The following is a 72,089-nucleotide window of genomic DNA, read 5'->3' as shown; positions in this document are numbered from 1 at the left end:
TATCGTCAGCAAACTTAGCCACAAAGCCATCTATTCCATAATCCAAATCACATTCATGTACAATGTAAGAAGAAGCAGCCCCAACACGGACCCCTGTGGAACACCACTGGTAACCGATAGCCAACCAGAATGGGATCCCTTTATTCCCACTTTCTGTTTCCTGCCAATCAGCCAACACCCTATTCACGTATGTAACTTTCCCGTAATTCCATGGGCTCTTATCTTGTTAAGTAGCCTTACGTGTGGCACCTTGTCAAAGGCCTTCTGAAAATCTTAATATACAACATCCACTACATCTCCCTTGTCTAGCCTACTTGTAATTTCCTCAAAAAATTGTAATAGGTTTGTCAGGCAGGATTTTCCTTTAAGAAATCCATGCTGAGTTCTGCCTATCTTGTCATATGCCTCCAGGTACTCTGTAACCTCATCCTTGACAATCGACTCCAACAACTTCCCAACCACTGATGTCAAGCTAACAGGTCTATAATTTCCTTTTTGCTTCCTTGCCCCCTTCTTAAATAGCAGAGTGACATTTGCAATCTTCCAGTCCTCTCGAACAATGCCAGAATCTATCGACTTTTGAAAGATCATCACTAATGCCTCTGCAGTCTCCACAGCTACTTCCTTCAGAACACGAGGGTGCATTCCATCTGGTCCGGGAGATTTATCTACCTTTAGACTATTCAACTTCCTGAGTACTTTCTCTGTCATAATTGTGACTGCACACACTTCTCTTCCCTGACACCCTCGAGTGTCCGGTATACTGCTGATGTCTTCCTCAGTGAAGACTGATGCAAAATACTCGCTCAGTTCCTCCGCCATCTCCTTATCTCCCATTACAATTTCTCCAGCATCATTTTCTATCGGTTCTATATCTACTCTCACCTATCATTTACTTTTTATATACTTGAAAAAGCTTTTAGTATCCTCTTTGATATTATTAGCTACCTTCCTTCCATAGTTAATCTTTTCCCTCTTAATGACCTTCTTAGTTTCCTTTTGCAAGCTTTTAAAAACTTCCCAATCCTCTGTCTTCCCACTAATTTTTGCTTCCTTGTATGCCCTCTCCTTTGCTTTAACTTTGGCTTTGACTTCTCTTGTCAGCCACGGTTGCATCCTTTTTCCATTCGAAAATTTCTTCTTTTTTGGAATATACCTGTCTTGCACCTTCCTCACTTCATGCATAAACTCCAGCCACTGCTGCTCTGCCGTCCTTCCCGCCAGTGTCACCTTCCAGTCAACTTTGGCCAGTTCCTCTCTCATGCCACTATAATTTCCTTTACTCCACTGAAATCCGACACATCAGATTTCGGCTTCTCTTTTTCAAATTTCACAGTGAACTCAATTATGTTATGATCACTGCCTCCTAAGAGTTCCTTCACCTCAATCTCTAATTACCTACGGTTTATTACACAATACCCAATCCAGTACAGCCGATCCCCTAGTGGGCTCAACAATAAGCTGTTCTAAAAAGTCAACTCTCAGACATTCTACAAATTCTCTCTCTTGAGATCCAGTGCCAACCTGATTTTCCCAATCCACTCGCATGTTAAAATCCCCCACAATTATCATAACACTGCCCTTTTGACAAGCCTTTTCTATTTCCTGTTGTAATTTGAACTCCACATCACTGCAGCTGTTTGGAGGCCTGTATATAACTGCCATCAGGGTCCTTTTACCCCTGCAACCCATAAAGATTCTGCACCTTCCGATCCTGTGTCACCTCTTTTGAATGATTTAATGATCATTTCGAGATGTTTGTGGTTTTTCTGAGTGCTGGCACTGAAATTCCCCAGGCTGATAAGTTTTCTCCCTTTGCTACACAGGCCAAGACTTTTCCAAGTAAAGTCCATGTTGGACTCATACGTGGCAGCCAGGTTTGGGCCAATTCAGACTAAGCTGGAGCATCATGAGGAGTTCAAATCCCACAGGGACTCTAAAACACATCATTCTCAGTAACAATACCCTTCTTGTGAAAATAATATTCCTTTCTGGTTCACCCTTCTACTAAAGATGTAACGAGTTCGGCTGAAGACCTTCTACACACATAGTTTCACTAGGGCACTTATTTCAATGGAGTTGCCATATGTAAGTGGGAAAGTCTTACTCCAACTGTATAAAACACGAGTGAGATCACACCTGGAGTACTACAAATAATACTGCTGCTCTCCCCTCCCCATTTCAGGCAGGATACTTCACTGAAGTATTCAGAGAAATTGGGTCAACTGGGAAGGTCATTAGTATAAGAGGGATTATAAAAGAGGAAAGATTAAAGAGTTCAGGATTCCAAAGAACAATGGGAGGTGACCTTATTGAAACATTTAAGATTCTTGGGAGCTTAGAAGGGTAAATGCAGAGAGGATGTTTTCTCTCTTGGGAAACTTCGGGGCAGTGGCGGTATAATTTGTCCATCTGTGCTGATCACCCCATCCTTGACTAAGCTGTTCCACCGTGAACATGATCTGTTATGAGTCAACATGATGTTTTCAGATCAGGTCATGCATAGCACATACCTCCGCTGCACTGTTCAGGTGTGTTTCTGGGGTACAGGGGCTAGCAACCCTTGTGCCTGTTATCGCTGAGCAGCAGTGAACCATCTGATTGGCCTATCAGAGTTCTCTTTGGGAACTAGTTGACTTGATCAGCATTTCTAATTGTTCATGATTGCACTTAATAAAAAAAAACTCCAGAAGCAGAGGCCTTGATTTCTGAATAAAGCACTATATATCTGAGGCTAATGTGGGGAAGATTTTTGTCTCTCAATGATTGTTATACTTTGGAACTCTTTGCTATAGAGAGTTGTGGGGCAGTCTTTCAGTATACTTAAGGCAGTGAAAAATAGATTTCTAATCAGTAACAAAATCAAAAGTTATGTGAAATGGTGGAAGTATGGACAAGAATATTTGACTCAGCCCTGATCTTATTGAATAATGAAGCAGACTCATGTAGTCCATTCTCCAATTCCCACTTCTTGCAATGCTTCAGTCCCTAAAAGAGAAATGCCTCTCTAATTGGATATTCTGTGACTTCATTGTTTTCCTTTATTTTATTCACATTCCTGGAGCTCTAGGAATGGACTGTAACCTGGAAAGTTCAAGTCACCAATTTTACCAATACTCTTTTACCAATTCAAATTAAATTATGCCAAAGTGTTAGCTGCAAATCAGTGATAGACTCTCGTCACTCTGGTGTTGACTCATAGGGAAGGTTGGAAGCAAGCCTGTAAATTTCATCCTCTTCAGGGACTTCATTGAGTATGTCTGATTTGCATAAAATTGGTGACATTCTAAATTAATTACTTTTTGAATTATGCATTTTGCAATTTATAATTGACTGGGTGAGGTTAAGTTTAAAGTAAAATTTATTATCAGAGTACATAACATGTCACCACATACATCCTTAAGATGACGGAGAAGACCCTATATTTTATCATAACATCAGGAGCAAGTGAAGCCATGGAGCTGAAATTCCTTGTTTGGTAGACCAGAGTGAACAATAACAATTTGCTTTTTAGCCCATTAACATTTTATCTCCACTTCCCACCCTAATGAAAGCCTGATCATTTGTTGTGTCCTGTGTTGTTCTGTTAACAACACCAATTTTACCCTAAGATACTTTGGTATGATCTTTTAGAGGGAAATTATTAATATTTAATCATGGAAAGTATTTTGGTAATCTGAGGGAAGCTGGAAGTCAATACAGTCATCTAAATACATAGCTTTGATCCAAAAAAGGTGATAAAAATTAAGAAGTGCAATACGTTTCTCACATGGCAATCAGTTCTAATAGCAAGTCTGTACGGAATATGAAAACTTGAACATTCCAGGAGTTTTGTGCTGGGCTCACCTGTTCACTTTGAATGATGTAGGTGTTGCCTAATGTAGTTTCAATTTAGCCCCAGAGATTGAAAGGGGAACTTCATCTCATCAATTGGAAAAACATAAACTGACTGGAGTACAGTATAACAAGTATTGTAATCCAACATGTTACTAATCTACTCCAACACGAGGAAATCTGCAGATGCTGGAAATTCAAGCAACACACATCAAAATTGCTGGTAAACGCAGCAGGCCAGGCAGCGTCTCTAGGAAGAAGTGCAGTTGACGTTTCGGGCCGAGACCCTTCATCAGGACTAACTGAAGGAAGAGTTAGTAAGAGACTTGAAAGTGGGAGGGGGAGGGGGAGATCCAAAATGATAGGAGAAGACAGGAGGGGGAGGGATGGAGCCAAGAGCTGGACAGTTGATTGGCAAAAGGAATATGAGAGGATCATGGGACAGGAGGCCCAGGGAGAAAGAAAGGGGGGAGGGGGGAAAAAAACCCAGAGGATGGGCAAGGGGTATAGTGAGAGGGACAGAGGGAGAAAAAGGAGAGAGAGAGAAAAAGAATGTGTGTATAAAAATAAATAACGGATGGGGTACGAGGGGGAGGTGGGGCATTAGCGGCAGTTTGAGAAGTCAATGTTCATGCCATCAGGTTGGAGGCTACCCAGACGGAATATAAGGTGTTGTTCCTCCAACCTGAGTGTGGTTTCATCTTTACAGTAGAGGAGGCCGTGGATAGACATATCAGAAGGGGATTAAAATGTGTGGCCACTGGGAGATCCTGCTTTCTCTGGCAGACAGAGCGTAGATGTTCAGTGAAATGATCTCCCAGTCTGCGTTGAGTCTCGCCAATATATAGAAGGCCACATCGGGAGCACTGGACGCAGTATATCACCCCAGCCAACTCACAGGTGAAGTGTCACCTCACCTGGAAGGACTGTCTGGGGCCCTGAATGGTGGTGAGGAAGGAAGTGTAAGGGCATGTGTAGCACTTGTTCCGCTTACAAGGGTAAGTGCCAGGAGGGAGATCAGTGGGGAGGGATGGGGGGGGGGATGAATGGACAAAGGAGCCGCGTAGGGAGTGACCCCTGTGGAAAGCGGGGGGGGGGAGGGAAAGTTGTGCTTAGTGGTGAGATCCCGTTGGAGGTGGCGGAAGTTACGGAGAATAATATGTTGGGCCCAGAGGCAGGCGGGAGGATGGAGTGAGAGCAGATGTGCGTGAAATGGGGGAGATGCATTTGAGAGCAGAGTTGATAGTGGAGGAAGGGAAGCCCCTTTCTTTAAAAAAGGAAAACATCTCCCTCGTCCTGGAATGAAAAGCCTCATCCTGAGAACTGATGCAGTGGGGACGGAGGAATTGCAAGAAGGGGATAGCATTTTTGCAAGAGACAGGGTGAGAAGAGGAATAGTCCAGAGAGCTGTGAGAGTCAGTAGGCTTGTAGTAGATATCAGTAGATAAGCTGTCTCCAGAGATAGAGACAGAAAGATCTAGAAAGGGGAGGGAGGTGTCAGAAATGGACCAGGTAAACTTGAGGGCAGGGTGAAATTTGGAGGCAAAGTTAATGAAGTCAACGAGCTCAGCATGCTTGCAGGAAGCAGCGCCAATGCAGTCGTCGATGCAGCGAAGGAAAAGTGGGGGACAGATACCAGAACAGGTTTGGAACATAGATTATTCCACAAAGCCAACAAAAAGGCAGGCATAGCTAGGATCCATATGGGTGCCCATAGCTACACCTTTAGTTTGGAGGAAGTGGGAGGAGCCGAAGGAGAAATTATTAAGAAAAAGGACTAATTCCGCTAGACGGAGCAGAGTGATGGTAGAGGGGAACTGGCTAGTCTACTCCACCTGACTTGATTTTCAATATCAACACCAGGCAAAGAAACAAGCACAAGCTTGGATTCAGTCATACAGATCAATGTGTAGCATTTATCACTCTAAAGGTATTCATTTTTTTTTGATGAAGAAAATCTCCAGTAGCTATGATTTCTTTCCCTTCATAGATCATTAAGCAGAATGTCAATACTTGACAAAATGGGGAAAGCACAAAAAATGGAAATATTCTTTAAATGACAAAATAACCCTGATTATAGACCAGCAAAGAAATACCGAGTTACTTGAAGTATGCAATGCATTGTCAGACTCTCAGGAAAAAGGGCAGTAATAACTGTGTGACCTTTCAGAAAAGGTGGAAATCTCTCCTCCAGGCATGGTTGTGAGATTTCACCTGCTAATTTTGCAGAGGGGAATGTTTGCTAAATTTAGAGGGAGGCATACTTGTTGAAGTACTCTGTAGACCTCTTTAGCAACGGCATAGAATTAATGCAGACCCCTTTAATCTGTAAGCATGGATTATTTGGTTGTTTTGAGAACCTTTTAGTAAATTTGTACCAAGGACATCTGATACAATTATTACTTATTTGTAGAGATTAACATGGTCCAAACATTCAAAAACCAGAAATATTTGAGTGCTCTCTGCTCCCATTCTCTGTTTTTTTTAGCACAAGAGATATATGGAGCTTTATTTTGCAGAAAATTATGGAGTTGTTGACACATCCTACATATGAATCTTTTCACCACTTTCGCGGAAAGATGTGATTACATTGGACAGAGTGGAGAGGAGATTAACAAGGATGCTGGCAGTTCAGTAAAATAGTGGTACAGAGAAAGAATGGATAAGATGGAACTGTTTTCTTTGGAACTGAGACAGCCAAGAGATTTGTTTGAGATACCGCATATGAAATTGTGGAAGATCGAGCAGCTACCATTGGAGCCTTGGGCTCCAGCATTCCTTTCATTTGCAAAATGCAAACAATAATATGAATAGAGGATGTTGAAAGCAATTCATTCATTTTTAATTCTATGAATCTTGGGAATATGCTGCTGCAGCCTTACAAAGGTAATATTAACCCCATGGATTATGTTCTGGTCATCCTCTAGTGCCAGACACCACTGAGAGAGCATGGTCGCTGGCTGAGATCTCTTCAGCTGGGTCCTCAAGGTGACCTACCACAGGCTGGTTACAACTATTAATGGTTATAATAATTCTTCTAAATTTTTGCCTGTCCATCCCTTGATGTATGTCATGCCAACCATGACTTTTTCTTCCATCATTTTTTTCCGGTAACTGCAAAATGTTTCAGGTTCTCTTTCCTCAGAGTCCCAAAAATTCCAGTTGCCATTTGATGATTGATGATATCAGCTGTCCTCTTATTCCAGCTTTTTGGAACACTTCCTCATTTGTTACTCTGTCCTTCCACAATATTTTTATCATTCTTCTCAAAAACCACATTTCTGCAGCTTCAAGTTTTCCCTCATTTTGCTTTGATATTGTCCAACATTTGCTTCTATATGTTAGTGTGGAATGAATATAGCGCTTCAACACTCTGAGTTTCGTACCTGTCAAAAATATGTTACTCTTTGGTATCTTGCTTGAACGTGCATTTTGTAATCCCAGTCCTTCTTCTCCTTTCAACATCAGTCCAACCAACAGATGTCATTGTGCTCCCTAAGTAATTGAATTTCCAGATCTATTTAATTGTTTTATTGCCCACTTTCAGTTTTTATTTCTGTATTTCTTTCTTCATTGTGTCAACCATACATTCAGTCTTCTCGCAGTTGATCCTCTCTTTGCACTTTCTTGATGACAGCGAGTGCCGAGTGATAATAACAATAAATCTTTAAAAAGCAGAAATGGTTGGCGACATCGGAAAGTTAGGCGCATTTAATTACACAACAAATAATTGGATAATGTATACTGAATGAATTGAGCTGTATGTTGAGGCAAATGTAATTGCTAATGAAAAGTGAATGTCAGTGTTACTGAGTGCAATAGGTGGAAAACCACACAGATTGCTTAGAAGTTTGACTGCTCCAACCAAGCCAGCTGAAATGAGCTTTGCTCATATTGTAAAAGTAATGCTGGAACACTTAGAAACAGGACTGTTGTTGATTGCAGAACCCTTTAAGATTCAAAAACAGAATCAAAAAGAAAGGGAGTCCATTTCGGCTTACATGACCAAATTGAAGAGATTGGCTGAGCAGGATCAGTTCAGAGCGATGGACTTAAGGATACCCGGAGAGTTCCTGGAATAGTTTGTGGAATCTTATAAGAAATCATTCAAAATGGCTCCTAACTGAAACACAACTCACATTTAAAAGAGTAGTTGAAATCGTTGTATCAATGGAAACAGCAGCCAGAAATGCAATTGAGTTAAATCAGGAATGAAAGTAAGCATGAACAAAATTGTAATGTCTAAACCAGGGGTAGGCAACCTTAAGCACAAATGATTTTCTAGCAAGCGTTATTCATTAATTTGAGGCAAAACATAACTAGATGTAAATGGATAATTCCCATATTTCAGTTTTTTTATGGCATTTATCTGGCCCACCGTCCACTCATTAAGATGTGATCCGGCCCACAGAGGCAAAAACATTGCCGACCCCTGGTCTAAACAGAAACCTCCCTGGCCAAATCAATTGTGCGACCATGGTAGCAGGGGATCACATGCACCAGACCAATGGAAGTTTAAATGCAAAACCTGCAAAAAAATTAACAGAAAAGGACACAGAGAAAGAGCATGTCAGGCAGAAAAAATAAATAGACTGCATAGGAAAGAGTAAAAGCTAAAAAGTGAGGTTGCAGTTTCAAAAACAGCACTAATCTGCATACTTTTGAGAAAAAGCTGATAATAAGGAGAGTGACACAGGACTATGGAGTCTCGAGATTTACAATGTGAAAACTACCAATAGACAAGCAATATGGCTTACTTCAGAAGTGAATGGCAAATTAGTTAAAATGGAATTGGATACTGGCTTTGCTGTTTCAGTCATCACCCAAAATTAGTTTGAATAGCATTTCAATGTTTCTGCACTGAAGCCTCCAGACATCTAACTAAGAACTTACACTGGAGAAAAGATAACTCCTGTGGGAATGACACGCAGTAAAATCTGGAGAGCCACCTTTGCAGAGGCATGATTGGCTGAAACAACTACAACCTTATTGAAGACCCATCTATCATTTGCATGCTACATCCTCAACAATAAAGTCAACTGAAAGCACGTTAAGAAAGGTACGAGATTATGCCACAACAATGGTCAAGGATGTCATCGGAAGACTCATGCATATCAAAGGATAAAATAATGCTAAATGAAAATGCTATTCCCAAGTTTTATAAAGCCTGTCTGGTTCCTTATACCATCCATGTTAAAGTAGCCAGTGACCTAGAGTGCATGGAAACTGAAGGAAATGCCTGAAAAATTTACAAAAAGGGACACTCCTCGATATATTCTCTCTAATGTAAATTGAAAGTCTCCTTATTTCAGCAGAGATGACCTAAAGGGAAATCAGGAAAGACCCCACACTACCTCAGGTCTGCATAGCAACCTAAGATACTGCAGCAGAAATTCAAGTTTCCCCATTTTTATCAGTGCTGGGATGAACTTGTTCTTGACAGGGGTTGCCTGATGTGGATAATGAAAGTCGTTGCACCATCCAAGCTGAGAACAAAGTGCTGGAAGATCCTCATACCTGTCATCTAGGTGTGATAAAATTAAAGCATTGGCTTGAAGCTTTGTCTGGTGGCCTGAGATAGATCAGCAAACTGAGCAGCTTGCCATGCACTGTCTGAGATGCCTACAGCAGAACCTCTCCACTGGGAATTGTCTGCATTATCTTTGTGGAGGATTCATGTAGATTTTCCTGAATCATTTATGTGCACAAGTTTCTTAGTAGTAGTGGATTCAGGGAGGATCTTGTTGAAACCTATCAAATGCTGAAAGACCTCGATAGAATGGATGTGGAGGTGTTTCCTATGGTGAGGAAGTCTAAAACCATAGAGCACAGCCTCAGAATAGAGGGATATCCATTTAGTACATAGATGAGGAGGAATTTCTTTAGCCAGTGAGTAGTGAATCTGTGGAATCCACTGCCATAGGCAACTTTAGAGGCCAAGTCATTGGGTATATTTAAGGCAGAGATAGATGGACTTGTCATGGTCCGGTCCATGAAGTCTGCGTTCCGGTTCACGGTCTGGTCCGTGGGCTCCAGACTCCGGGTCTTCCGGCTGTCCCTTGTTTCAGTTGGGCTTAATTATAGGCACCTGATGCTCATCTTGGGGCTGGGAATATAAGTGGCCCTGGGTTCGAGTGTGGGGGGCTGGTTTGTCTTGTCAGTATCCTCTAGGAGCAACCCACTGGTAGAAGGCTAGAGCAGCCATTCATGATCTCTAGGCCTGGTTGGAGGACCACCGCTTAATGGAGTCTTGTTGTCTCTAGTTGGAGCAGTCAACGTGGTATGCATTCGGCTGTTTCCAGGACCAGCTGAGTGGCCATCTGCCACTCTGAGCTAGATATGGATTCGGCTGTTTCCATAGCCAGCTAAGGTTGCTGGCCACCCCGAGACTTGGAGCCACCCTGGATTGAGCTCCCTTCCTCTCCTTGCCTCCGTGGGGTAAGACAGGCTGACTTTGCTGTTACCCTGAGGCTGGACTGTTCCCTTCCCCTCTCCATCTGAATCCCTGACAGTTTCCTCTGCGGTTTACCTCAGCAGTCATCCCAGACCCGCATCCTAGTAAGCATCCTGGCCCGGCGTCCAAGGAAGGGGCCTGGCCCTGCGAAAGCACCCTGGCCCTATGCTCTAAGAAGGAGTTCTGGCTCCATACTCAAGGACCTAACCGACCCAAGCCTCGAAGAACCCAAGCCTGTGTCCAGACCTGTAGCCACGTCATGTCCTCACCTAGTTCCGGGGTCCGAGCCGGACTCAAGACCCAGGTTCTGCATCCTTGTCCAGTCTCTGGCTCGGCGTCCAAGCCCAGGTTCCTAGTTCCCAGTTCCTTGTCCTGGAACCGCTTTCCTAGCCAAAGTTTGTGTTCCTATCCCAGCTCCTAGTCTACGTCCAGTCCCATCCCTAACTCTAGTCCAGTCCAGTTCCCAGTACTTCAGTGTCTGTGTCTTGCATTTGGGTCCACCTTCAGTGCCCCCATGTATGACAAGATTCTTGATTAGTAAGGGAATGAAGGGATATGGGGAAATGGCAGGAGATTGGTACTGATAGGAAAATTATCAGCCAAGATGAAATGGTGGAGCAGACTCGATGGGCAGAATGGCCCAATTCTGCTCCTATATCTTACAGTCCACAACCAACATCTCGCCAGCTACACTGTTCCTGGGTCATCCCTGGCACTCACATTTGGATCTCCTTAAACCTAATCTCAGAAGGAGTATGCAGGACAGACAGCTGAGACCAATTTGGAACTCCTCAACCAGGAGGTTCGATGTTTCACTTCTGGACAAGTGGTCCTATTGAGGGACTGCAGAAGTGATTAAAAGTGGGTCCTTGAAAAGATTAAGGAAAGAGCTGGGCCACCCTCCTGCACAGTGGAGATTGCGTCTGATATCATCTGGAGATGACACATCAATCAGCTGAGGAGAGCAGAGTCAATTGTTGGAGAAGAAAGATGTCCAGAGCTGTCAAAACCACTTCCTGCAGTCCCAGAGTTCACTTCTACAAACACCATGGAGAAGACCTCAGAATCTGAGATTGTTTCACAGCCTCAAGTCTCACTAGCCAAGCAGAGTGACCCTCCCTTGTCAGGAAAGACGTTACTCCACATGCTGATTAAATCTTTAGGCCTGAATGAGACAATTTAAAATTTACTATGTGTTGACGTTTGTAAGCTAGATGTATTACACAGTATGGTATACATACTGTATGGAGTATATAAGATGACTAGAGAGCAATAAGTTACATATCTGAGTTGAGCTACATTCTGTAATAAGTCAGAGTTTATAGCTAAGCAGGGAAGGATGTATTATACTTAATATTTCAGTGATATTTGAGGAATATGGTAAATGTATTGCTTGATTAAGCATTTTAGTTTGTTTACATAATCTGTTACGGGTTATATGTGAGAAGCATGTGAATGGCATACATCATTACAGCTCCACTTCATATGTGAGCGCCTTGCTAAAGAAACTAAGTACACATGTTATCCCAGGCTCCTGCATTTTTCTTTTGATTAGTTTCTGGAGTTACAAAACAGATATGAAAAAAAGTTGAAAGTTCAAAGTAAATTTATCATCCAGGTACATTTGTGTCAGCATATACAACACTGAGAGTCTTTTTTTTTTGTGGGCAGACTCAATAACTATGGAATAATAACCATAACAGAATTGATGAATGACTGTCCAACTAAGGTGTTCAACCAGAGTCCAGAAGACAACAAACTATACAAATACAATAGGAAGAAATAATAATAAATAAATATGCATTAAATATCAAGAGCATGAGATGCAGAGTCCTTGAAAGTGAATCATTGGTTGTGGGAACATTTCAATGTTGGGGCAAGTGAAGTTGAGTGAAGTTATCTACTTTGGTTCAAGACCCTTACGGTTGAGGGGTAGTACTGTTCCTGAAACTGGTGGTGTGAGTCCTGAGGCTCCTGTACCTTCTTCCTAATGGCTGCAGCTAGAAGAAAGCATGTCCTGGGTGGTGGCAGTCTCCTGATGATGGATGCTGTGTTTCATGTAGATGTGCTTCAGGTAAATGACATGTAAAATCTAAGGAAATCTACGGGTGATACCTAAAGGTGAGAAGATAACCAAGAGAAGATAAGGGTCCATTAGAGATCTTAATCATACTTATTTTGTATAAAGGAGTTGACAAGATTCTGAATGAATACTTTATCATGATAAAGGCATCCATTAGTCTTGCGAGACCATGGATCTGTGCCTGGAAAGTCTTCACTCTCCAGGGTGCAGGCCTGGGCAGGGTTGTATGGAAGACCAGCAGTTGCCCATGCTGCAAGTCTCCCCTCTCCACGACACCGATGTTGTCCAAGGGAAGGGCATTAAGACCCATACAGCTTGGCACCAGTGTCATCGCAGAGCAATGTATGATTAAGTACATTAACACATTGCCTCGGCTGGGGCTCGAACTCATGACCTTCAGGCCGCTAGTCCAATGCCTTAACCACTTGGCCATGTGCCACACTGACAAGGATAATTCCAGTGATAGAGTAGAAAACATTGGATAGCATGAACACACTAGAAGAGAAGTTAGTTAAGGGTTTAGCGTCTTCAAAACTATTTCAGAACCCAGGTCTGTATGAAGTATTTGCTGGGATTTTAGAAGTACAAGGGAGGAAGTCATGGTGGTCCCAAAGGATTGAGATATTGCTAATATTGTACTCTTGTTTAAAAGGTGAGTAGGAAATGAACAAAGCAAATACCCATAATTCAGATTTAGGTTCATCATCACTGTCTCATGTGACATGAGCAGTACTCCAGCAGCAATACAGTGTAAAGACATCAAACTTCAAAATAAAAAGGTAGCGTAGTGGTTAACACGACACTATTAAAGCTCAGGTTGTTGGTGTTCAGAGTTCAATTCCGATGTCATCTGTAAGGAATCTGTACATCCTTCCCATGGAATGCATGGGTTTTATCAGAGTGATCTGGCTTCCTGCCACATTCCAAAGATGTACCTGTTAACAGGTTACTTGGTCATTGTAAATTGTCCCATGATTCGGTGGGGTTAAATCAAGGGTGGTGGGCGGCATAGCTCAAAGGGCCAGAAGGGTCTATTCCATGCTGTATCTCAAATAAATTAATAAATAGTGCAAAAATAGCAATAACAAGGTGCCAATAATGGGGTGATGGACAATTCAGAAACCTGATGATGTCGGGTAATGCTGATGTGTATTTTTGGGACTGAAAACCGTTACCAATGGGTTTCGACAGAGTTCGGAACTCAGTCCTTGTTTTGGTAATATGGGTCATTTCTGATAATTTTGGTAATTTGATAATTTTTTTGGAATTTACAATCAATGATTTAGATTTAAATGGGGACATGAAAGAGAAGTTTTCAAATGATACAAAAATTGTCCACATGGCAGGCAAAGCTTTATACCACACGGAGATTTGGATAGCTTGGTCAATTGGGCAGAACAAATAGGAATTTGAATTCAATGCTGAATACTGCATACAGTTTGGGTCTCTAATTTTATGAAGGACTATACTTGCATTGTAGGCAGATCAAAGAAGGGGTTGGCTTATGAGAGTTCTTGCAGAATTTTATGCGTGTTTTGTGTGTTCCCCACCCATCCTAGATATTTTCTTTTCTCTTTTCTTCCACTGGTTAAAAGATTTAAAAAAAACCTGAAAACACATTCTACCAAGCTCAAGGACAGCTTCTATCCTGCTGTTATAAGAATATTAAATAGTTTCCTGGCATAATGAATTGGACTCCTGACCTCACAATCAACCTCATTATGATCTTGCACCTTACTGTTTACCTGGACTGCACCTTCTCTGTAGCTGTTACACTTTGTTCAACTTTCTATAATTGTTTTCCTTGTCCTACCTCAATGTACCATGTAACGATTTGATCTGTATGAACAAACTTTTCACTGTATCATTGTACATGTGACAATAATAAACCAATTCCATTTCCAAAGCTTGAATAGCTTGAGTTTTTACTGATTGGAGTTCAGAATGAAAGGAGATTGCATTAAAGCATTTAAGAATTGTTGATGGGAAGATTATTTGTAAAGATTGTGCTGAGAGGAAGTTTCTCCTCACTGGGTAATGTCATCCGCTTAAGATCGGGATGAGAAGGAATTTCTTCTCTCAAAGGATTTTGCATTTTTGAAATTATCTGCCACGGAGGGTTATGGAATCTGCCAATGAATAAATTCGGCAACAAGATGGACAGATTTTTGGCTGATAAAAACTCTTGTTATGAAAAACGGGCAGAAGAAAGGAACTGAGGCCAGGATTAGATCATCCCAGAGGTTATTGAATGTCAAGGCAAAATAGAAAGGCCTTATAATCTCACACTTCTCCTGTTCCTTATGTTTACATTCCTCCTTTCTGATATTAATACTCCTGAGCACATAGTAAGAGACTTGTTGAATAAAGCTCTCATAGATGGCGACTGGGATTTAAAATTTGAATTGTCGTTTGGTAGCCATGTACTGTATGTTATTTGTGAACATGAGAAATTCTGCAGATGCTGAAAATCCAAAGCAACACATACAACATGCTGGAGGAACTCAGCAGGTTAGGCAGCATCTATGAAAATGAATAAACAGTCAATGTTTCAGGCCGAGACTCTTCTTCAGGACTGGAAAGGTAGGGGGAAGATGCCAGATTTAAAAAGTGGAGGAAGGGGAAGGAGGATAGCTAGATGGTGATGGGTGAAGCTAGGCAGGTGAGGAAGGTAAAGGGTTGGAGAGGAAGAAATCTAATAGGAGAGGAGAGTGGACCATCAGAGAAAGGGAGGGAGGAGGATGCCAAGGGCGAGGTGATAGACTGAAGAGGTTAGACGCCAGAGTAGGGAATAAAAGAAGAGGAGAGGAAGAGGGATATTTTTCTTATCAGAAAGAGAAATCTTTTTTTTCAATCGGAAAGAGAATATAAGGTGTTGCTCCTTCACCCTGAGCGTACCTTCATCGTGGAGGAGGAGACCATGGACAAACATATCAGAATGGGAAAGAGAATTGGAATTAAAATGTTTTCCCACCGGGAAGTTTTGCTTTTGGTGGATGGAGTGGAAGAGCCTGATGAAGCAGTCCCCAATTTACATAGAACATAGAATAGTACAGCACAGTACAGGCCCTTCGGCCCACAATGTTGTACCGACCCTCAAACCCTGCCTCCCATATAAGCCCCACCTTAGATTCCTCCATATACCTGTCTAGTAGTCTCTTAAACTTCACTAGTGTATCTGCCTCCACCACTGACTCAGGCAGTGCATTCCACGCACCAACCACTCTCTGAGTAAAAAACATTCCTCTAATATCCCCCTTGAACTTCCCACCCCTTACCTTAAAGCCATATCTTCTTGTATTGAGCAGTGGTGCCCTGGGGAAGAGGCGCTGGCTATCCACTCTATCTATTCCTCTTATTATCTTGTACACCTCTATCATGTCTCTTCTCATCCTCCTTCTCTCCAAAGAGTAAAGCCCTAGCTCCCTTAATCTCTGATCATAATGCATACTCTCTAAATCAGGCAGTATCCTGGTAAATCTCCTCTGTACCGTTTCCAATGCTTCCACATCTTTCCTATAGTGAGGTGACCAGAACTGGACACAGTACTCCAAGTGTGGTCTAACCAGAGTTTTATAGAGCTGCATCATTACATCGCGACTCTTAAGCTCTATCCCTCGACTTATGAAAACTAACACCCCATAAGCTTTCTTAACTACCCTATCCACCTGTGAGGCAACTTTCAGGGATCTGTGGACATGTACCACGAGATCCCTCTGCCACACTACCAAGTATCCTACCATTTACTTTGTACTCTGCCTTGGAGTTTGTCCTTCCAAAGTGTACCACCTCACACTTCTCCTCACACTGTCATTTACGACAGGTCTCACCAATGTAGAGGCCACATCAGGAGCACCAGACTCAATAAGTGCCCCAGCAAATTGGCAGGTGAAGTGGGAAAGGACAAGAGGACCTCTATTCCTGTTAAGGTGGTGGGAAGATGGCATGAGCACAGATATTCTGAAAATGGAGGAGGTGCAGGTGAGGGCTGCATCAATGGTGGAAGAAGGAAAACTCCTATCTTTGAAGAAGGAGGACATCTCTGATGTTTTGGAAAGGAAATCCACATCCTGGGAACAGATGCACAAGAGATGTAGGAACTGAGAAAAGGGAACAGTACTTTTACAGGAGATAGAGTGGGAAGAGGTATTGTCAAGATGCCGGTGGGAATTGGTAAGTTTATAAAAGATGTTATTTCTGAAGTTCCTTCCAAAATAGTTGATGAACCAGATTGCATTGATGACCTTGCCAACGGTTTCAGGAGAAACACTGTCATTTTATAACAATGAATTATTTTGTTCAGCAGGCTGGATCTTCTTTGTTTATTTTAGACTTGGACAACCCACAGCACTGATGTGAGGAAAAATAGATAAAATGTCGATATGTTTAAGGTGAATGAAATTGCAAGAAAATATGTAAATTCTGCAAAGAGTTTACTCTTACAAGACACAGAAATTACTTTAGTAAATCCAAAGTCATATATTTATTACTAATCCAAAAATAAAACTAACATTATGACTCACGGAGCAGCAGAGTGACCTCATCACTATGAAATGGAGTGGGGTCACGCATTCAACCCATTAGCAGACATATAAAGCTATTTTGGTACAAAATGAACATTGATTTTAATATACTGAACTGCACTGGTTTCAACCACAGGAAAATTGATATACACAATGGCAGTTAAAAGGAGGCTAAATTAAACACTGTCAATCCCATTCGTCGGGTTGTTTTTAATGCAGTGACAAAGATTTCAGCTGTGTGATTCTCCACATCCAACGTGCACTGAGAACCTGCACCACTGATGAATTCACACAGATATCTTTAGGGCATTTTATTATTTCAATAATGGTCTAGGGGCAAAGTAAACTACTCTCAGTGGCCATTTTATTATGTACAGGAGGTACGTAATGAAAGAGGCACTGAGTTTATTTCTGAATGTTCGCGGTCTTCTGCTGCTGTAGCCAATTAACATCAAGGTTGGACATTTTGTGAATTTGGAGATGCTCTTCTGCACACCAAGGTTGTAACTTGTAGCTATCTGATTAACTTTCCTGTCAGCTTGAACCAGTCTGCCCAATCTCCTCTGATCTCTCATTAATAAGGCATTTTCACCTACAGAATTGCTGCTCATTTTGGGTTTTTTTTTGTTTCTTGCACCATTCTCTGTAAACCCCAGAGACTGTTGTACAGGAGACCAGAAGTTCCTATGATACTCAAACCACCCTGCCTGGCTTCAAAAATTGTTCCCAGCATCAAGTCACTTAGATCACATTTCTTCCCCATTCTGGTTTGATATGAACCTCTTGACCGTATCTGCCTGCTTTTATGCATTAACTTGCTGCCACATGATTAGATATGTACATTTAACAAGTAGGTGTACAGATATACTTAATGAAGTGGCCACTGACTGGACTTTCCCTGGGTCTTCACCAAATATCTCACCAAAACATGGCCAATTAGCTCTCCTTTCCAACCCAACACCACTCCTCGGTCCTAATTACTATCAAACCAATGATGTCACACACTGTAAATCTATGGTTGATGATTTGGCATGCTTCTGAATATAAAAGCAAACATTTATCTGCCAAGCAACACACATCAAAGTTGCTGGTGAACGCAGCAGGCCAGGCAACATCTCCAGGAAGAGGTGCAGTCGATGTTTCAGGCCGAGACCCTTCGTCAGGACTAACTGAAGGAAGAGTGAGTAAGGGATTTGAAAGTTGGAGGGGGAGGGGGAGATCCAAAATGATAGGAGAAGACAGGAGGGGGAGGGATGGAGCCAAGAGCTGGACAGGTGATAGGCAAAAGGGATACGAGAGGATCATGGGACAGGAGGTATCTGCCAAAGTAGTGTACAATTCATTAAAACGCTTAGTCCCTCTTCGTTTGGCCTTTTCTTCTACTGGACAAAAGTCCCCTTGCACAAACTACGCTTTTGTTTTGTTTCTCTTTCTTACCTAAAACACGAAACACAAGCAGGGCACTTGGTCTGTATCAGTAGTCACCTTCCCGATAAACTTTCTGTCTACTCCATGTAGTCCTTCCCACCTCATATCACAATTCATTCCTTCCTCATGATGAGGAAGAGTCAGTGTGGTTTTGTACAGGGGAGAATGTGTCTTACAGATATGGGAAGGACATATACAGTAAATAGTAGTCTGCCAAGGAATGTTGATGAATAAAGTCTATAGTTCCTCACAGTGGTAACACAGGCAGATAAAACCAGCAAAAAGACTTTTGCCTTTATAGACCAGGGCATTGAGTATAAGATGACACAGCTCAGTTGTACAAAACATTGGTTACACAACACTTGAAGTATTAAGTACATTTCTAGTCACTGTACTACAATAGGAAATGGAGCAATCAAGAAGGTGCAGAAGAGATTCACTCGGATGTTCCTTGGAATGGAGGGCTACGTTTATAAGGAGAGTTTGGATGGACTTTGTTTATTCTTTCAGAAATCAATTTCTCCCCTTATTATCATATCAAGACCATTAATGATTTCTGAACATTTCAGTTCTAAATCTTACACTTCTCTCTACTCTAAGGACCACTGAGGGATATCAAAGGAAGTACTTTAAATATATTGTAAGAATTTGCATGGTTCAGTGAATTTAGCTTGAGTTGTTCATAATTGTTACATGTTTGACCAGCTATTTGCTGTCCATCTTCAAAGTTGTCTTTAGTTTATATGCATTATCATTTAAAAGGATGTTTTATCATGTTATGTAAGAAATTACTGAAAAGTCATTGTCAGCTTGCGTGCTTATTATGTGATGGCTTATTGTAGATCAATTAAGTTGACTACACTTTGTACATGTGATATTGCTGCAAAAATATAGAGGTTAACTATCAGATCATGGGGTGGATAATTTGTTCAGTAAAATAAAAGAGTATAAAATGTTGTAAAGAAAATGATTTTTCAGCTACTTTTTTTGTAGAAACCTTTAATGATCAACAAAAAGGCGCCCAGGGCTGAACCTGATGGCCCCTGGACATGGAGGTGGGCATGGCAAGGTGAGTTTCTTTGCTTTCAATGCAGGGAGTGTGCCAGCTTCATGCTGCTTGCTAATTATCATGATTGTGGTATGCAATGAGTGTGACCCTGCTGGTAAGTGGCTGGGTGCATCTGAACAGAGCCTGGAACCACTTGAAAAGAACATATACTCTTCTTAAAGGGAAGATGATCATTATGGTACTTATTCTGAAGTGAATTATAATTATGGGAGAGAACGGAATCCAATAATTTCATACCAGGGTCCTTAGAGTGGAGTAAAAGAAATGTACTCTATTTATTAAGACATAGAATCACCTTAGGCAAATTCACAGAAGTCAGTGGGTGTCAGGTCCTGAAGATCTGAAGGCCATGCTGCAAGATGTTTAATTACCTCAAGTCTGGTCATGTTCAGTAAATGTAGCTTCCAATAGTCTAAACCACAGATGGTATCTCCAACCTCAGGCTCTGTTTAATGATATTTAATTTCCTCAAGTCTGGTCAAGTTCGGTAAACTCATCTTCCAATGTTTTATCCCACAAATGGTACCACCAACCTCAACTACTGTTTGATGCATGACACCCCTATTCACCCACCTAACAAAGCTCTCCAGCAAGCAGGAGTCATGCCTGTCAATCAATTTATAAAACGTGAAAGAAAGGCAATGGGTTTCTGCATGAGAATGAGCAGCTATCAGGTACCAGTCATGTCATCAATTGTCAAATCATGTTTAGATTTTGTGTAGCTCCTCCCAGAATTTCAATGAAATATCGTGGAACAGTATAATTTGACAGCAATGAACCAGAAGGTGTCAAGCACATAACAGGCAGATAGTCAGAATCCTTTCCCATGGTGGGGTTATGGAAACAAAATTTAGGATGAAAGGAGGTTGATATTCAGAACCCACTGCCAGAGGAGGTGGTAGAATCATAAATAGTCACTAAATTTATGGGGCATTTAGCCAGACACTCAAGTAGACAAGATATAGGAGCAAATAAGGGCAAATGGGACTAGTGTAAATAGGTTAGAATATCAACATGGACATAATGGGCCAAAGAACCATGATGTTCTGCTGATCTTCTGCCGATCCCAAGCTAATATCTCTATGGCAACTGAAAACCTAGCATGCAATGGCAATGTGCACTGAGGCTAATTTTAAAAGGTGCTTTATGCAGCATTTGGCATTCGAGGGCTTTCTCCAAAGTCTACATTATATGGTACACAGAAAGTTGACTTCTTTCCAACATGAAAATGGTGTGCAACTCCAATAAAATACCAGTGGTCAATTTATAATGCAGCATAGAGATGATGCTTCAGCTTCTGATGCAGCCTAAGCAGAATCCATCCAGCTACAGAGATTATGACCATCATTTCTGTGGATATCAGGACTCACAGAACTAGGCAGGAAAATTGAAACCTAAATGCATATTTATTATTTAAATATGATCTCAGAAATCAACCCAAAAGGAAGATTTTTTTTTCAGATAAAGTCCAAAGTTTTTGTTATATTTGCTATAATCATCCATGCGGGCTAGCGGGTTTTGTCTTAGAAAAAATATCCCACAGAACCTATGGGCTCCTAAAAGAGCTGTTAAGCCTTTCATTTACACAGGAAAGTGTTTTAATACCCACTGTAGGCAGCCAGCAGAGACACTTATTATCTGACTCGAATCGAAGGTGGATGTCCTTCATATGTTCCTGGGACTTATGGCAGTAGTCTCCTAGTACTAAGTTTCCTTTTGTGGGTTTAATGCACATGAACTCGATTGAACAATGGTCAATTTTACCCTGATATTTTATGTCAAGAACAGACAGCAATGGAGAAAAAAAACAAAGAATATCCAATGCTGTAGGTTTTGCTTAATTCTATGCAATATTGTACTCGGGATGTGCCAGCAACAAGATGCCTGATTTCTACAAACATAGATACTTACCAACAATGGTTCCTATATCAGAACAACACAAAGTAAGTGCTTGAGTGCAGCTCAGAGAAATTTAAAACATTTTGGATCCTTTGATTAATATTCTGCAAACGATTGGCGTTGTTTTGAAGGGAGAAGAAAGGGGCAAAGAAGATGAGACTGGGGAAATGTCCTCACAGGGCTGTGAACTCCAGAAATGAGGAGCAGCAAATTTCTGAATTACCACTTCATCCATGAGAACCTTTATCTGACTGCATCCTGACATCCTCCAGTTTAGCGCTGTTAAACACTACAGTTCCATGTTAGTTCACTGGAATTCTGGGAGGAACTTCACAAAATCTAAACATATTCCATCACTGTCCCAAAAGACTTAATTCTTGATTTGACAATTGATGACGTGACTGGTACCAATCAGCAGCTCACTCTCATACAGAAACCCAATGCCTTTCTTGCAAATTTTGTTTTAGAATTGAATGTTGGCAACCACAGTATGGGAGGAAGATTCGTACTGAACTTCCATGCAGGAGACAGCTGCGAAGAGTGCTGGAAATTCAGAAGCAAACTGCAAGGACTTGTCTTTGGCCAAGTCATCTAAATGGCTAATAGCAGCAAAGGCATTGTTTAACAGCCTGCAACGCTCAGGATTTAGGGTCGTAACATTCCTTCTGCTTTGCAATGCCTCTATCTCTAACTTTGGCAGCAGGGCAGATTGCATACTACTTAATTCTAATACTGTGTGCTTGGTCATGCATGATAAAAGTACTGGTCCTTCTAATTATCTTTGAATACCACCTGGTACTGTTAAATATACATCCTGTTTATTAGTACTGAGCTCTGCCTCTCTTCCTGCCCTGCAAAAGATCACCAAAGTTTCTATTCCTGATAAACATTTGTTGGACACAGGTTAAAATGTGTTTGGACATGGTCCCTGATGATGCCCATTGTGTCCCTGAAAATCAATTCATTTCCACTCTTTCTCTGATGGTTGCACAATTTGTTACTCATAGGTTCTCCTGTCGTATTATCAACATTCTCTAAATTCAGAATCAGAGTCAGGATTATTATTACTGATATATGTTCTGAAATTTGTCATTTCAGGGAATTTCAGTGAACTAGAACTGGGAACCCTTTTCATTTGACAGTTCGAAAGCCAATGTAAAAGTGAAAGAGGGCATATAATAGAGCAAAACTTAGTGGGAAGCTAGAGGGTTGAGAAATTAACAAAAAAACAACTGAATGCAACTTAAAAAACATAAGGTGGGGGAAGATGAAATATGAATGCAAGCTAGCCACTAATATAAAAAATGATACCGAAGTTTTTTTCGGACATAAAAGGAGTAAAAGAGAGGCGAGAACAGATTTTGGATCACTGAAAAATAACTCTGGAGAGATAGTAATGGGGGACAAGGAAATGGTGGATGAATTGAATAAATATTTTGCATCTGTCTTCACTATGAAAGACACTAGTAGAATGCCAGAAGTTCGAGAGAGTTTAGGGGCAGAAGTAAATGCAGCTGCTACTAGTAAGGAGAAGGTACTTGGGAAGCAGAAAGGTCTGAAGGTAGATAAGTCACCTGGACTAGATGGACTACAACTAAGGCTTCTAACAGAGGAAGCTGAAGAGAGTGTGGAGCCATTAGTAGTGAGCTTTCAAGAATCAATAGATGCTAGCATGCTTCCGGAGGACTAGAAAATTGCAAATGTCACTCCATTTCTCAAAAAGGGAGAGGGACCGAAGAAAGGAAGTTATAGGCCAGTTAGCCTGACCTCAATGGTTGGGAAGATATTGGAGTCAATTGTTAAGGATGTGGTTTTGGAGTACTAAGAAGCACATGACAAAATAGGCCTTAAGGGAAAACCTTGCCTGATAAATCTGTTGGAATTCTTTGAAGAAATAAAAAGCAGGATAAGACAAAGGAGAATCAGTAGATGTTGTGTACTTGGATTTTCAGAAGGCCTTTGACAAGATGCCACACAGGAAGCTGCTTATCAAGATAAGAGCCCAGGATATTACAGGAAAGATACTAGCATGGATAAAGCATCGACTGAATGGAAAGAGGCAAAGAGTGGAGAAAAGAGAGTTTTTTCTGATTGGCTGCTGGTGACTAGCGGTGTTCTGCAGGGCTTGGTGTTGGGACCTATTCTTTTTACATTGTATGTCAATAATTTGGATTACGGAATTGATAGGCTTGTGGCCAAGTTTGCCATGATATGAAGGTAGATGGAGGGGCATAGTGTTGAGGAAGTAGAGAGTCTGCAGGAGGACTTAGGCAGATTAGGAGAATGGGCAAAGAGGTGGCAGATGGAATACAGTGTCAGGAAGTGTATGGTCACGCACTATGGTAGAAGGAATAAAAGCATTTTCTAAATGGGGAAAATTCAAAAATCTGAGGTGTAATGGGATTCGGGAGTTCTCATGTATGATTCCCTGAAGGTTAATTTGCAGGTTGAATTGGTGGTGAGGAAGGCGAATGGAATGTTAGCATTCATTTCAAGAGGACTGGACTATAAAAGCAAGGATGTAATGCTTAGGTTGTATTTGGAACTGGTGAGGCGTCACTTGGAGTGTTGTGAGCAATTTTGGGCCCCTTATTTAAGAAAGAATGTGCTGTCATTGGAGAGGGTATAGAGGAGGTTCACGAGAATGGTTCCGGGAATGAAGGGTTATCATTTGAGCAGTGACTGAAGGCTCTGAGCCTGGACTCACTGGAATTTAGAACAATGAGGGGGGGATCTCATGGAAACCTATTGAATGTTGAAATGCCTAGACAGAGTGGATGTGAAGATGGTGGGGGAGTCTAGGACCAGAGGGCACAGCCTCAGAATAGAGGGACATCCATTTAGAACAGAAATGAGGAGGAATTTCTTTAGCCAGAGGGTGGTGAATCTGTGGAATTTGTTGCCACAGGCAGCTGTGGAGGCCAGGTCACTAGGTGCATTTATGGTGGAGGTTGATAGGTTCTTGATTAGTCAGGACGAAATGTCAGGGCAGACTCAATGGGCCAAATGGCCTAACTCTGCTCCTCTGCCTTATGGTCAATTTACTCAGCAGGAGAATGTGGAGCAAGTGGCGTTGGTATATGACTGAGTATCAATAAGTTTTTTTTATATAATTCTCACTTTTAATTCAATATAGAAGTTTGAAAGTGGACAACAACTTTAATATATAGCATGGGTTGCATAATTTCAACAGTAACATTGTAGTAACGTTGATATTAGGCAGGCTGTAAATTGCATGGATTATTTACTGATTTATATAGAGCACCGGAACATCTTCTAAAACACCAAGGGTTTCACTAAGTGTTTTGTAAGCAGAGTGAAAACTTCCCCAGACTTTTCAAATGCACAAACAAGGTTGACCTAAAGCTAATATATTACCCTAGTGACACTATAGAAGTTCCGAAGAATTGCATATAGTTTCAAGAGAGAGTTTTTGCTTGTATTTTAATTGAACTTCAGACAGCAGAAAATACATAACTACTAATACTCCTAAAAGTTGCTGGTGAACACAGCAAGCCAGGCGGCATCTCTAGGAAGAGGTACAGTCGACGTTTCTGGCTGAGAACCTTCGTCAGGACTAGCCCTTCATCTAGTCCTGACAAAGGGTCTCGGCCCGAAATGTGACTCTACCTCTTCCTAGAGATGCTGCTTGGCCTGCGCGTACACCAGCAACTTTTAGGTGTGTTGCTTGAAATCCCAGCATCTACAGATTTCCTCATGTTTACGTATCTACTAATACTGCTGCCTACCATCAAATAAATATACTAAATGCAAACACATAATGCAAGTTTTCAAGCTTCCATCTGAATAAGCTGTGTAAGGGAATATTAGTTCTCTGTGATCTTTGAGTGGCATCAACTCAGAATCAGAATCAGAATCAGGTTTAATTTCATTGATATATGTTGTTTTGTGGCAGCTGTACATTCCAATACGTAGTAATAAAAACTAAAAATTACAATAAAAAGTATACTTGAAAAATAAATTATAGAAGTCTTTCAAAAACAGAAGGAAAAATACTGAGGAAGCATTCATTGGTTCATTGTCCATTCAGAGGGGAAGAAGTAGTTCCTGAAATGTTACCTTCAGGTTCAAGTGCCTCCCACTTGACAGTAGCAATGCGAAGAGAGTACATCCTGGGTGATGGGGGTCCTTAATGATGGATGCCACCTTTCTGAAGCATCACCTTTTAAAGGTGTCCTGGATGCTGGGAGACTAGTGCTCATCCTGGAGCTGGCTGAGTTTACAACTTTCTGCAACTTTTTCTGATCCCATGCAGTGGCCCCTCCATACTGGACAGTGATGCAACCGATTGGAATGCTCTCCATGATACATCTGAAGAACTTTGAAAGTGGCTTGGTGACCTACCAAGTTTCCTCAAACTCCTAATAATATATAGCCACTTTTGTATTGTCTTTGCAATGGCATCAATATGTTGGGCCCAGGGTAGATCATCGGAGATGTTGACACCCAGAAACTTGAAACTGCTCACCCTTTCCAATTCTGATCCCTTGATGAGGACTTGTGTGTGTTCCCTCAACTTACCTTTCCTGAAGTTCACAATCAATTCTTTGGTCTTACTGATATTAAGTGCAGGATTGCTGCCTTTGAAGCCAAAACCCTGTGAATGTGTTCCACTGTCAGAGGAAAACGTGGCTGCAAAGCAATTTCTAGCTTTTAATGTGATGTAGATCTCCCTTTGAAATTCCAAAGCTATGACTCACATTTTCGAGAGCATCACAAATAGTATCAAACCATAAAAGAAGTCATCAATAAAGCTGTCCACATCAACAATCATAATTCTTGAGTTTTCAGAATAATACTCCTGGCCACAATTACCTAAGAGGATTGCAATGCCTGCAAAGTAAGCAGTGTAGCAAAGTATCAGACTGATAGGCTGATAGACTTTCAAAAAATGTCTGAGAGAATTATAATGATCTATCATTAATTTATTTGGTAAACTCAAAGAATACACCTGTTAATTGGATGTAATTGATAGAGTACATACTCATGTCAGTTTTCTGTCTGAAATTCTTAGGAATTCTGGAAACCATGTTGGATTCCATCTTATAACAAAATCTGTCACAAAAATCATAAGAATACAGTTACAGCAATGTCAAAAAGCAAAGGGCATCAGAACAATTTAATATAGCTCTGCCAATATTATTGATTACATTTTTCAGCAATGATTATAAAGTGTGACATTATGAGATCTATTTATGAACTGGATATCATAAAGCCATGAGCTCCAGATAACATTTAATCTAATGTGTCTGGAAATGGTTGGCTAGTCTTCTGCTCCAATGTCTTGGCTCCCTGCGGCAGCCTGTATTCTCACGCTCTGCTATTATGTTGATTGCTATGCAGATGGGCCAATAAAGGAAAAATAACAAATTTAAAGTGAGAGCAGATGATAGATTGTTTAAGAGTTTTCCCAGGAGTTGTCTCTCTGGTTATTTATGATGAGCACTTGGGGCAATTGAAGTCAGTGCAAGCTGGCTGTAAGAAAAGGGCAGCACAGTTTACAGCTCCTGCTCTTAAGGACTGCAGTTATTACTCAACATAAAATATCGTTTGTAGCAGGGCAGAAAAATAGCCAAAAGAATGAATAAATGAACACTTTATAATCATTATTGAAGATTTTGATTGATGATATTTGTATCAAATTATTCAGAATTAACTTTTGGATAGTTCTAGTGCCAGAGAAGTACAGTAGCCATTTTTTGTGCACAGCAGGCATCAATATGATAGTGACCAGTTAACTTACCCTTCATAGAAATTAATTGAGAGATAAATATTGGCCAGAACATTAGTAGAATGGTGTTTGTAAGGTGCAGGTTGTTAGGAAAGACAGGGAATATTGGTCTTGGATATTTTGTTTGCTATCCACCTAAACAAGTAAACATGGACTAATTTAAAGGCTAAGCCAACAGATTTAGGATTGAACAATGTGGAAAGCATTGAACCCTGCTCTAGAATGCTCCCCAACCAACGAAAAGCTGAGCCTGAGAATGAGACTGATTTCTGGGCAGGGAATATGTCAATAAATGCACAGAATGGTGCAAAGTTAAAACTGTATGCTCACAAACAAGAGAAATTCTGCAGATGATGGAAATCCAAGCAACACACACACACAATGCTGGAGGAAATCAGCAGGCCAGACAACAGCTATGGAAAAGAGTAAACTGTGGACATTCCAGGCTAAGACACTTCAGCAGGACCCTAATTTAATAGAACTGCCTGTTCAAAAAGGATATTTGTTTGTTTGAAGCAGAGATAATGTTAAAATAGAACAAGGAAAAAAGAAAGAGGTGCTTTAACTTGCACTGGAATTAATTAGTTGAACATTGACATGTGGCTGTTGTTACATGATTGTGCTATTTAGATTATACAGATGTTTGCTTTTAACATGCCTTTTGTGGTTTTGCTTTCTTATTTCAGTTCTCTCTGTCTTTGCCTGTGTTTTAGGGAACTTTAAACTCAGTAATCAATCACAATTGCTGTATGACTGTGAAGTCATCTGTGTGAAACTTCTTCAGTATTTTCCTAATTTGTCACATAATAAATTTTCATCAAAACTAGTGGGGAGGGCCTGAAAAAGAAAGGAGGGCTATTGTAAACAAAATTTTGGCAGGCAAATTGTTTTCTCTCTATAGTTTCAGCAAAGTGTCCCATGCAGAATTTGGGTGGAATTACAAAAACACACATTTGTAGCTGGTGAAATAATAATAAAATGGATCTATTATCACATTAACTTGGAAAAAATGTAAAGTTCATTAAATTTATATGATGGTAACACGGAACAAACAGCTTAGACCCTAGCATCCTAAGTACATTTAATAAATTAATTTAAAGTGTTGCATTTATTACGAATCACCTTCTATTAAAGTCTTACATATTAACCATGCTTTCTCCTTGTATGAAAAAATAATCCACGTACCTTTGATGATCTTCTTCGACAGTGGCTGCAGTTTCCAAAAACATTCACCATGGACTTGGCACTATCAAATATTCAAAGATCTCATTGTGCACTAATGGTCATTATGGTGTCAGGCCTATGGATGATTCTCAAAGTGTTTTTGGTATAAGCTACAATCTTAATTGGCAACTAACATTAAATTCATTATTGATGTACTCAAGGTGACCTGTCCAGCGCATAGATACAATCACAAGGAAGACACCAGCATCTTCTTAAAAGGTTAAAGAGATTTGGCATGTCACCAAACACTAACAAACTTCTATAGATGGACTATTAAAAATATCCCAACTGGTTGCATCTTGTCTAGTAAAGCAATATAAATGCGCAGAAATGTAGGAATCTGTAATGGACTTAGCCCAGTACGTCATGCGGACATCTCCTCCCGCCATTGGTGGTATCTACAGAAGATGCTGACTCAAGAGGTAACATTCATCATCAAAGATCCCCACGATCTGGGCCATAATATCATCTTGCAGCTAACATCAGGGAGGAGGTAGAGAAGTCTGAAGTCTCGTATCACCAGCTTCAAGAACAGCCTATTCCAATCAACTGTTCAGTTCTTGAAATAGTATACACAACCCTAACCATTACCTCAGTATAGCAACACACACCACCTTGACCATTTTGCACCACAATGGCCCTTTTTTGTCCTAATTGTTTTCTTGTAGAAATTGTGCATAATTAATGTTACGATTTTCTTGACAAATCTACTTATCTGAAGTCAACCGCCAGTGATGTCGCTGCAAGTAAGTTTTTCATTGACCTGTACATATGACAATAAACAGGAATTCTGCAGATGCTGGAAATTCAAGCAACACACAGCAACTTTGATGTTTGTTACATGACAATAAACTTGATTTTCACTTTGACATTCAGATTCTGAAAGATTCTGTGCTAAAATGGAATAATACTTGAAAAGGAAGGAATTGTTGTCTATACTTTGCATAGAACTTACCCACGTTTAACAGTGAATGGAAAAAGCCTTGGTTATCACCCCACAGAGTCTGTCAACTATCCCATTTTTTTTTAGCTTTCCTACATACCCATTAACTCTCCCCAGATTCTACCACACACCAAACAAGAGGCAATTTAGAGTGATCAATTAACCTAACAAAAACCAAGATCTCAACCATTTGTGTCTGAACCGCATCAGCCACAGCAACAAGCAAGTATTGTCTTAATCAAATTGTGTTAGGTTAACATTTTCCTCAAAATTCACATGTGCCAGCATGCAGAAAATTCCCAAAAGGGCAATGATACAATTGATTTGAGTTTGGGAACTCAATAATTGAACTGTAACTTAACTACCGTTATTTAGTGTTCAAGAAACCACAGAGAAAACAGCCCTTGTAGGTATGATGGGAAATGACCACTTATTCCACTGAAAGTATGCATTGAAAGCAATAGCCTAGACTCCTTCATTTTTAGAGTAAACACTGAAAGTGCGGGCTCAGATGGTTCAACACCAGAAAGTAATGTACTTTGCAGGAAGCCACTTTGCTGTTCAGGGGTATATTCAAGCTGCAAGCTTGCAGGTAGCATTTTGAGCAATTGCTTTATCCCACCTCAAAAGAACCTGGCAAGAAATGCAAAGGAAATTCACTTGCTCCATTTCAATGTTTAGAAATAAAATGCTGAATCTTAGATTTGCAAATTCTCCGTGTTCAGAATGGTGTATAAAGTAGCAAATAAGGCTTTCAGCATTTTCAGTATAGTATTTCACTGATCTAAATTCTTAACTGTAGAGTGTCTGTATACAGTATGTCTATGTACTCAATATGTACTGTAAGCCAGTGGGACAGAAAATTCATATCGCACACCTGCTTCCATTGACTGGAACACTCATTTGGGAGTTGAAATGTTCAATGTGTATGAAATGTAGTGGTTAAGTATTCAATCTTGCCAACAAATAAACTACTGCCCTTTATTTACTCTGCCTTAATAAGTTTGTGGCAATATTAACAAACTGCTGAAGACAATGGTAATTGCTCTTCAATATTGTTTGTATTGACAAAGTGCCTGATAATAACCGTAACTGTAAGACATGGTAGCATTGACTAATCACTCATCTACTCCATCCATTGTTAAGCTTGTCGTTGTTGAGTGGGTTTAGCTATATAACATTAATAGAAAGCAATTTTATGCTAAAGAGGAATTTTCAGTTGTATACTTTGATGACAAATTAACCTTTGATGACCTACTATGGTTAGGTTTTACAAATATTGGGGCAAATGGCAGCATAGCTGAAAATGGCATGTCTATTCTTCAATGTAGCTGGTCAACTTTAATGGAGGAGACTGGCTGAAATGAAAGATTGATTGAAAGAACTCTTACTCCATTGACACTTCAAAGTTACACCTTGACTAATGTTGGAATGGTATGATAATAAATTTGAAGGCAGTTATTCTGTCATAACAAGGTAAAAGATAAATATTTGCATCAGACCAGATGCAAAGCTAGTCCATTACAAGCCAGGCTAATTCTGTGTGCTCTAAAGTGTCAAATGAGATGGAAAATGGTAGGCTAGAACAAAGTGCTATGATTATGAAATCCTTCTGGAGAAACCATGTCAATTGTGAGAGTGTCTAAGGCACACAAATAAATGTATGGAGACAACAACGTTGCACAAAATTCATCCATAGATAATGAACAATACCCGCAAGTTAGCACGATTAAGTTATTCACAGAATTGGTCCTTTCCCAAGTCTGTACACAATCGAATATCATAGATTGTCAGCAGTGTCTTACCATCAACATGCACAAGTATCTCTCCATTCAAAAGGCTTCATCCAACTAGCCACCACAGATAAAATCCTGCAAAGAATAATGCATTGTTCATGTATCCATGATGATCAGTTAATTGCTATCAGTGAGGAAATGAACCTTGTAAATTTAGAGGAAGTGTTTTGGAATTCCCTCAACATAATGTGAAGCTGAAGTCAAGCAAATGCCCATTTTGCAATGAGAAGCAGCGTGTCTTAATTTTGGAAAAGCCAGTAGCAGATGACTTCCTGAAGAAAAAGGCAATGTCTATCACCAATGTGTTAAAGCCTGATAATATAGTGAAGCCGAGGTTCTAACAATATTATAGATACATTTGTGATTTCTTTTAGATCTTGCAATGATACTCAGATAATTGCTGAAATGCATGCTAAATGAATATGAAGCAATAAGCAAAAATGTGTATACAACGAACATAAGAAATAATTAGCTAGTGAACTTCTCCTTGTTCAGAACAAGTCAATATGTAATTGGCCTAATGATGTTGTGTTTGCATATGCAATGCATACTGGAATGCTATTTGTTTCTCATCCCTTCACTGAGCATGAGCACAACTATATACAAATTGAGAAGGAACAGTGTCTAGAATCAAGAAACTCCACTTCTTTTTAGTTGACAGATCTTTTATTATTGCAATAGATAGTAAGCCACAAATGCCAATATTAAAGCCTAACTATAAAAGGCAATTTTCCAAAATCACAGATATAATCCATAAAGACATTACAGTCTATAAACAGACAAAAAAAGGCTGGATGGAATTTCACCAGTGTACTGACAAAGAATTAAAATTATTGCACAGTTATTGCAATCAGTTGTCACATGATGCAAAACAGGAGGCTCTCAGAATAGTGGTACCCACTCTCAGCGAAATGTTTTGGCTGAATTTCGTTCTAAACACACTGATATATTCTGTACCAATGCAATTGCAGGAGGTTTTGTTTCCTCGTGCCTTTTGCACAATGGCATTTACCATTTGTAAGCAACTGTAATATGGGCAAAGTTTTAGAAACAAGCTATTAAAAATTCCCGTGCAAACATGCTAATGTCCGAAGTTCTGAAAAACCTAAGTTTCAATTTTCACAGTTTTTAGAAATAGGAAATAATTTTCTGCAGTTTATCGATTGTCACTGAAAGTCAAAATGCAGTGCATGGATATACTACTGAGGCCTGTACTATAAATAATTTGAGCTCTATATGTACACACACCTTTTCTTGCCTGAAGAGGTTGTTTCTGACAATGACTCAATGTTTCAATCTATTTTATTTGCAGACATAGTGAAACAAAATCAAACATTCCTTGTTCCTTCATACCATATGACTTCAAAAGGAGCAGCTAAGAGCTCAGACAGAATTGTTAAGAAGGAATGAAGAAGGAAAAATTGCAGGGATACTAAAAATTCACATTTTTGACATGTTTTATTGAAATACAGAACAATCCTGCAGGCTACCACGGTGTCTACACCTACAGATCTCTTGATGAAGAAAAGAATATTTGAGGTTAGTTCTACCAAATTCAGTAGATTGAACAGAAACAAATAAATCAAAAAGTCATAGAAATAGGTCCTTCAGCAACCAGCCCATGGCAGCTAAGATGCCTGTCTAATATAGTCCTATATTCCCACATTTTGCCTATATTCTTCTAAAGCAGGAGTTCCAACCTGGGGTCCATGGACCACTTGCTTCATGTTGCTCCATGGCATAAAAAAGGCTGGGTATCGCCGCTCTAAAACTTTCCCAGTGATGTATTCCTATCCCAATGTCTTTTAAATGCTGTTCGTGTACCTGGTCCAGCTGCCTCTCTGCCTCCAGAGAAATCACTATTACCCTAATCAGAATATCAAGCAGAGCAAAATACATGTGTTCTTAGGGTCAAGTGGGCACAAAAGGAAGCACAGCAAAAAATTACAGACGCAGGGCATATAGATAGTGATAAATCCAAAAAGGTATGACAAAGAAACAGAAACTTCCTTGAGTTCAGATCCAGTACTTAAGTGTTCAAAAGTTGATTCAACAGCAAATCAATAAGGAGATTTTACATTTCAAATATCAAGTCATTTGAAATCATTTGAAGGGTCCTGATGAAGAGTCTCAGCCTGAAGCATTGACTGGGTATTCCTTTCCATAGGAGCTGCCTGACATGCTGAGCTCCTCCAGCATTTTGTGCATGTTGCAGCTGTGGTATCTCATGAAGTGTTTATGCTTTCTGTTAAAAATATAAAGGAGATACAATCAAAGATAGTTTCTCTTTTAAAGAATGTGAGCAGCATGAAAGTGGTGGCAAACTTCACTGACTTGTGCATGGACATGGTGAACCCTGCAGGACAGGCAAACACTTTGAACTGAACATTTGCTGGAGCAAGACCTTAAAGACTCAGCTTTACCGTACATAAATATTCTACTTTGCAAATATGCCTTTAACCCTTTTGATGTATAAATACTGTACTGTCACGTTATTAGAGTAGCCTACAGACCTCACTAAATACAAAATTATTCTGCCAAATATAAAGAAAATTTGTATTGTCAATGGCAATGCAGACAATATAGAAAATGCGGGCTAGCGGGGATATCTCTTCTTATGGCCCACGAACGGAAGTGAGTTCAAAGTGTTAGGGAAGCAATACCAAGGTATTTTGTAAGTTACCAATGAATTAGAATTAATGCACACATATAAATGTGGTAACTGTCAGTCAGCTGTCCATTAAACGTTTGTCATAATTTGTATTCCTAACAATAAAGTTGAAAGCAGGGACTGACATAAATCAAGTGGATAATTCACCATCAGAGGCTGGTTATGTCACAAACTAGCCCCTGCCTGAGAGGTGACCTGGCACCACTCCAATGACCTATGCAGCAGATGTTATTCCTCTGGCTCTTTCCTCCGTTCTGGACAACAGGAACGCTTATGTCAGGCTGCTGTTTATCAACGATAACTTGCTGTTGAACACAATCATCTCATCCCAAATTCACCAGGAGGCTGTAAGACCTGGGCCTTTGTAACTCCCTCCGCAACAGGATTCTCAACTTCCTCAATAGCAGACTTCAATTAAGGATGACTGATAATAACAACTCTTCTTCACTGACCATCAATGTAGGTGTACTGCAAGGCAGTGTGCTTAGTCCCCTGCTCTACTCTTTACACGCACATGGTTAAGCACAGTTCCAAAATCATCTTCAAGTGCACTGTTATTGAATGAATTACAAATGGTGATGAGTGATATTGCATCAGCGAGATAGGTCACCTGGTTGAATGGTGCTGCAAAATCGCTCTCCAGCTCAACATCAGGAAGAATAAAGAGCTAACTGTTGACTTGAAGAAGAGGAAGGAGCACAAACGTGTGCCAGACTTCACTGGGGGATCAGTGGTGGAGACAATCAGCTGGTTTAGATTCCTGGGTGTTAACAAATTCAGCTATTATGTATTATGGGCTCTGGGCCCATCATGCAGTTGGAATTATTAGAAAGGTGCACCAGCATCTTTACTTTCTTAGGAGGTTAGAAGGTTTGGCGTGTTCCTGAACACTCTAAAACTCCTCTATAGATACTGTGGCATCATGGTACATGCAGAAACATAAGAAGCTACAAAGAGCAGTGAACACTGCCTGATACATCATAGCCACATCCCTTCCAGCCTTGGTAGTATCTATGGAGGCGGTACTCCAAGAAAAAAACATCCATTGTCAAAGCTCCCCTCCATCAGGGAGATGTCTGAATGAAAGGTCTCGGCCCAAAACGTCGACTGTTTATTTGCCTCCATGGATGCTGCCTCACCTGTTGAGTTCCTCCAGCATTTTATGTGCTGCCCTTGATTTCCAGCATCTGAAGAATCGTAACAATATGTGTCCTGCCAGTGAATTGGATGCAGAACTACAATTCACCACCCTAAAGCAAGGAGGAGCAAGTGAGAGTGGCAGAAGCTAAAAGCAAAAAACAGATTGAGCTGGCAATCTATGCCGTTGCACTATTTGCAACCTATGTTCAGGCAGAAGTCAGTGGAGATGGAGATAAGGGACTTTATGATTTCCTATAGGTTCAAAATAAGTGACCAGCACTAAATGAGCTGCTGTAGCAACTCATTCAGCATCTTTGGAGAGAAAGAGGCAGTCCATCTTTTGCGTTATAAAACCATAAGGCCATAATACATAATAGCGGAATTTGGCAATTTAACCCATCGGGTCTGTTTGAGACCTTTCATCTGGATGAAAGAGAAAGGGGATGATCATTATAGTAAAGAAGCAAGGGAGGGGATTGGGACAAGAGCTGGTGGATATGAAGAGCAGGACAGCAGTAAAAATCAAAGAGGGGTAACCAGCAACGCCTGGGGTATGTGGAACTATACATGTCCAACATACAACTGTACATTATGAGGATAAATCCTGAGGGGTTATTCAAGTAGAGTTTCATGGAGGAATTGTAGCTTCTTGGTCAACTCCAAGTAAAGGCCAGAGCACAGAGGTGGATTTTCTTCCACCAGCTCCAAGAATGCTGCAATACAATACAGGAACTTGCTGAGTATAACGGAATCGGCAATTGTTATCTGTTTTTTCCAGCTCCCCCATCTTGCTTTAAGGGTGTCACAAATTAAATCATGTTAGAAAAATTCAGTCTCCATTTCATATGGCTGATTCAAATTCAACAGGGGCCTTGCTGGCATAATTATTTCATGTAAATGAGATTCTGCTTGTTTGAAATGAAGCGTTCTCTTGCCCAGAAAATTGCAATCTGCAAAATTTATTGTGCTATGAATTTATTGAATGAGATGGTGCCTGGCTTCATGGCTTGCGTCTGCTTGCAATAAATAAATGGACAGAGCCTCACATCCTTATATAAAACTGCTAATTTACAAAGATCGGCATGTGGGGTGCTAATGATAAACATTCACATCCAGGGAAACAAATGCAAATGAGAAACCTCAAGCAAAACGTTTCTTCCTATAGATGTCTCTGGGCGTTGCAAAATGATTCTGCTGCTTGTTGGCTGCAAGTGTCCTTCCTGCAGATGGCAATTCTCTGTTGACCCGACAGAGCCAGTTGGCCCTGGTTTATTCAACAGTAGATGTGCCAATGCTTGGAAATACAATTTCACAGCAGTTAAAGGAGGTACAAAGCATCTTGGAGTGAAGTCAGAAATGAGTGAAGGAGAAGTTAAAGGGAAAGCTCACTGAAGTTTATTTTAACTCAATTCAACCCAGTGTGACAGAGGCTGATCCATGAACTGTTCCCAGAGACACACACACACACACACACACAGATGGACATCAAGTATTGCTAGTAGATCATCAATTCAGAGAAAGATGCTCTCTGGTTTGTAAAAAAAAAACCGTTAGTCTGCCAACACATTGAGATGTCCATAGAGGAGTTCTGCCAACTGGCACATTCCAGGCTGCAGAAGTACACATTGGGGATGCACTGAACCTTGGTCCAGACACCAAATGAACACTATGAAGGGTTCTTCAGCTACATGTCAGGAAGGGGCTGGGTTGGGTGAGGAAGTTTTGCATGGCAAGAGTCCTTTTGTCTCTCAGGAATGCAATAGCATTCCTATTTAATGCATTGACTAGAAATGTAAGAATTGAAATGGATTCCTGTCAGATAGGTCTAACAGCATGAATGACCAGATGTCATAAGGCGGTGGCTGGGAACGGACCCAAGTGCAAGACACAGACATTGAAGTACTAGGGACAGGACTAGGATACAGGGCGATGGCAAGGACATGGACAGGAAAACCAGGAAGCCGGAACAGGGCTGGACAAAAAAGCTAGGAGCCCGGGCTTGGACTCCGAGCCAGAGACTGGACAAGGACCCAGTACCTCAGTCTTGCCTCTGGCTCAGACCCCAGAACCAGGCAAGGACGAGGTTTGGCTGGCAGGCAGGACGAGGCTGGAGTCTTAGAGAATAGAGGCGAGGCTTGGCAGGAGGCAGGAAACTACAGACGAGGCTTGGCAGGAAGCAGGAAACTTGAGGCGAGGCTTTGCAGCAGGCAGGAGACTAGAGGCGAGGCTTGGTAGGAGGCTAGAGACTTGAGGTGAGGATTGGCAGGCTAGAGACTTGAGGCGAGGTTTGGCAGGAGGTAGGCGACTTGAGGTGAGGATTGGCAGGAGGCTAGAGACTTAAGGCTTGAGGCTAGAAACTCTAGCCTCAAGCCTCAAGTCTCTAGCCTCCTGCCAAGCCTCGCCTCAAGCTTGCTTGCTTGGCAGGAGGCAGGAGGCTAGAGACCTGAGGCAAGACTCGGCAAGAGGGAGGAGGCTGGAGACTTGAGGCTTGAGGCTAGAGGCCAGAGACTTGAGGCAAGGCTTTGCAGGAGGCAGGAGACTGGAGACCTGAGGCAAGACTCAGCAGGAGGGAGGAGGCTGGAGACTTGAGGCTTGAGGCCAGAGACTTGAGGCGAGGCTTGGCAGGAGGCAGGAGGCTAGAGACCTGAGGCAAGACTCGGCAGGAGGGAGGAGGCTGGAGACTTGAGGCTTGAGGCTAGAGGCCAGAGACTTGAGGTGAGGCTTGGCAGGAGGCAGGAGGCTAGAGACTTGAGGTGAGACTCGGCAGGAGGCAGGAGGCTGGAGACTTCAGGCTTGAGGCTAGGCAGGAGGCTGCAGTGTTCAGGCTTGAGGCTAGGCAGGAGGCTGGAGTCTTTAGGCTTGAGGCTAGGCAGGAGGCTGCAGTCTTCAGGCTTGAGGCTAGGCAGGAGGCTGGAGTCTTTAGGCTTGAGGCTAGGCAGGAGGCTGGAGTCTTCAGGCTTGAGGCTAGGCAGGAGGCTGGAGTCTTTAGGCTTGAGGCTAGGCAGGAGGCTGAAGTCTTCAGGCTTGAGGCTAGGCAGGAGGCTGGAGTCTTCAGGCTTGAGGCTAGGCAGGCTCCTCCAGGGCAGGGTGCGGTTCACCTTGGCAGGGCGCGGTACTCCCGGGCAGGGCGCAGATCACCTGGGCAGGGCGCGGATCACCTGGGCAGGGTGCAGTACTCCTAGGCAGGGCGCGGATCACCATCTGACAGAGGCAAGGGACAGGAAGGGGCAGAACCAACCGCAGGTAACAGCAGGACGGCCTGGCTTACCCGGGCGGAGGCAAGGGACAGGAAGGGAGCTAGGTACAGGGTGACTCCAGGACAAGACTGCAGGCGAGACAAGGCGAGAGTTACCAGCAAGACAAGGCAAGGCTTCAGGCAATGCAAGGCGAGACGAGAACTTCAGGCGAGGCGAGAGTTACCGCCAAGACAAAACAGGGCTTCAGGCGAGGAAACAGAAGGCCGAGGAAGGGATACAAGGAGTAAGGACAAGAACAATCCAGCAACCACGCCCTGGTCTCTGGAGGTATTTATGCAGCCAGCCCCAATGAGCATCAGCTGCCTCAATTAGAGCTAAACAAGAACAGAAACAGGGTAAACAGGAAAACCTGGAGCAAGGGTCGATGGACCTGACCGTGAACCGGAATACAGACTTCACGGACCGGACCATGACACCAGAGAAGACAGTCGTAATGAAGTTCCATTCTGTGGCCATCTTAGTGACTGCTACAATCAAAATCAAAGCTCACACAGATTCAAAGGTCTTATTTGTAATTTACCATTTTGTGGGAGGGGTGTGAACTCAAAATGCCCAAAGGTCTATTCACATACTGTATTCTTGTATTACTCTATGATTCTACATCTGACTGACTCTTTACCTTCTTACTCGAGTATTAATTTTGACATAAAATTCTTCAATTAGTCATCGTCTTAAAATATGGTAACAATTCAGGCCTTTATTCATCTAATATTAACCTTTGGAGATTCAAGAAAGACTGCAGATGGACTGATACACATAATTCTGGAGAACTCACCAGGTCAGGCTGCATCTATGGAGGGAAATTGACAGCTGATAACTAGTGTCAAAATATTTCTTTAAGACTGAAAAGAAGTAGGAGAGAAAGCCAATATGAATAGCCAGTGAAGGGTGTGGAGTGAGACCTGGAAGGTGAATCCAGGTGAGGTGGAAGTGGTTGAGGGGAATATAAATGACGTGAGAAGCTTTGTGGAGATAGCTGGAAATGACAAAGGGCTGAAGAAGATAGAATTTGACAGGAAAGGAGAGTAGGGAAGGAGTTGGAGAGGAGAACTGAAGAGAGGAATATATGAGTGATGAGCAGAATGAGAGGTAGAAGAGGGGTGAGAAGTGCATCAGGCCTAGTGGGATAAGAGAAAGCAAAGGAGATCAAAGGGGAGTGGTCACTGGTAGTTTGAGAAATAGACTTTCATGCCACTCGGTTGGAGACTACCAAGGTAGGATATGAGGTGCTGATCCTCTAATCTGCATCTGGGCTCAGCTTGGCAGTTGAGGAGGCTGTGGACAAGTTTGTTGATGAGGGAATGGAAAATGGTGTTAAAATTGCTGGCTACCAGGAGATCCTATCAGTTACATTAGTTGGAGCAGAGATGCTCATGAAGCAATCTCCCAATCTGCATTGGGACTCACCAAATAAGGATGCCACACCAGAGGCACTAGATTCAATAGCTGACACAAGTGAAGAACTGCCTCATCTGAAAGGATTGTTTGGGGCCCTAAATACTGGTAAGAGAGGAGGTGTATGAACAGCGGCAACACTTAGCTTGGTACAATGATAAGCGCCTAGAGTGGAATTGGTGGTGAGGGACAAACAGTCAAGGGAGTCACAGAGACAGCAGTCCCTGTAGAATGTGGATAGGGGAGGGACAGGGAAGATGAGCCTGCCTGTGGAATAGTGTTAGAGATAGTGGAAATTGCAGAGAATGATTTGGTAAATGAGGAGGCTTGTGGGATGGAGGCAGAGGAGTGCATACAGCACTGCTTTGGGAGATGAAGGAGCACTTACAGGACTGTTTTGAATTGGTGGACTAGATGATGTTCATGAATTCATCTTCGAATTTGAATTAATATACCACAGTTGTCACGGACTTCATCAAGACCTGTGTGGGTGAGTGACTTCATCAAGAACATACTGGACATATACAAAGCAAAAGCTGTGGATGAACCAGGAAATTCGCAGCCCTCTGAGGGCTAGATCTGTCGCATTCAATTCCTTTGACCCAGAACTGTACAAGAATCCATTTCAGGTATTTCAGTCACCTGCTCAAACTTGTGGGTGCTTCGGTAGCAAAGTGCTTAGGTGACACTATTACAGCTCAGGGCATTGGAGTTCAGAGTTGAATTCTGATGTCCTCTATACACAACTTTGTATGTTCCTTCCCATGTGCACATGGGTTTCCTCCTGTGGTCAGCTTTCCTCCCACAATCCAACGACGTATCAGTTAGTAGGTTAGTTAGGCTCGGGTTAGTTGGTTGCTTGCTGCGCAATGCGCCTCGGTGAGCCAGAAGGGCCTGTTCTATGCTGCAACTCTAAATAAAATTGTTCTCTGTCATTAGAAATCTGCTGGAAATTCCAGATAGGTTGAAGGTGAAAAGATTGAATGCTCACTTTCCAAATTCCTGTAACAATAAACAGAAGCTTTTGACTTTAAACAAAACAGGCCACTTCGGTACAGATGAACTGCTTTCATGGCCATCAGGATAGTAAAGTGGTATTTTATTGAGTAATCAATGCAACCTCACTTCAGCTTCAGGAGTCTATTACATCCCAGGCATTATTTCCTTCTGATTTTTATCAACTTCACTACAAACTAATTAGAACTGGCATCTCAAATGAAGCTATATATTAAAACCTCTGATTGGCAATAGAAGTTAATAATTTACTTATTCTAAAGTGTAATCATTGTAACAATAATTACATTTTAACCAAGATGATATGATGAGGAAGAAACGTAAAATGTTTTTGCTTTCAAAACTATCAGAATGTGTTTTGCCACTTTGAAAATAAACATCCACTGGACAATTTTGACAAGTTTGCTCAGACATTTGATGGCTGTGACGCATCTCTAGGTTACCAGATAAGTTGTGCACTGCGCAATATCATTGTTCTGTTTAGTGTTACTTTTGAATTCAAGTCAATTGAAAGGCACAGCAGTAATGTGAACCATTCTCAAATGCCAATTCTCGCAGTCAACTTCAGGCAATTCCTTCAGTAACTACATAACACCTATGTCAGAAATAAGCACTCCAAAACTCTCTCAAAGAGGTTGGCTGGATAGAATAGGTTGTGGCATCAACTACATAGCAGAGAAGAGAATGGATGTGGACAGTTTTCAACAAATGGCAACGAAAGTTCCCTAAGAAGGAGCTGTGGATTGCTTGAAGTTCAGCCAACAGTATTGATGCTGTTTGGGAGAGCAGGTTGGAAGGGTCTGAAGATCCCTTTACAGCTTGCAACACCACAAATTAGAATATCCTTTCAAAATAAGTTCATACACCTGGTTCTTATATTAAGCCCTTTCAGCCTTGTTATTATTCCAGTGAAACAATGCTCTAAGCCTCCAAGATCAATACACCCCTTCCTGAGCTTCCCTACTCAGAATGCGATGATTATTCCAGATGAACTTTACCTTTTCTCTTTTGTATCCAAGCTCTTTTGAGTTAAGGGGGCGACACTTAATTACCTATTTTTGTTTATGCACACCTGCTTGCTCTGTTTAGTCTTAACTTCTAGTCCTTCAAAATTAATTTTTTTCCAAAAACCAGAGTGAATGGCCTCAAACTGCTTATTGATCTCCATCTGCCACTGTCTTCCAACTCAAGCGATCTATTTAGAAGACTTTGTAACTTCCTGCTACCATACTCTCAGCTGCTTGAACATCAGGTGGTTGACACCACTTCAGTTCCAATGGAAAATCGTTGGTCCAAAATAATAACTTTCTGTTTGTCTCTCCGCAGAACAACTTGAATATTTTCATCATTTTCTCTTTTACTGTTCTACGTTCTATGTTAAACTTTTGCCTCTTTTTAATATAAGTTTTCAAGAAATGCAATTTTAAGTTCTTTTGAGAAGAGTCACATCTCCCTGTACTTTCCTATCGTTGTGCTGGAACTAATAAGTGCTCCAGAAATAAGTTTCTTCTGAAAACAAACAGAGAGATTGAAGGGCTGATCAATGTCTTCAGTCATTGCATTGAAGATCCGAATGTAGAGTAAAAGGAGAGTGAATGTGATTTATCTTGACAGTAATTCTAACGAGAAAACATCATTGGTCTTGAGCCATATAATACAAAAGTTGGCCCTAACCTTTAAGTGGTTAACCTCTTAAGGGATTTATTAAGGAAGTGGTAGCTTTCCCGTTGCTTCATTTTCTATGTTCCAGAGGGAACAAAACAATCTGCTCAAAGTTTTCCAATTGTAGCATTTCTCAAATATCCCTACATTTTTGTGGATCTTCTCTTCAATTTTGCCAATATCTTAATTAAAGGATATTGAAATACATAAAATGAATGCAAATGATTTTATTTTCATTTGGGCCCAAAGATACATCCTTTTGCTATTCTTATAACCAAGAATAACCATCCCTCTCATCATGCTGATGAAGTGCACACAGACATATAAGTTGTGTTTTGGAATTCAAGTGGTCCCTCTCTTAAACTAAACTCTTAAGGAAAGTGAAGCATTATGGGATTAACATCTGCTATATATAATTTTCTGAAATCAAGTAAGAGTCCTTACCACACTTCTGAAGAACTATTTTAATCATGTTTTCAATTCTGTTAGTAAAATTATTAGTATATCTCTTGAAATTGGAGTTTCTTAAGATGCCTTCAAAATTGTGGCTGTCAAAACTTGACTTAAAAATGCAAATCTTGAGGTACTAGCTAATTATAGGCCTATATCAAATCTTCCCTGTCTGGACAAGGTTCTTGAGAAAGTCATGTTCAACCAACTCAAGAAATTTCTGACTGAGAACAACATTCTAGAAAAGCTTCAGTCAGATTTTAGAGCAAACGACAGCATGGAGACAGCTCTTATCAACATTATCAGCGACCTTAGACTCAGCACTGATGCCAACAGGATCTCAGTTCTAATTCTCCTAGATCTAAGTACTGCCTTCGATGCAATTGACCGCAACATTCACCCAGAGCACCTTGAGAACTGGGTTGGCCTATTTGGTAGTGCCCATAATTGGTTTCTCATATATCTTAGAGATAAAATTCTTTTTCTGTTTCAGAGACCAATTTTTTAAGAGATACGATAGACCTTTTGGTTTTGCTCAGGGAAGCTGTCTTGGTTCCCTACTCTTCTCTTTAGACATGCTCCCCTTAGGAGACATCACTAAAGAGCATAAACTTGATTTCCATAGTTATGTAGATGACACAATTGTATGTCTCAGTTGAGCCTGATGATGATAACACCCTATCTTTTCTGACTTCTGGTATGGCTGCAATAAATAAATGGATGAGCAATCATTTCCTAAAACTAAATAAAGATAAAACTGAAATACTTTTGGTTGGTTCCAAAGCCAAAAGGGATAACATTTTGATAAGCTTGGGAACTTGGTTCCCCTTGCACAGTTGGAAGTAACAAGCGTGCATTTTATCCTTGATGCAGATTTGAAATTCAAATCCTACATAATGAGAGTGTGCAGTGCAGCATTTCTACACTTCAAAGGTACATCTGTTTCTGTCAAGTAATAATGCTGAAAAACTAATTGGTGCCTTCATATCAAATGGATTAGATTACTGCAATGCATTTGTTACTGGCCTTCCAAAGCAATCCATTGACAAACTTCAACTCAATCAGGACACCATTACTAGACTTAAAACCAGAATGAGGGAGCATATCACTCCCATCCTAGCTACTCTGAATTGGCTTCCTGTATCTTTTAGAATTGATTTTAAAGTCTTCCTACTTGTTTTTTAAATTCTCAATGGTCTGGGACTGAAGTACATCACAGAATCACTTTTGTTTTATAATCCTGCTCAAGCTCTCGTCTTCTTCTGGCAGACTCTTAAATATAAACCATCTCCCTCAAAAGAAAATTGTCAGGTCAGATTGTCTGAACCATGCTCCGAAACTGTGGAATTCAATATCTGAAAATATAAGGGATGTAGACTCAGTTGACACTTTTAAACAACAGCTCAAAACCTAGTTATTAAACCTTGCTTTTAACTAACCTCATTTTATTTTCATACGCGAACATGAGGAAATCTGCAGATGCTGGAATTTCAAGCAACGCACATAAAAATTGCTGGTGAACACAGCAGGCCAGGCAGCATCTATAGGAAGAGGTACAGTCGACGTTTGGGGCCGAGACCCTTCGTCAGGACTAACTGAAGGAAGAGCTAGTAAGAGATTTGAAAGTGGGAGGGGGAGGGGGAGATCCAAAATGATAGGAGAAGACAGGAGGGGGAGGGATGCAGCCAAGAGCTGGACAGGTGATTGGCAAAAGGGATATGAGAGGATCATGGGACAGGAGGCCCAGGGAGAAGGAAAAGGGGGAGGGGGGAAAACCCAGAGGTTGGGCAAAAGGTTTAGTGAGAGGGACAGAGGGAGAAAAAGAATGTGTGTATATAAATAAATAATGGATGGGGTACGAGGGGGAGGTGGGGTGTTAGCGGAAGTTTGAGAAGTCAATGTTCATGCCATCAGGTTGGAGGCTACCCAGACGGAATATAAGGTGTTGTTCCTCCAACCTGAGTGTGGCTTCATCTTGACAGTAGAGGAGGCTGTGGATAGACATATCAGAATTGGAATGGGACGTGGAATTAAAATATGTGGCCACTGGGAGATCCTGCTTTTTCTGGCGGACAGAGCATAGGTGTTCAGCAAAACGGTCTCCCAGCCTGTGTCGGGTCTCGCCAATATATAGAAGGCCACATCGAGAGCACTGGACGCAGTATATCACCCCAGCCGACTCACAGGTGAAGTGTCGCCTCACCTGGAAGGACTGTCTGGGGCCTTGAATGGCGGTGAGGGAGGAAGTGTAAGGGCATGTGTAGCACTTGTTCCACTTACAAGGATAAGTGCCGGGAGGGAGATCGGTGGGGAGGGATTGGGGGGGGACAAATAGACAGGGGAGTCGCGTAGGGAGCAATCCCTGCAGAAAGCGGGGGGGGGGGGGGTGAGGGAAAGATGTGCTTAGTAGTGGGATCCCGTTGGAGGTGGCGGAAGTTACGGAGAATTATATGTTGGACCCGGAGGCTGGTGGGGTGGTAGGTGAGGACAAGGGGAACCCTATTCCTAGTGGGGTGGCGGGAGGATGGGGTGAGAGCAGATGTGCGTGAAATGCAGAGTTGCGTTTGAGAGCAGAGTTGATGGTGGAGGAAGGGAAGCCTTTTTTCAAATGCAAGCGGAGCAAGTGCTACACATGCCCTTACACTTCCTCCCTCACCACCATTCAGTGCCCCAGACAGTCCTTCCAGGTGAGGCGACACTTCACCTGTGAGTCGGCTGGGGTGATATACTGCGTCCAGTGCTCCCGGTGCGGCCTTTTATATATTGACAAGACCCGACGCAGGTTGGGAGACCGTTTCACTGAACACCTACGCTCTATCCTCCAGAGAAAGCAGGATCTCCCAGTGGCCACACATTTTAATTCCACATCCCATTCCTATTCTGACATGTCTATCCACGGCCTCCTCTACTGTCAAGGTGAAGCCACACTGAGGTTGAAGGAACAACACCTTATATTCCGTCTGGGTAGCCTCCAACCTGATGGCATGAACATTGACTTCTCTATCTTCCGTTAATGCCCCACCTCCCCTTCGTACCCCATTCGTTATTTATTTATTATTAATATACATTTTTTTTCTCGTTTTCTCCCTTTGTCCCTCTCACTATACTCCTTGCCCATCCTCTGGGCTTCCCCCCTCCCCCTTTCTTTTCCCTAGACCTCCCGTCCCATGATCCTCTCATATCCGTTTTGCAATCAACTTTCCAGCTCTTAGCTTCATCTCTCCCTTTCCTACCTTCTCCTATCATTTCAGATCGTGCCCTCCCCTTCCCACTTTCAAATCTCTTACTATCTCTTCTTTCAGTTAGTCCTGACGAAGGGTCTCCGCCCGAGACGTCGACTGTATCTCTTCCTATAGATGCCACCTGGCCTGCAGTGTTCACCAGCAACTTGTATGTGTATTTTATTTTCATGTTTGCATTTTATCCCTTTGAAAAAACACTTTGAACTGCATTGTCTGTATGAAAAGTGCTCCAAAAATGTTGTTATTGTTATTAACAATAATAATAAAATGTATTTGGAAAAACTTAACAATTGGAATTGGACCATTATTGTCTCATATACTGAGATCAAGTGAGAAGTTTACCCTGTCTTGGATACTATTCGTACAGATCAATTCATTCTACAGTGCATCGAGGTAGAACAAGGTAAAACAATAACCGAGTACAGAGTAAATTGTAACAGCTACAGAGAAACCGTAGTGCACGTAAACAGAAAGGTGCAAGATCATAATGAGGTAGATTGTGAAGTCAGGTGTCCATCTTATTGAACCAGTGAACCATTCAAATGGACTTTGAAGAAACATAATCAGATTTTTTTCAGTATTTAATTTATCTTGGCTAAATATTCATTCTGCTCTGTGGAACACTGGAGTGTTCCTGACCAGTGGAGCAGAAGCAGCAGCCCAACTCACACATTTTGTTCTACACCTGCTTGAAGATCACGACAGACACCAGTAGTGACAGAGTGATAGGTTCAAAGACCTCTATTTGAGAAAAGAATTGAGTAAAAATCAACCTCATCAGTTTTCTCTTCTCCCAACATTTTTCAGACTCTTAAAACTCAGACTTGACTTCAACCAGCTCCTATATATTGATTTATTGACTGGTTTCTCCAATTTTCCAAGTAAGTTGGCATGCTTCATGGTGAGCTGAGTTTTTCACTTAGATTTTCAGTAAAAGCAATCTCTATGCTTTGTGATAATGAGGTGGAATATCCTCTGGGCACCAGATGTTCAAAATCAGGAACCTACTCTTTTCAAACATACTTGTGATTTTAAGGTAGTGAGCACGTAGAGGAGACCCCCACAGTAAATTACGCTCGAGTTTGTTGAATTATATTTCTGATGAAATAGCAGCAGTCTAAAAAGCTAAATAGATCCATCATACAGTTCATCATTTATTTATGATTCATCCTGCTCCAAGCGGACTGCAATCTAAAAATGAGATTATGCGCCATTCAGGATGATACGAATGATTTTGGGATGTGCTACTTGCGAGAAGATCCAGAAATATATACTGTATATATAAATACTTCGTAGAACTTCTACCAAATTTTCATTATTTCAGAGTGACAACTATGAACACACTTGCACATACATACTAACCTTATTTATTCATTGAGAAAAATTAAAAAAGATCTTGAAATATAAATTCACTCTCACCCAGTCAAATTTTATGTATTAATCTGATTTACATTTTGTTTATGAAAGTTGGCACTTATGATAAATATTGCTTCTATGCATTCTAAAAATACATTTTATTAATTTTAACAAAATTGAAATGCATAGCAGTTTTGGCACTGAAGGAAGAGATACATCTCGATATACAAATGCACATTGTAATTCAGTGCAGACACCTTCCTGTCAAAACAAACATGGATATTCCCTTCCTAACAAAATATAATCTATCAAAGCACCTTAGCCTCCACCGGCACTAAATATGACACTGCACATTTTATTCTTACCAACATTCATAATATGATATTGAAATTGATGCTTCTTGACTACCAGTCAGACATCAAGATTATGTATTTGGCCTTCATCTCTTGGGAGAATCCAGACTGTTTCTGTTCTTAGAATAGAACGCACAACTGTTAATGACAATTTGAATGAAATGTTTTGACTTTATTTTCATTTGTCTTGCCTTGTGCAACTTGGGAATAAACAGTTCAGAAATGTATTCTTCCTCCTAGAATTGCAAACAGGCCCAAGAGGATCCAAATTCTAGCTTATAGATTGTATCACTGAAAGCAATTGCAAATAAGGCCTTAGACAAAGAACATTTTTAATGGAATTCCTTCTAAAGTTCTGCAAAATACTAAGCCATATATTCAGATATCAGTAGCTAAATATCCGACTTCAAGGTGTAATAGTTTTTGAAAACAATTTTGTTTACCATGGTATCTATTATTAATAATTTCACAAAAATTATGCTAACCATACTGTTAAGCACAACATTATCACAGAATTTCTCTGTACAATACATTTCTGGAGTGATTTCAGTGCAAGAGCATTATGCTACCAATTCTGTTCTCTGGAACAAACTGCTATTTGACAAAACAAGTGGGTGTTTAGATCATCAGAACATATTCATGTGCAAACAGCCAGAAGATTTGTCATATCACTACAACAATATTGCCATCTACTGATGAACTCTGTAAATATAACTGTTGGACTTAGTGCCCAGCATTCCTGTATATCTATATCTATAACTGTATCTATATGTATCTAGCTATATGTATCTATCTATATATATATTTCTTTTATAGGCATCCGTTAATCTCATGAGTCCATGGATTTGCGCCTTGGAAAGTTTCCAGGGCGCAGGCCTGGGCAAGGTTGTATAGAAGACCAGCAGTTGCCCATGCTGCAAGTTTCCCCTCTCCACACCACCGATGTTGACCAAGGGAAGGGCATTAAGACCCATACAGCTTGGCACCGGTGTCATCGCAGAGCAATGTGTGGTTAAATGCCTTGCTCAAGGACACACACACTGCCTCAGCCAAGGCTCGAACTAGCGACCTTCACATCACTTGACAAACGCCTTAACCACCTGGCCACGTGCCAACACTGTGTGTGTGTGTGTGTGTGTGTGTGTGTGTGTGTGTGTGTGTATGTGTGTGTGTGTGTGTGTGTGTGTGTGTGTGTGTGTGATTTGCCTGTTTCTTGTCAGCATTTGATTGGAAATCATTCAGCCAGTCTCTGCTTAATAATGTGAAACTGCAAAGAAACAGAATCTAATTCACCTTCATCACTTTAAATTTACCAGGGGCCACATTTTTGTTGGCATAAGAGCATGTGCATACAGTATATATAGACCCAGTAAAATTACCTATCATGCTTTGTTTTGTCCATACAAATGTGATGTAAATGTATGTGCTTCACAAATGTGTTAAGATGGTTTAAGAGACAAAAAGTCCAATGGTTATTTCTGTTCTGCACTCACAGTTTGGTTGATATGTTTGAGGCAGACATTTCAAACAGATGCAGTCAGTCACTCAGGTGAAAACACCATTGCAGATATGCTGTGACAATACGAAGAAAAAATGCCCTTTAGATTTCTTTTTGGCTTTTACAAACTAGGGACATTATGCACATCTCAGATTTTTCAGCTATCAGCAGCTCTTTGAATCACTGCAGACAATGTCAGTGAGTCATTTGTCTGACTTTAATAATTCATTCCCTTTCCATAAAACTGTCAGTTCCAGTGTCTTGAGGACTGTCTGTTTTGGACACTTACACATTTGCATTGGAAAGGTGATCCTCTTGGAGAATGTTTATAATCAAGTGTTGAATTCCTAATTGTGACATGTCAGACTTGAGTCTGGTGCTTCAATCCATTTCCAGAGATGTCTCTTTTGTATTGTTGTGAATGACAGGCTCCTATTGTTCCGCCATATTGTTTTACAGAACCATTTGTAAATGATAGCCAGATTTCACATTTCACATGTATTAACCAAGTGTGGTTACAAGTTTGGACATGATATTCACATTTTCATAATGCATTGCGATATCTACATTACAAAACACACAAAAAAGAAATCACAAGGATGTATACATAACACAGTATGTAATCGCATGGTCATCTCTGTGATATTGAGGCCTAGAGATTAGATCACAGACAAGATGTCATGGCAGTATTTATTGAACTCATCTAATGAGGCCAATTTCAAGCCCTGACTAGGGCAAGCAGCAGGCATACATCACAACCCCAGAAAGCAGCTTGTCATTCCCAGAGTGAAGCAAATTCACCCTCACAAAATCCCCAAGCATATCTGGGACAGGGAGCAATTTTTGTAAGAAGTGGCTGATAGTTTTAAAGTGCACCCAGTAGGAGCTACTTCCACCCTTCAGTCTCTATCTTGAGTTCACCTAGATTTTAGATAAAACAAAAAGTTAACTGCGGGTGGCGGCCTCCAGTGATTGCTTGAATGAACAACCCATTTTTCAAAAGCGCACCTGAGCAAACTGACCACCCCAGGTGCAGTGCATGCTGCTGGGAGATACCATGTCATTCTATGTAACTTGCATCAGTGTAGTTCCAGTTCCAGGTTGAGATGTGATCCTGGATAGCCAGAGGCCTGATGGACTCATGAGCGATGAGACACACTAGGCAATAACTAGGTGTTGCGCACCACAATAAACTTTTTTTTACACCAAAAGAGCAGACAAAACAGTCTACTTATTAAACTGCTACTTTTTCCCCAAGCATGCATTAATCCTAGACACTGTTCCTTTTTTCCCCAATTTTGTGTTTTGTCTCAAGAAGGATTGAGTGTAATTTAATTGGCAGAAAAAAACGATGCTTTAAAAGTTGACAACTAACCTTCCACTAGACTAGAGTAATAAATCAGCAATATGGGAAAATTATTCACCTAACAATTTTATCATAATGTAAATCAGCTGTCAGAATCTAATCAGCTGGATGTTGTACTCCAGTGCTGTCAGTTGTATCTGACTGTTCCATTTACTTGTGCTCTGCTTCCAGGATTCTTAACGTACAATCTGTGAAAGTAAACAAGCAAAGTGAAATGCTGTGTGAGCTTTTTATTAAAAGAAAGCCATAAAATGTGTGCATGTTATTATACTGGAGATCATTAAAGGGATGGAAGGGGGATTTACTAATTTTTATGTGCAAGTTATAATTTCTCCCTTCATATTATCACTCAATAAAATCTGCTATTCTGTTAAATGAGGTTTGAATTTATGCAATAGGATTCAGTATTGTCACACTGTATCAAGTACTTAATAGTCCACACAAAGGTCAAAGGGACAAAATCAACATTGGACCAAAACGTCTGGTCGATTCAACTGGCCAAACTATCAACACAGATTGAATTAGAAAGAATAAAACAAGTTAGTTTAGGTAGGGAGGATTGTGGGAGGGTAATGGGTAGAACAAGAGGATTTTTTTCTGAGAGAAGACCCTTTATGGAGCACTTAAAATCTGATGACGTCTCTTTGTCTGTGTAATGCTGTATTGTCTGGCGTATTGGAACATGCCCATCAGGTTCGACCTTACAAAAATGAAAAGGAAACTGAGAATGGCAAGGCGAAAAGTCAGTTTTCTTAAAAATAGTGAGTTATCAAATTTGGAGAATTTGATAATGAGTCTTAAGACAACAATGTGCTCAGGCGGAAAATAATTTGTTGATCCTCCCTATGCTCTATGTTTGCACATTAGAGAAGGAGATAAAAAGATGCTCAAGTTCTTTCAAGGATAAAAATTGGGTAAGAAAATGCATAAAAATGCCAAATTTCTCGAGGAACTCATTGGGTCACGCATCATCTGCGAGGGGAAGTGAACAGTCAGCGGTTGAGGTGGAAACCTTTCATCTGAACTGAAAGATAGAGAGGAGATAGTCAGTATAAAGAGGTGAGAGGAAGGGGTAGAGCTAGAGCTGATAAGGAATACGTGGATTCGGGTGAAGAGGGGTGATAGGTAGATGCAGGAGAGAAAAGTGGAAATAACTATAGAGGTTGGGAGGTGAGAAAGGACTGAAAACGATGAAAGCTGATAGGAAAGGAAGGTGCAGTATGAAATGAAATGAGGAGGTGGAGTGGGCAGATGAGAATAGTGAGGACAAGGGAAATCATTTGAAGGAATACGTGGGTGATTGGCCAATGGAATAGGTAAAGGAGATGAAAGAAACTGGGTGGTGGGGGTCTGAGGTAGGTGTAGATGGAACTGGGCAGATCAGGAGGAGAGAGAAAAAGGACAGGAAGAACAGCTACCCGTAATGGGAGAATCCAATGTTTATGTCATCAGTTGCAGGCTACCCAGGCAGAATATGTTTCTTCCTCTCTCCCTTTCCTACATCCACACAGCCCAAAGGTGTGCCGAGTAGGTTATTTGGTCATTGGAGATTGTCCCGTGATTAGGTTAGAGTTAATTGAGTTTGTCAGTGGTTTCTGGGGTGGCGTGGCTCCATGAGAAGACAGAGGTATGGGATTGAATTCGGACTCAGGATCAACAATAATGAAATGGTGGAGCAGATCTGATAGGCTGAATGGCCTAATTCTACTCTTATGTCTTCTGGCCTTATGGCTCAAGGGTCCAGAAGGGTCCATGCAGTATAGCTAAATAACTTCATTCAGTTGAAGCTTTTAGCATGCCGACACTGATACTGAAGTACAGTGAAAAACTTGTCTTGCATACATTTCAGGCAGATTAATTCATTACATGATGAATTGAGGTAGCACAAAGTAAAGAGATAACAGAGGGCAGAATAAAGCTACAGAGCAAGAGCATTGCATTAAACAATATGGTGCAAGATCATAACAAGGTCGATTGTTAAGGATGGAGAGGCGAGCGGATGCGAGGCAGGGTCGATTCGAGCAGAGGCAAGCACTGTCCACCAAAACGGAGAGCAAGGAAATACCCAAGGTTTGATCGATCCAAGTGCCAGGCCAATGTGGAAAGATGGGGTACTGGCCGAAATGTGGCAGCAGGGCCCAGGTCCAGACCGTATCAAAGAGACAGGGCCTAGGACCAAGAACAAAATGTTTTTTATTGTTTACATTTATTGCTTGCACGACTTATTTTTTTCTCTGTAAATATGGTGTTTGATGGACTTTTTTATGGGTTCTTCTGGCTTATTTGTCTTGTGCCTGCCTGTAAGGAGACGAATCTCAAGTTTGCATATACTATACATACTTTGATAACAAATATACTTTGAACTTCAATTGTCACATGGACTGAAATACAATGAAATACTTGTCTTGCATGCAGCATCTGCAGAATCTCTTGCTGAGACACGAAGTATTCTGCAAGTGTTGGAAATCTTGAGCAACACCTACAAAATGCTGGAGGAACTCAGCGGGTCAGGTATCATTTATGGAGAGAAATAAACAGTTGATGTTTCGGGCCAAGACCCTTCATCAGGACTGGAAAGAAAAGGGGGAGAAACCAGAATAAGAAGATGAGGAAGGGGGAGGAGCACAAGCTGGTAGGTGATAGGTAAGACCAGGTGAGGGGGTAGGTGACTGGGTGGGGGATGGGGAATGATGTAAGAAACTGGAATGTGACAGGTGGAAGAGGTAAAGAGTAGAACCCCCACCCCAGTTCCCCATCTCCTTTATTCCATGGTTCACTGTCCTCTCCTATCAGATTCATTCTTTGGTCCTGCAAAATTACATAATCTTGCTGTAACATAAGGTATTGTGTCATAGCACCATTTCACCACCTCACATATAGTCTGCCTGACTCAGAATCTTCTGGGGGGGGGGGGGGGCGTTATTTCTCTTCTGACCCTGTAAGAGGTTCGATCTCATTACAATAAAGGTCATGTTAATCTCACTATCGGGATCCGAAAATGGAGCTGAAACACCTGTTCCTGGATACCTGTAGTGGTAATGCCTTCCGGCTGTGTCACAAGGAAACTGAAGTGTGACACCAGGAAGTCTTCAGCAGTGGTGTGACTGTGTAATAGGGTGTCTCTTGTCACCTCTTGGCTACTTTCTTTCTCCTTGGCTGGCACAGCTCTCTGGATGTCAGGTGATCCCGCTCCAGTGAGAGAATATTAGCTCTTGTCGTTTATTGGCCAGTGATGAATCTGCACATCTAATTCAACAGGGTTTATTGCTGAAATTTGTTCCAAGGTTGTCAAGCCGAGGAGTGGTAGTGGGGACAAGCTCCCACTACCTAAAAGTGCTCCTCACGGCACGCACCTCAAATAGCCTCGGACAACCAAGTCCAACTCCTGGCCTTCTCGTGTGGCTTAGCCTCTAAGCCCGGTGGAACTGTTTCTACTGACAGGAGAAGGGACGAAGGCAGGTCCTGGCACCTTGAAACCAGTGCTTCGGGTAGATGGAGCTCGTCAGCCTGGGAAGGCAGTCCATCTAAGAGAGGGGAAACTCTGATTTCAAACCTCCGCTGCCTTGCGGTCTTACCCACTCATGGGAAAGGGTTCAGGAGTAAACCCTGAGGACAAATCCTGAGCTGGACTCCCTAAGGCAGTCCGATGTTGCCTTCAACCTCGTTCTGGCAACTCCTGCGACGACACTGGTGCCAAGCTGTATCAGCCCTTGCCCTTCCCTTGGACAGCATCGGTGTCGTGGAGAGGGGAGACTTGCTGCATGGGCAACTGCCGGTCTTCCATACAACCTTGCCCAGGCCTGCGCCCTGGAGAGGACACTAGGCGCAGATCCATGTTCTCGCGAGACTAACGGATGCCGCCACCAGTTGCTGAAATTGTATAGGAGATAGGTCAGACTACAGGCCTCTGTGGTAACACAGAGTAAGCGTGGAAGTTTCAATCATAGGAGGATATTCTGTGGATCTATCTGCTTCCATTGGCTTGGAACACTGACTACTTTATTTGATTCACCAATACAATCAGTCCACAAGAATTAGGACTCTGACTGGGCTCTATACCTGCCTAAACATAACCATGCATTCCCTGTAAGTTATAAGTAAATATTTTATTCACAATATATTTTGCCTGTATCTATTTTACAGCACCTGTGCATATTAGGGAGACTGAAGATCTCAGATGATCTTGATTTCAATAGTAAACAGTACATTGGTTAAGAATTTAGAACTGGAGTGAGCATTATCAACATATAACTTTTTAGGAACTATTGTGAAGGGCTGTACAGGTAAGTGGTGCTTTAAAAAGGCAAATTGTGCCTAATAATAGTGAAATGACTGCATCAAAAAACATAGGGAGTAATTGTCTGAGGAGATGCTTGCCAAGCCAAATGTAAATTATTCCATCTTAGATCTGAAAAGTGTGGTTTATATTGCTGAGAAAATCTATCAATGAAATTAAGTTTGGTAGCTGACTAATAACTGTCATTTCAAGAAGGTTAAATCTACAAATAAGTCTAGAAACCATCTGGCTGTTAACGTTACAAGCTATTTATTGAATGTTAATAAACTCCTGCAGATGATTGCACTGAGATTTAGCATTTAACTCCATGATATAGTCATTTTCTTATTTCACAACTTGCTTCCATTACACAGGTGCACAAGAAAATTTCAGAGTAATGAATTGACACAAGAACAATAGAGAAAATAAATCCACATTCATAAGATTGTGTTTTATATCATTAGATTAGAACAGGTTTCATCATTTGTGGACAGCAGGAACATTGGAGTGTTGAATTGTATTTTGAAGCTAATTGAGTTCATATTCTAGTGATATTACAGCTATGATAAACACTGAAGGATCATGTATTTTTTTGTCTCTGATATGAATATTAGTTAGCATTCTAGTGCAGTGTAGGCAGAGTGTTACACTGGCAGACCTATTTTGGATGAGATGCTGAGCCAAGAACAAGCTACCCTCTCAGTCAAACATATGACACTTTAGAGAGAGATGGTACTCACCCCCAGTGTTCTGGCCAATACTTAACACCAAACAAACATAATTAGATTATCTTGTCTTTATCACATTGATGCAATTTGACTGTTGTGTTCTTTACATTAAGATCTGCAACTCAGAAATTAAATTTATTTATAGACGATTTGATAATTGCATTTTTCTACATTACAGTAGGGATTATATTTCAAGAATTACTTAAAAGACATAAAGAACTGAGGGAATTTGATAGACGTAAGAAGGGATATCTGTATGCCAGTTACTAACAATTTGATCAGTGCCATTGACTGATACAATCAAAAGCAGTTGTAAACAGTTATTTGAAGTTATAGTGCTGTGAACATCAATGATGGATGAATGGATCAATACACTGAAGAAAAGGTCAGTAATAAAATAAAGCTGGTGTGTTTAAAAATCATTATTTATTTGTTCAGTTATTTGCATCATTGAAGTCATGATTTGTGTAAGTGAAACACAAGCAGCAGTTTAGAAATATATAAAATGGTGGAATTGGAGCAGGTTTGATTGGCCATTCCGTTACATTATGGCTAAGAGTCAGGAGACAGGTAACTGGGTGACTGTCAGGAGAGAGAAGGGGAATAGACAGAATGAGCAGAGCACCCCTGTGGCCGTTCCCACCAATAATAAGTATATCATTTTGGATACTGTTAATGGGGACGACCTACCAGGGACAAGTTGCAGTGGTTGCGTCTCTGGTACCGAGACAGGACCCTCAGCTCAGAAGGGAAGGATGGAAAAGAGGAAAGCAGTAGTGATAGGGGTTTCGATAGTTAGGGGGACAGATAAGAGGTTCTGTGGAAGAGATTGAGAATCCCGGATGGTCTGTTGCCTCCCTGGTGCCAAGCTCTGTGATATCTCAGAATTCTCAAGAGGGAGGGTGAGCAGCCAGATGTCATGGTCCATGTAGGGACCAATGACGTGGGTAAGACGAGTGAGGAGGTCCTGAAAGGTGAATTTAGGGAGTTAAGCACCTAGTTAAAGGACAGGACCTCCAGGATAGCAATCTCAGGATTGCTACCAGTGCCATGTGCAGGCAGGTTTAGAAATAGTAAGATAGTGCAGATCAACATGTGGCTGAAGACATGGTTGTCATATACATTAATGATCTGGATGATGGGGTGGTAAATTGGATTGGTATGTATGCAGATGATACTAAGATAGGTGGAGTTGTGGATAATGAAGTAGGTTTTCAAAGCTTGCAGAGAGATTTAGGCCAGTTAGAAGAGTGGGCTATAAGAAGGCAGTTTAATGCTGATAAATGTGAGGTGCTACATTTTGGTAGGACTAATCAAAATAGGACATACATGGTAAATGGTAGGGCATTGAAGAATGCAGTAGAACAGAGGGATCTAGGAATAATAGTGCATAGTTCCCTGAAGGTGGAATCTCATGTGGATAGGGTGGTGAAGAAAGCTTTTGGTATGCTGGCCTTTATAAATCAGAGCATTGAGTATAGGAATTGGGATGCAATGTTATAATTGTACAAGGCATTGGTAAAGCCAAATTTGGAGTGTTGTGTACAGTTCTGGTCACCGAATTATAGGAAAGATGTCAATAAAATAGAGAGAGTACAGAGAAGATTTACTAGAATGTTGCCTGGGTTTCAGCACCTAAGTTACAGAGAAAGGTTGAACAAGTTGGGTCTTTATTCTTTGGAGTGTAGCAGGTTGAGGGGGGACTTAATAGAGGTATTTAAAATTATGAGGGGGATAGATACAATTGACGTGGATAGGCTTTTTCCATTGAGAGTCGTGGAGATTCAAACAAGAGGACATGAGTTGAGAGTTAGGGGGCAAAAGTTTAGGGGTAACATGAGGGGGAACTTCTTTACTCAGAGAGTGGTAGCTGTGTGGAACGAGCTTCTAGCAAAAGTGGTAGAGGCAGGTTTGATGTTGCCATTTAAAGTAAAATTGGATAGCTGTATGGACATGAAAGGAATGGAGGGTTATGGGCTGAGTGCAGGTCGGTGTGGCTAGATGAGAGTAAGTGTTTGGCACGGACTAGAAGGGCCGAGATGGCCTGTTTCCGTGCTGTAATTGTTATATGGTTATAATCTGATTCTGAACTATGAATCATGAGCAGCTCCATGCCAGCTCCTCCCAGCCAGCAGAGCAAACCCCTCTTCTTATTGCTCTGTAGCCTTGACACATATCCTTGCCCACATGCTCATCAGTTCCTCTTTGATTCTTTTGCCATTTACCTGCACTGAGGGTAATTTGCAGGACCTCCCGGCACATATTTGGGAGGGAACCAGAGTACATCTGGTCACAAGGAGATCAAGCAAACTCAATATGAACAGCAGCCAAGGTCAGAACTGAACATGATTCGGACGAGTGGTGAGCACTCTTTGATTAGATTAGATTGGATTAGATTAATTTGTCAGATACACATCAAAACATCGAAGCATTTAGTGAAATGTGTCATTTCTGACAACGACCAACGCAGTCTGAGGATGCGCTGGGCACAGCCTGCAAGTGTTGCCATGCTTCCTGTGCCAACATAGCATGCTCCACAACTTAGTAACTCCAGCCTGTACATCTTTGGAATGTGGGAGGAAACCAGAGTACTTGGAAAAAACTGACTCGGTCATGCAGAGAATGTTCAAACTCCTTAACTTATAAAACTCCATCTGTCTTGAAGGCTCCAGCATCTACAGGCTGTTGAGGGAGAATTCTCCAAATTTACAACTTTGAGCACACTAAAATGTTTCCCCTTCTTTGCTCCTGAAGAGCTAGGTTTTAATTTTAAGATTATGTCCACTTGCTCTGGATTCCCTCACAACTGTAAACCATTTTCCCATATCCGTACAATCAAATACTTTCAACATCTGATCACAAACTGTCCATATATCAGATTGCAAATGCTGCTTAAGCAAAAGATCAAACAAAAGGCAAAATTGACCTTACTACTGAGATCGAGCATGACATCAGCAGGAACTTGTGGCAGAAACTAAATCAAGATGTATACTTCCTTCCATTTTGTTTTATGTAGAACAACCTTTGATTCAGTTACCTCTACTACAGTTTCTAATGGGTGTGTTTTTGAGTACAGCATTGTATCTTGTTTTTACATTTAACTATATTTAAGTAAAATTATTAATTTTTAGAATCTGCTTAAATAAGCTAAATTCCTTAAATAATTTACCTAAACAGAGTGGACAAATAATATTTGACAACTGCATGCAACATGTTGTTTATTAATAAAAAAAAACCCCACAAACTATTTTTAAATGCAATGGAATTTAAGGTTTTAGGTTCCACTGCTCACAGAACCCCAGCAATCTCTCTGCAGTCGTCGAGAGTTGTGGATGAGCTCATTAGAGTACTTGAGCCAGTTTTATGTCACCAGAGAGCACAAGCACAACCAGGCCATTGTTCCAACATTGATTTTCCAGACATTGACACAAACAGCCTTAGACAAAAGTCACCTTTGACTAATTGGTGGAAGTAATACCTGGGGGATAAATGTTTTCTGATCCTTTTCTTTCCTCCCCCAAACCAAATATGTACACTTGGGCACATGACAGGCTCGCCTGAATATTACAGATTTTACACAGTTGAATCTGTGCCAAAATAAAGTAAGCAAAGTGGCCTCGATTTTGTGGTCAGCTGTGAACGAACAGGGCATGTTGTTCATCGTACTTGTGTTTGTCCACATACTTTGTGGCTTTTTACACTATGGTATTAGCAATCAGAGACAGTGCTGCCTTTTCAAGGAGATCTGGGACCTGTGTGACGGGGCATCAGTGGGATAGTTCCTCAACCAGTCAGACTGAAGAGTTGTAATAGAGACACATGCCGGGAAATTTGGTCACATTTTGCTGTTTGTATCAGCTCGATGCATTTAAAAATGGTAATTCCAATTTAAGGCCACTTTGATAAAGCATGTCCTGGCCTGAGTCACAGTACTTATGTGACAAACATAAATTCTACGTCAAGTAACATTATTGCTACTGCAGTGCTCTTTTTGGAGAATTAGAGAAATTATCACCCACGTTCTGAAGAATAAGCAGGATTATTCACTCCCTGAGCAAACAAGTTTTAACAAAACTGTACCGGGTGGAAAACCCTCAGGAAAGTCCAATTACTCAGTGTCTATTATTTGGACTGTTCCTTTCCCATACCAATCCATGTTACCAATGGTCCTAGTCTAGTCCCTGTAGTCATCTATTCACCCTATCCACCTCCTCCCGTACATCTCCGTCTACAGATCTCCTCTAACCCCAAACATCTGACATCAAAATTGCCATGGGCCTAATTCTCTGTCAACCCAGTCATCCCTTATGCTAACCTTATGATCTCTTGAAAATTCCTCCACTGAATAGTGATCTTCTGAACTTTCCAATGGCAACTTCAGCTCCACCCTAAACCAGTGTTACTCTACTCCCTACACAAAGACCACCCAAGCCTCAGTTTACCAATTACCCACCAAACCAAACCAGTGAGCCCCTGAATGGGTCTCCAAATACCGGGTCTCATTCTCTCCCCTATTCCTCAGAACTCATCTTGGTCAGTGTTGTGAGGCAGCAAATATAAAATCGCATTCCTAGTTCAGGAGCTGCAGCATGCAGCAGAAGGCCCACTACAAAATGGGAGATTGGTGCCCTGACATCTCTATGTCACAAGAAAGCACATTAAAATAACCAAATCAATCTTAAATCTTCTGCAGAAAGTGTTAAATGAGAGGTTATTTGATTGTGAGGTAAGAAAGAGAAGTTTTTGTTTATAATGGCCAAAAATAAAATGGGACGGACAAGCCTCCATATACAGTATGTTAAAAAAAATTCAGGCTTAGCAGTTATGTTTTAGCATACCATTCAAATTTACTTACACTTGAACGTTAGAACGTTAATTTACAAAGGTGTGTTCACATTCTAGTCATTTGCCCTTCCGTGTACTTAAATACCCTCTCTTTTGGTGAACCATGTGGCGATGACAAGGAAAAAAAGGAGAATTGTTTCTTTTAAAACAAAGACCGTCTTCCTTTAATGCAGCTGTTCATGTTGCTCTCACAGTGTAAGGTGTAACAGAGGATAGAACACCAGAAATCTGACAGCATTAACAAAGGCATTAATTTCATCCTCAAAGTTGTCCTTTTGCACAAAAGTTTCAGAATATAATTAACACAGTGTTAACACATATATTATTGGTTCTAATTGGTCTAATATGTGCCTGTGCTTGCAAGTAGAAAGGTCACAATAAACTCTGCCTGGAGGCACACATTACTAACTTCCTGCAGGTCCCAATGCAATAAATATGTGAATGGTTTCTTGAGAAAAAATGACTCCCAGTATTGCTATAAAATATTGAGTACATTGCTAAAGGTAACAGTTTCAAAACCATACTCATTCAAATGAGTTCAAAATAGATCTTCCTTGAATATTGCATTCTCCAATCCAATGAGTTTTAATGGCCCTTTTTTCCTATCATGACTACATTTCTTATAGCTAATTAGCCATTTCTGTTTTCATTAGAAAATAAATATGTCATGCAAAACATTTTTCCAATGTTTTAATTATTTCCCCAGTCAAACTCCACCAAAAAATGTCTAAAAATAAGACTTGAACAAAATATATGCTCTCAGGGGACAGCTGTTTTATCACACCCCAGCCACAGATTCAAACCCAAAGCAATTCCTTCAGAATCTGATTTGATTAAATAGCATGATTTTAGAGGTAAGTAAGCATTTTGTGGAAATGAAATTGTTGTGACTCCAGGGACAAAATACTTAAATGGGTCTTCTCAAGCTTTGGATTTAAACAAAGACCCTCACATTCTGGTGCACACCTGTATCCATCTCTAAGGACAAAGTTACACGATTAACATTCCAGGTTGAGGACCCCGCTCTGATGAAGGACCTCTGGCTTGAAACATTAAATCTGTTGCTCTTTCCACAGATGCTACCTGACCTGCTGAATACTTTCATTTCTATTCTTATGAACTGAACCATCATCATCGTCATCATTACTATGTGTCGTGTCTAATGATGTGGGCGATCATTGCCTTTTGACCATGATTATTCTTGGCAAATGTTTCTACGTAAGTAGTATGCCATTGCCTTCCTCTGGGTGGTGTCTTTACAAGACGGATAACCCCAGCCATTGTCAATACTCTTCAGAGATTGTCTGCCTGGCATCAGTGGTCGCAAAACCAGGACTTGTGATGTACATCAGCTGCACATACGACCATCCACCACTTGCTCCCATGGCTTCACATGACCTTGATCGAGGGGCTAAGCTGGTGCGACACCTAGCCCAAGGGTGAGCTGCAGGCCAACAGAGATCTATCCTTTGCTGGAGATATATCTCCACCCTGACAAGCGTATTGACTGAATATCACACCGAAATATTTGATACGGCTATCCAGTGACGCCTTCACCTTTGAACTCCTGTCCACATCAAGATCTTCACACATGACACTTTCAAGCACACAGTCCAATCAATTGCTCTACATTCTCTAGCTTCAAAAACTGAAAATAAAATTAAAATCAACTTCACTTCCTAGCTCTATATTACTAAGGGTCAGCCCACTAGTTACGTTAATGGATCAAGAATCCACATGTTGGCCTAAATCAGGAGAGACAAATTCAAGTTCTATTATGGCAGACAAAAATTTTAAATCAAGTTCCTCAAAACATGAACAAAAAATGGTAGTAACAAAACTGAAAACCCATCTGCTTAACTACTGTACTTTGGGTAAAGATACCCGCCATACAATTCAATTCAACTCAAGTTTACGGCCAAACAAGACAGTGATTGGCTGTAAGGTGTCAAGTACCAACAGTCACACACAGTGAGTATACACAAGATGGCAATCACAATAAGAGTCCTGAGGACCACCTCCCCTCACCCCACAACTTCGCAGCTTGATGCATACAAGTTAATAAATCATATAGATTATCAAGCTCCCACTACCTATTAAATGCTCCCAATGGCATGCATCTCAAATAGCCTCTGACAACCAAGTCCAGCTCCTGGCCTTCACATGTGGCTTAGCTACTAAGCCCGGCAGAACCATTTCTACTGACAGGAGGAGGGGCAAAGGCAGGTTACTGGAGCTTTAAAACCAGTCGGTTCAGGAAGATGGGGCTCATCAGCTGTGGTTGGCAGCTCATCGAGAAGAAGGAAAACTCTGATCTCAAACCTCTGCTGCCTGGAAACTATACCCACTCATGGGAAAGACTTCGGGAGTAAACCATCAAGGGAAAAGTGCAGAGCTGGGGTGTCTAAGGCAGCCCTACACTGAGTTCAATGCTGACTGGCAACTCCTGCGACACTGCTGGTACCAACCTGTATTGGTCTCTGCTGTTCCTTTGAGTTCATCATATGTGTGGGGAGGGGGAGCTTGCTACATGGACAACAGCTTGCTCTCCATATCGTACTGCCCAGGCTTGCGTATCTAGACAGCTACGACAAAATCAATGGTTAACTCTGACCGACAGAGGCCCATGCCATTTTATATATATATTAGTCCTCACCCACTGCACCCCCACCCCAGCCCTCTAGTAACATCTGTTGACTGGCCCCCGACATCAGTTAGGTGACACAGTGGCTTTGAGACCCAGTCCCTACCCAGCCTTCTCATCCAGTCTGACAGAATCAATAACACGTTCATTGGAATTGGGTTGTTCCTTATTTGTTCATTAAAATGACCAACCAAGCCATTCAGCTCAAAAGCAAATAGGGATGGGCAATAAATAATGGCACTTAGAAAGACACTTACAGCCCTAATAAAAACAAACTCTGGCAACACTTGTTTCATAAAAATGGGTGAAGTAGAAAACATCCAAGCAGCTGCATAGTTTTCTCCTCTGATTCTTCAACAGCAAAGTCATCTTGCAGTAGAAATATTTCAAAAATCTTTTATGTTGTCTAGATTATAATGATGACAAATGTCTTTTAGTTCTCACATCTAAGTGATTGCATCCAGCTGCTAACGTCAAGTGTTCCGAATCTTGCAAAGGAATTAAATAGTAGAGTCCTGATTTGTTGGCAGATCCATCTTCTTAAATTTAACAGGCAAAAAAAATCAAGAAAATATTATAAAAAAGTACCAATCTGCCAGAGAAACAAAATGATTTCTTTTCACTTGTCCCAGTTAAATATTTACATCTTATACCTAAACCAAGAATAAAACCTGTTTTGAGATTATCTTCTTATATCAATTCCAGGAATGTCAGCACGTTCATCTCCTACTTCATCTGAATCATTCCAAACTTGCAAAAGAGGGTAAGGAAAGAATACATGAAATCCTCATTAGCCAAGCTCAGTAGAAGAAGATAGGGATTTAAATCCATATCTAAACCAGAACATAGAAATAAGTAGTTAAGTTATGGTAACTTCCACGTGAAGACATGTGTACATCTCAAATATGCACTTATGAAATGCAAATAAATTAGTACAATATGTGCACATGTAACAGCTTAACCATTAGTTTCTCCTCATTTTTCATTTCTTTATTGGTAGCAGATCAGACCCTGAAAGTAAAAGGTCATGGTCTTGGGCAACAGAGAGATCAGGACAGACAAAATGGAACTTTTAAGTTTATCTCAGAACAAAGTTTGCAGTCAGTTGTTTTCTTCAACATTTAAAAAGGTCTTCTGAAATCTAATTTTATTTTGTCATGGTTGTGAACAATCTGATATGATATATAACTACGGGCTATTACCAAAATGAATGACCTATAAAGTTTCTCTCCAGCCACTAACACATGGCAACGCTAGAATAATGTACGTGAAATAACTTCATATTCTAGGATTTATTAAATAATCATAATTTTATTCTCGAGTGGATTAGGAGCTCTTGCTCTTCATCCAATACACTAGGTTGAAATGATCTTAATTATTTATGCCAGTTCTTGAGTCAGAGTTGACGTAATGTCAGCTGACATGAGACGAGCTCTTTAGTTTAACTGTAAGGAATTTATGCTGTTGGTGTATTTTTCAAAGAAAGTTTGCTTTTACTTCATTAAACTGAAACAAAGTTCAGTTAACAAGCCACTCGTATAATCCTTTGGAAGGTGCTTTTTGCACATGGTTTTCTTTTCGGTGTACTGATTAAAGGAATGGAGACTTACTCTAGGGAATCCAATCCCTTTTTTAACCAGTATGTGGGCTTTCTCATGGATCGCTATTGACATTAGTTTATGTGCTAATGGGAGGCATTTCAAAATGTCTCTCATAATGTGAAAGATGGCACCCATGACCCTTCCTTCATCTCCTTCTAGCCACAGTGTGTTGTTTAAGAGTTTGTTTAAACCTCTTCACCTCTCAACGTGGGATGAGTTAGGCTTATTGAATAATCTGAATCATCACTGGTTGCAAACTGTTTATTCTTAATGAGCCATAGAATATCGCTTGGGGAGCATATCCACTGATTTTCTCTCTAATTTTCTCCTCAGCCAGTGGGCAACTTGAGTGCTCACTCTTTCTCGATAGCTAGTAGATTAGCCAGTAAGATAAAAAAAAGGTAATTAAATCCTCCCTATAATTTCAAACCAATTTAAATGCCAGTTAATGACCATCTCCAACAAGGCAACAAGTCTTACCATGTACCTTTGACATTTAGTGGCATTCCATTCACTATCAATTCTCTGACATCACTGCTGAAATGCCACATATTTCATCATCATCAGGTGCCATGTCCAGTTTGAACTTTGACTGCCGTTGGCCACACACTTCTGTTTCAGGTCAAGTGGATCAATTCATTGGTATTCATTTCCAGTTCTCTGGCTGCTGTCCCCATCATCATCTGTCTTTGTCTTCCTCGTGCTTTCTTCCCTTCAATCTTTCTCATAATTACTGTACATTCTAACTCCTCTTTCCTAATCACATGTCCAATGAAGTTATGTTGCCTTTTCATGATCACATACATTATTTCTCTTTTTGTGTTTGCTCTGCTCATGACATCCTTGTTTGATATTCATTTCGTCCCTGATATTCTTTGCATCCTCCTCAAAAACCACATTTCTGCTGCTTCAATTCATTTCCTCATGTTACTAGATATTGTCCAACATTCTGAGCCATATAACATAATTGGATAAACGTAAAATTTCAGTACTTTGAGGTGGGTTGTCATGCCTAGTTTAATATTGGTCAGTATACTCTTCATTCTCGTAAAGGTGTCTTTTGCCATCCGTATTCTTCTTTTGATGTCCATGTCGCACCTGCCATCTGATGTCACCCAGCTTTCTAAGTAGCAAAAGTTCTGTACTTGTTTTATGTCTTCCCTGTTTATTCTCAGCCTGCAGATAGGATTCTCCTTCTTTTTGGATATCACCATACATTGTCTTTTTGCAATTGATAGATAGACCCATTTTTGCACTTTCTTCAACAACTACATCAATTAAGTTTTGTAGTTCTTCCTCCATACTTGCAATTAACACAGTGCCATCTGCATATCTGAAATTATCGATGTTTTCACCACCAACCTTGAATCCCAAGATGTCTCTTATTTTTTGTAATATTGTTTCACTGTACGCATTAAATAAATTGGGGGAGAAAACACACCCTTGTCTAATGCCTCTCTTGATTTTCATAAAACACTCACTTCTCCATCTATTCTTACAGCGGCAGTTTGTTCCCGGTACAGATTTCTGATTAGGCAGAGGTCTTTCGAATTTAGATCTAGAGTTTTCTGTAATATTTCAAATAACTTATTGTGCTTCACTTTATCAACTGCTTTTGTGTAGTCAATAAAACAAACAAACAAATCTTTTTGCACTTGAATAGCTCGTTCTGATAGTACCCTTAACATCAATATCGCATTTCTTGTACCTTTGTCTTTCACAAAACCACATTGTTCTTTACCTATTTCAGCTTGTATCTTACTTTTAGCTCTCGTCATTAAAATTCTTAGAAGTATCTTGGTGATATGACTCATTAAACTTATGGTCCTATGTAATTCACATTCTATTGCTCCAGGTTTCTTAGGAAGAGTGATAAATACTGATTTTTTCATCTCTTCTGGTATTATTCCAGTGTCATAAATGTCATTGATTAAATCAGTAAGTTTTTCAATTCCATAATCTTCAAGGGCAATAATTTGTTCGATTACTAATTCATCAGGACCTGCTGCCTTTCCTTTCTTCATCTTATTTATTGCATTATGAACTTCAGATTTTAAAATACTTGGACCTTCAATGGTTTTCTTAATTTCCGGTTTTTCGCCTTGATCGTCTTCAAACAATTCCTAAATATACTCAGTCCATCTGTTCATAATCTCATCTCTTTCCATGATAATGGTACCGTCCTTTGCCTTCAAACATCCACCTGAAGAACAGAGAAGCTTTTTGCCAGTTATATTCTTAATTTGTTGATGTAACCTTTTTGGATCAGTAATAGGGATGCCTTCTATTTGCTCACATTCCTGGTTCAATCCATTCTTCTTTGGCTTTTTGACATAAGCTTTTAACTTTTTTATCTAAGGACTTATATTGTTTAGGATTTGCTTTCTTCCATTCAATTTTTGATTTCATGTCATGCATTTATTCTTTGTGCTTTTCTGTTTTTTAGGAATCACTGACTTTGCTCATTCTACCATGGCATCCTTTAGAGAGTTAAATTTCATTTCTACATGATTGATATCATCTTCTACAGATTCTATTTCTGTATTTACTGTATTTTCTGTATTTACTACATATTTACTGTAGCTAAAATGTAGGTCAAAGGCTGGCTACCCTGTGATAAGTTGCTCACCTCCTGACACCCTAAGACCTTTTCACATCCACAAGGCTCAAATCAGGAGCAAATAAAGAAATCTCAAGCTGCTTAGATGAGCATAATACAATCAGCTCTCAGGAAGCTCAACACCATGCAGGACACTTGACTTGCATGCCTCTCTCCACTTTATTGATTCATTACCTCTATCTACAATGCACAGTGGCTGTATTGTGCAGCAGTTATAGATGCTACCTGACCTGCTGAGTTCCTCCAACATTTTGTGTGTATGTTAAAACTAAACAGATTGGTTGCCAGTTCTCCGGCATCCATTGGATATATTAATAGTGTAAATCTACCTACCAGTTATTCTGCGACAAGTTGCTCACCTCCTGATATCCTTATATTTACTCATTTACTGATCAAAGCTCCTTCCAAATCTGTGCACTGCCTGTATTGTCCTCTTAATCCTGACTTGGGAAGTTAGCTACCAGTTATTGAAAGGTGCTGGGTCTAAATCCTGGACCCTAATGGACCTGAAGGAATGCAGTGACTCAAGAATACACCTCACTACCACCTTTTCAAAAGCAGTTATGAACAAACAAGAAATGGTGGCCTTACAGACTACAACCAGAATCCAAAAACATGTTTTCAAAAAGTCTTGCTTGTGCTCTGAACAGTTATTAATATATTCTCTTGCATAGTGACAAAAATGGACACAGAATTTTTCAAGCATGTAGTAATTTATACAGTATTATTCAAATTAGTTTCGGCTCATAAATTTAATTTCCTCTTGTTGAGAAGTTGCCTCTGTATAAAGGACCATTGCACATTAGACCACTAGATGTAAAGAGTATTGGAAAAAATTACAACTACAGGTTTAAAAGCATAACTACCTGCCTTTAGAGAGAGTTAAGCAGAAGCTTCTTCAGTAGCTAGATTTGCAGTACTAGTAGAACCAATGAATGCAGTGGAACCAGCAACTAGTCTGCTCAGTTTTAGGTGCAAAAAATGCTGGAGGAACCCAGCAGACCAGGCAGCGTTCATGGAATAAATAAGCAGTCGGTGTTTCAGGCTGAAACCTTTCTTCAGGACTGGAAAGGGAGGGGGATGACACCAGAATAAAAAAGTGGGAGGAGGAGAAGGAGGACTAGCTGGAAGGTGATAGGTGAAGCCAAGTGGGTGGAAAAGGCAAAGGGCTAGAGAAGAAGGTATCTGATAGGAGAGGAGAGTGAGACTTGGGAGAAAGGGAAGAAGGAGGGGCACCAGGGAGACATGATAGGCAGCTAAGAAGAGGAGGTAAGACACCAGAGTGAGGAATAGAAAAAGAGGGATGTTTCTAGCATCAGGTTGGAGGGTACCTGGATAGAATATGAGTTACTGCTCCTCCACCCTGAGTGTCAAAATCAGAATCAGAATCAGGTTTATTATCATTGACGTGTTGTGAAATTGGTTAACTTAGTAGCAGCAGTACAATGCAATACATGATAACGTAGAAGAATAAATAAATAAATTACAGTAAGTATATGTATATGTGTATATTGAGTACATTAAAAATAGTGCAAAAATAGAAATAATATACATATTTTAAAGAAAGTGAGAGTTTGGCCTCAATGTGGCAAAAGAAGAGGCCATGGACAAAAATTTTGCAACAGGAATGGGGATAGGAATTAAAATGGTTGACCATTGGGATATCCTGCTTTTTGCAGATGGAGCGAAAGTGTATGACAAACTGGTCCCCCAATTTATGAAAGGACTCACTCACATGGAGGAGGCTGCATCAGGAACACTGGATATGATAGACAACCCCAACAGATTCACAGGCGGTGTTGCCTCACCTGGAAGGACTGTTTGAAGCTCTGAATAGAGGTGAGGCATGAGGTAAATGGGCAAGTGTAGTATTTCTGTTGCCATAGGGGTACATGCCAGAAGGGAGGTTAGTGCAGCGGGATGAATGGACAAGGGAATCACAGATGGAGTGATCCCTACAGAAAGCAGAGAGTGAGGGTGAGGTATAGATATATTTGATGGTAATATCTCATTGAGGATGGAAAAAGTTGTGGAGAATGTTGGATGCCAAAGCTCATGGGATGGTAAGTGAGGGCAAGGGGAAGTCTGTTCTTGTTAAGTCGGTGGGAAGTTGGGGTGAGTACAAATATCCAGGAAATGGAAGAGACGTAGATGAGGGCAGCATCAGTGGTGGAAGAAATCCCATTCCTCGAAGGAGGAGGACATTTTTGATGTCCTGGAAAGAAAAGCCACATTCTGGGAACAGATGTGGTGGAGATGAAGGAACTCAGAAAAGGGAACAGCATTTTTAAAGGAGACAGGGTGGGAAGAGGTAAAGTCAAGATAGCCGTGGGAATCAGTAGATTTATAAAAGATATCAGTAGACAATTGGTCTCCAGAAATAAACACAGAGAAATTGAGAAAGGGGTGAAAGCTGTCAGAAATGGACCAAGTGAATTTAAAAGCAGGGCGGAAGTTGGAGACAAAGTCGATGAAATTTATGGGAGCATGAAGCAGCACCAATGCAGTTGTCAATGCAGCACAGAAAGACTTGGTGAGCATTACCAGGGAAGGCTTGGAACATATGGACTGTTCCATGCAGCCAATGAACAGGCAGACAGAGCTGGGGCTCATGCAGTCAACGTTTCAGGCCGAGACCCTTCGTCGAACTTATTTTAACCCAGTTAGCCCTGACGAAGGGTCTCGGCCTGAAACGTCGACTGTACCTCTTCCTAGAGATGCTGCCTGGCCTGCTGCATTCACCAGCAACTTTGATGTGTGATGCAAGAATATCTTTAATTGCCATTTTGCCATTAAACCTCTGCCACAGTTCTTTGCTTTCCCTTCTGGCTGAGTTCAAAGCCTCAGTGCTTAAGTGCATTCATTTCTTACAACACTTTAAGGATGAAATCTGGAATTACGGAAGGATTAATGTTCAGCAGACGTCGGAGTACCCCGGGCTGAATAAAGAAGCAATCGAAGATCCCGGATACAGGCTACCTTTATTGCCAATCTTATCAACTTTATTTTTTTACAAAAATATGGAAGAATCTGTTAATAATTATCTTTCATGTAGCACACCAGTGAAAGTCAGAAATATTTGTTACGTTCTTCAGTGGGCACAACTATAAAATCCATCTTTGAGCAACAACTTTTAAATTGCATTAATGTGATATAATCACCATCACACCTAAAGCAATCAATTATGTGAACTTTGCTTCGTATTATCGATATAACCAAGCTGTACATCACCTAGTAGGAACCATACAGAAACAAGCAGTAAATTTCACTTCATGCCTGTTTACATTTAAATATATCAATAGAGTGTTAATTAAAAAAAAAGTCCAGCTCTCAGTTTGCAGAATAATTATTTTATTCTGAAAACTTCTAGGATGCGATTCATTTCCATGTAATCGCTTCCCAAATTTCAGCAGATGTACTTTTACTTCAGAAATCCATGTGCAACTGCTGATAATGGCTTGTTTATCAAAACACTAAAAGCATCAGAAAGCTGCAACAGCCAAAAGGCCGATCGGGAATGCAACTGTTTTCCTTTGTAAGACAGAACCAAAAAGCAAAGTAGCAATGATAACCACATCAGTGTTAAGAACTCACTGCTTCAGCAGCATCTATTTATTAAATGATTAATCTTGTACAATTACATTCATACTGACAATTGCAGAATGTCAGATACTTGGGGTTATCCCTGGACGGAAATCCTGTGACAATGATAGATAATTGTAGAATACAGCCTGACTACTGGCTCCCAACCATATGCTCTTTCACTCTGCCTTTAGGAAACACAAGCTTTGACACAGTGTAAAAACAAGCAACTGAACTTTTGAACCTAACTCTCAAGGTCCTGATAAAATGCCAACATGTTACAGAAGGCTTTAGGCCTATTTTTTTATTAACAAGAAAGCTCTGCTCAGAAATATCCAAGTTTATCTGTGATACATGCCAAAAATAATATTCACGGTTCACTGGGAGGCCAGTAGGTTATACTCTTCACATTATATTCACACCCTCATTGTCCACATGCCACATTTAATTAAGCAAGTTTTAATATTTGAAGAATTCATATGACTTTGGCATGACATACCATGCATCACAGTCCACTAGGTGTATCACACATGACAAGATGACCTGGTTTTTCAAGACTATAAGCCAGATAAACTAAATTATTAAGACTATGCTTAATTTAGAATAGTAGTGAAAAATTATTTTAAACTTATTTTAACACAATCTGAAAAGTGTTGTCACACATATTTGTAAAAGTAGCTCATTGCATTAATATTTAATTGATTTGTTAAATATATAGCACAACAATTTATGTATTTATTCAGCCATTTATCCTGGCACAAGACTCCAGCCAAGCATTGACTGAGTTCAGTTAGCATAGTGATCATGTCCTAATATTGAGGGCATCTCATTAAAGACAATAGATATCTCTTGGAGCATACATGGATTTTCCTGCATTCCCTGCTAATGCAGCGCACAATAGGGGAGCTGTCCTTTACAAAATAAATGATATTATAAATGTGATTTGTTTGATGAAAAAAGTAACTAAAAGTTGAAGTGTAGGGAGATGATAGTAGTTACAACATTTAGTCTTTTTGCCCACAATTGAATAGGAATAATATAAAACAAACCTAATCCTAACTTCTATTGCCAAGACAGTAGAATATTAATTCAAATATGCCATGTTAATTATATGAAGTGGCCTCATCAGACCATAATTTGGTTGCAGAGTGATAGAAGAAAACAACCAAGTCTTAGGGGTAATGAAAAATCACAAGCATTGAGTAACTGTGAAAGAAACAAGGGAAGGGAAATCATTTCACAATCGAACAATGTACAGAAGTGAATCCAGAAAATTATCTGGAACAACTTTAGCTTTTGACTACAATGAGTTTTGCAAGTGTATTCTTAGCTATTATAACATCTATGATGAAGTATGCATGTCAAGTATTTTCCTTCCTATGTA

Source organism: Mobula birostris, chromosome 4, assembly GCF_030028105.1.
Source record: "Mobula birostris isolate sMobBir1 chromosome 4, sMobBir1.hap1, whole genome shotgun sequence".
Lineage (NCBI taxonomy): Eukaryota > Metazoa > Chordata > Chondrichthyes > Myliobatiformes > Myliobatidae > Mobula > Mobula birostris.
Note: the sequence above shows the minus strand (reverse complement) of the source record.